Raw genomic sequence first — 72,089 nt, forward strand, 5'->3', positions numbered from 1 at the left:
TGGCCTACTTCAGCAGCCTAAGATACCGCAATGGAAATGGGAAGAAATTTCCATGGATTTCGTTACAGGCCTACCTAGATCCCAGCGTGGGAATGATACCATATGGGTGATCGTGGATCGACTCACCAAGTCTGCACACTTCCTATCTATAAAGGAAACGGATAAGTTCTCCACTCTCGCAGACGTTTATCTTAAAGAAGTTGTTTCGAGGCACGGAGTGCCCACATCCATCATTTCGGATCGCGATGCACGATTCACGTCAGAACTTTGGCAAGCAATGCACAAATCTTTCGGCTCACGGTTAGACATGAGCACAGCATATCATCCTCAGACGGATGGGCAGTCTGAGCGAACGATTCAAACACTTGAAGACATGCTTAGGGCATGCGTTATAGACTTCGGTAACGGCTGGGAAAAACACCTCCCTTTGGTGGAGTTCTCGTATAATAATAGTTATCACACCAGCATACAAGCCGCTCCATTCGAGGCATTGTACGGACGTAAATGCCGGTCACCTCTCTGTTGGGCAGAGGTGGGGGATAGTCAGATTACGGGTCCAGAGATTGTAGTGGACGCCACATAAAAGATAGCACAGATACGACAACGCATGGCGGCAGCACGCGACCGACAGAAAGCCTACGCGGACAAGCGTAGAAAGCCATTGGAATTTCAGGTCGGGGACCGGGTTTTACTTAAAGTCTCACCCTGGAAGGGTGTGGTACGTTTTGGCAAACGGGGTAAACTAAATCCGCGGTACGTCGGACCGTTCGAAATCATTGAGAAAATAGGCAAAGTAGCATACAAGCTAAACCTACCAGCTGAACTCGGGGCAGTTCACAATGTCTTTCATGTGCCGAACCTTAAGAAGTGCCTATCAGATGAAACCCTCATCATTCCTTTAAAGGAACTCACTATCGACGAGCGGTTGCAGTTCGTCGAGGAACCAGTTGAAATCACGGACCGGGATGTGAAGGTCCTCAAAAGCAAGAGAATCCCTCTTGTTCGAGTACGTTGGAACTCCAAACGTGGTCCAGAGTACACCTGGGAACGCGAAGACAGGATGACAGAAAAGTACCCCCAGTTATTCGAAACCAATGCAACCACTACTGAGGCTGAAGCTACTACTTCGGAATTTCGGGACGAAATTCCAGATCAACGAGGGAAGGATGTGACACCCCAGGAAAATCAGTTTACCTAGCTTCCTCAGTGAGTGCATACCAAATTTCTGGACGAAATTTCCAATTAGTTGGGGATAATGTGACAACTCGAACCTTAGACTTACTTTGTGTAACGATACGTGTTTACGAGAACGTTATTAATTGAATGAATACTTGATATGTTATGTTTATGTGCATTATGTATGTATGTATGTTATGTGTTGCACGAGCCCAAACCAAACACTAAACCCGATCGCACAAGGCTAACTGGTCACACAAGCCCATTTTGGGCCACTCCTTGTAATCGGACACCATAGGCAGCCGAGTTGGGCTCGGCCCATTCTCCACTCGCAAACACTAAACCAAGTTAGGAGGTTTTGTTCTCTCATTGTTACCAAAACACTCACACACACAACCCTACTTCCCTCTCGTCTCTCTCCCTCTCGGCTTGAGTTGAAACCCGGCGGTAGGAACACCCACAACTCGGATCACCCTCTCCCCTCTCTATTTCGGTTAGTATGTTTTGATTCATGATCATTCGGATAGTTGTTGATGATAATATTCTTGTAACCGGTTAGTATGTTGATTATGCTAGCATGATGATTATTGTTTAATGATGTTTTGATATGCGTATTATATAGCCTTGCATGTTTGATCTAGGGTTCGTGATTAGCATGATTGGTTATGTTCTTACTAATTGGTTATATGTTGTTGGTTGGGATTTGTCGGTAAAGATGTTTGCTAATCGGCCACACGTTTACATGAACCGGGTGTGTGTTGATATAAATCCGAATAGATGCAACGTAATCGGCTATAATAAGAATCGGTTTGATTAGGTTGCATGGTAGTTTATGATTTGGTAAATCACATGATCCGAGTTATACTTGATTAATTGCGAAATCTGCATTCTTGATGATGATGCTATGAACGTGTATGAATGTGTTTGATTTTGTTTGAAACTGTTGTTTGATCTGATTTCCGAAACTGCCTTAGATGTTTGCTAGAATCACGGATAAATCATTGCATGAATTATGGAAATCAGTTACACACTTGGTTGCGACCCAGATTGCGAGTCGGGAACCCACAGTCTCGACTCGAGACCACAAAAGCATGAACCGAAACCACGGTTGCGAGTCCCGTTGCGACTCGTAACCAGACCATGACAAGCCGAGACCGAGGTTGCGAGTCCCGTTGCGACTTGTAACCGGACCATGTCGAGCCGAAACCACCGTTGCGGGTCCTGTTGCGACTCGTAACCCCATGTTGCGACTCGAGACCAGTTATGCACATACACCGTTTTGGGCCTACACTGTCACGGGCCCAATCATTCTGGGGCCAAACCTTTTGGACTTATGCAATTGACTGCTAATTGGACTGGTATGCGTTTTATTTGAGCCATGTATGCCATTGGACTTTTATTGGGCCAGATTATTATTGGGCTGATGTTAGTACCCAGGTTAAATGGATTACTTGTCTGCTACGTGTTGTCATGAATTATACGTGCCAGTAACATGTTAACTTGTATGAAACCAACATATACTATCTAAGTCAAAACCTGACTTGTATTATAACCATGATAGGACGTGGTTGACCATTTACTAGCTTACCTGTACTCTTTGTGTATCTGCCGAGCAAACCAAGGTGAGTTCACACAGCCAAGGCATGGGATTCCCGGGTTGGGAATTGGGTTGGAAATGTTGATATGGAATGATTACTCGTACTTACGCATTCACTAGACTATAGACCATCGTCCTCAGGATAGTCAGGACACGTTACGTAAAGCCTACGTAACCCAGTATTTACCATTTGTCTCCCGGGTCGGGAGGACACGTTACGTAAAGCCTACGTAACCCAATACCATCTACTGTCTTCCGGGTCGGAAGGACACGCTGCGTAAAGCCTACGTAGCCCCCCCCCACGCGTACCACTGTCCTCGGGGAAGGGCACGTCACGTAAATCCTACGTGACCCAGTACGTATTCCTGTTCTCGGTTTAAGAAGAACACATGGTTGCACTAGTCTAGTAAGTACCATAATGGGAAGCCCCCATTATAAAGGATAAACGTGAGAATCCCTCACCTGTAGTATATACTTGTATGGGAAACCCCCATAGGATGAACATATGCATTAATATACGAACTTACTTTCTGTGAACTCGCTCAACTAGTTTGTTGATTATTTGCTGCATGCCTTGCAGGACCTTAGGTACTTTATGGGAGCTTGCACAAGGAGGAGCAGGTCGTTGTGGGATACGGATCATGAACAATATCTGAACTTATAACTATTTTGAGATTACATTACTATGCTTCCGCTACTTAAACAATGTTTGGTTTTGAAACATCAATCATGTCATGATGAACTACCTTAACTACTTTTATTATTATTAAATGCTATGTTTGATATGATTGATGGCTTGATCCTGGTCAGTCGCGCTCCCAAGCGGTGGTACTCCGCGTGTGGGATTTTGGGGGTGTGACAGTAGCACCAGTTGGAGCAGTAGTTCTCCTGATTTGCAGCTTTGATGGTTTTTTGAAACCTCAGCTTCAGGATAGTCAGGCTTTTGAGGAACTTTTGGATCTTTCTTTCTTAATTCCTCCAACCTTTTGTAGGTGATCCTGACCACATCTTCTTTCCATCTAGCAATTTGTCTTTTGTTTCCATATTCAGCAGCAACCAGTTCTTCTCTCATTCTTTTCAGTTCTACCTGTTTGTCAGGTACATTCTTTCTAAACTTTGCCCACTCAGGAGGAGTGTGAATGACTTTCCGTTTTATCATGTCTTAAATTCTTGCTGCTTCATTTTCAAGCTCAGGAACAGTCCACTCTTTGTACATGTATCTCTCTCCTTAGTACTTCTTGTGAGCCATGATGCTTTCAATGTAGTCTTTCTTCAAAGTTTCAGTTGTTCTTTCTGAAATTTGTTGACTGGCATTTTTTGCAAATTGTTCTAGGGAACTGACTTGTGTGAGCAGATATTGATAGGTTCTAGAAATTTCTTTGTCAGATTTCCCTTGTGTGTTTCTTTTTGAGATATCCTCTGCTTGCTTGGCTTTGATCTTCAAATATTCATCAACATTTTTAGGCCAGGGATATCCTCTTATTGATGGCAAACTCCTTTTGGCAGGTAAAAAGATTTTATTTCTTCTCTAACAGTTGCTAGTTCAAGAGGAAACTGAACACCTGCAGGAGGTAAGGGCTTGTGCATTCGAACTGAAGAGAGAGTAATTGGTTTTTGTATTGTGACAAGAGCTAAAGATTTTGAAGATGTTTGAGATGGTGAAGTGTCATCATCTTTGAGAATTAGCCTTCTCCTCTTTGTTTGAGGATGGGCTGATGATGTTTTGGATGGAACAGTGGTGGTGGATGTAGTGGCAGTGATTTGTGATTGACTAACAGTTATTGAAACAACTGGTGTTCCAACCACTGTTGTCTTTACAGCAGATGTTGTAACAACTGCTGTCTTCTGCCTTTTGGCAGGAGGTGATTTTGTTTTTGGTGGTGATCGTGATAAGGCAGTGGATGTAGTGTGTGTTGAAGTGGGAGCAGATGTTGAAACCACTGAAGTACCAACAGTAGTGGGTACAACAGGAGTTACAACAGCTGTTTTAGGTGGTGGTTTTGAAACAGACTTTGAACGTCTGGTTGGAATGGATTTGGGTAGCCTTACTATTTTTGTAGGTTTCTTCTTTTCATCAACAAGATTTTCATCATCTTTTGACCCTGAAGTACCCTGATCCGGATAATTCACCCTGGCTTTCCTTTTGGCCTCTCTATCCCTTTTTACACTTGCAACTGCTTCTGCCAGTGCATTTGTGGTCACATCAATTTTCTTGCTTCCATCTGGCAGAGGGATCTGTTTGGTCCTGTTTGCATTTTCTGGTGCAATGTAGAGACCATCCTCTATTCCCTTCTTTTTCCACTCCTGAATTTTCTCCCCCTTTTTGGCATTATCTGGGGGAAGTTGATCAATGAAGAGAACTGTTGGAGGAGCAGTGCCAGTGGTGTGCAGGATCTGAGTTTTGAGAGCCTTTAGATCAGCCTGAGTGTTCTTGAACCTTGACTCCATTGCATTTCTCAGCTGTTGAACATGTTTTTCATGTTGCTGATCTGCTAGCTGTGCTTGATGATGGAGAAAAGGTTGAAATAGATTCCAGAGCTCATTTGTAGCAGATGCCTGTTGTGGATCAGATGCTTGAGGTGGAACAGCAGGGGATTGCATCTTTTGAGTTTTCAACACCTGCTGTAACATGTTTTTAAGATCTGCAACAGATGTATCCAACTTTTCAATTCGTTCCGTCAAATCCTGATATTTTAAATCATCACCCAATTTAATGGGATCATCTGATTTCCCACGAACAGTGGTTGTATCAGTGGTAGAGGTAGGGAGTTTACTCCAAACATTAACCACTGATGCCCCTTTTTCTTGGTACTGGGGTCTTCTCCCTTCAACACTTGACAACCTTTTGATGTTGCCAGTAGGATAAATAAATCCACTGGTGGTTGGCAGAGGTGCTATAAAAGGAATTGCCTCCAAGGAAGTCTTATTGATGTAACCACTGTCCAACTGTAAACCAGTGGGTTCAACAGTTGTAGTGGCTGCTTCACTTGGATTACCACCAAGAGTTACTTGTAACTCAAGGGGTGTAACCTCCTCAGGTTGTGTTGGTGGGTTAGCAAGGAATGATACATCAGGCTCAGTCAGTTGTTGAGGTATATTCTCATTAACAGGTGATGAGAAGGACTGAGTAATGCCTGGTTCAAATCGATTGCATCCAACAAAAGTTGTGTTTTTGGTGGAATTGTGGATGTGAGGTGGGGTGTAGAAAGAGAAGTTTCCCTGGGCATTAGGCTGTGGATGATGGAAACGAGTGTTTCCAGAGCATCATAATGTGGTGGCCCTATGTGTACAACCTGTTCTTTTTGTGAAGAAGCAGTAGGAGTTTTGTTTATGGGTTGAGATATTTGTACCAACTGCTGTGAGGAAGTAGCAGCAGTGGTTTCTTGTGACATTTGTGTTGTCACAGGCAGTAGCTCTGGTATCTCATCCTCCAGAGTTGCCGTTTTGATTGGTTTGGGGGGTTTTTGATTTTTCTTTTTGTTTGGCTTTTTGGGATTTGTAGGTGTGGGTTTCAAAACAGTTGGTCTGCTGCTTTGATCACCTAGAGCAGTGGGCTCAGCAGCAGATACCTGAGGAGTAGTGGTAGCTGCTAAATTCCGCTCAGGCACCTCTGCTTGTGTTTTGCAAGGTGCTAACATTCTTGAAAAAGTTTTAGTTGTTAAGCTGTTTATTTGAGTAGACTCACCTTGATTTATTGCAGCTAAATCATTCTTACTGAATTTCTTTTCAAAATAGTAACTTAAGAACCTTGGAAACAGTAAGAATGAGTTTGTTTCAACATTATTAACCAAATCTTTAAAGATTTCCCGAGAGTAGTTAAAATTTTCTTCTTGAAGAATTGCATACCCCAGATTTTGAATCTTTAAAGGGATTTCATTGAAAGAAGTGGTCTTGTTTGAAACACATAGTAGGAGGGTATGAAATAAAAATCTGGTTGCAGAAGGAAAATAACCTTTTTGTAAGGTAAGTTTCTTCATCATTGTGGCTTCATACCCTCTTTCAATGAAGTCAGTTTGTAACTCGTTTTTAGTGAAAGAAGTTTTACCTTTCTGATCATCGAGTTGAAAGACCTCTGAAATGGATTGTGGCGTGATTTGGATAGCTTTACCCTTTATAGAAGAGTGTATGGTGGTTGTAGTGTCTCCTTGTTTTTCAAGGGTTGCATTCTTCCAGAACTCCCTTTGGGTCTCCAAATAGATTAATGCATTGGCGGTGAACAAAGTTTTGTACTTTGATTTTGCCATGATGTTAATGATGGAATCGAAGACATCGGTTGTTCCTGGTTTTGTGAGAAGACCCAGGAGATTGTGAGATGATTTATATGGGATTTCAGTGGAGATTGCCTTTTGAGAGACTGTTTTCGATGATGACTTGGATGTGGGTTTTGCGGATGGCTTCGATTTTGTCATTTTTTAATAGAATAATCGAAGAATTTTGTGGAAGATGAGATGACAAACTGCTTTGAGAAGAGAATTTTTAAGAATTCAATTCGACAGTAAAACCCTGTTTTGGTGATGAGTGGGGGATTTTATAGGGAAAAAAGTGAATGCTGACGTGGCAGCCGTTACAAAAGGTCTGATCACTATGTACTGCCCATGTGACAACCCCTGGTGAAAGTGAAGGACAGTACTTTGATGAAAGTGAGAGATGAAGGCAGTGGTAAGGAAGCACTGGATGATTTTCACTATCAGTGGATAGCATATCAGTGGATAAGACACTGCTTTTGATCAACAGAGGTTATCAAAGGAATGAGAGAACAGGGGTTGACTTTCAGCAGTGGACAGACTTTTGAAGTAGAGCAGACTTTTGAACAATCAGTGGTTATGGCAGACTTTCAAGGATTATAATGAAAATTTCATTTTTAGCTATTTTTAAGGATGAATTTTTGATTTTCTGAAAACATTTTGTTGCTTTTATTCAAGGAAAAACAAGATGTTGCTTGTTATTCCATGTTCAGCATCCCAATCCTAGAGACCAAGCTTTCAAAAGTGGCTGTATCAAGGGCTTTTGTGAGCACATCTGCCAGCAAGTCTTTAGTTGGGACATGATGCAGAGAAATCAAACCTTTTTCATAGCAATCCCTCACAAAGTGATGTCTGATGTCGATGTGTTTGGTGGTAGAGTGGGAAACTGGATTTTTGATGATATTTTCTGCTGCCTGGCTGTCCAACATGAGTGGTGTTTTTAAGGCAGTGATACCAAAATCCAGTAACTGATTTTGAAGCCACAAGAGTTGGGTTGTACAGCTTGCAGCAGCAATGTATTCAGCCTCAGTAGTGGATGTTGAAACTGCTGCTTGCTTTTTGCTTTGCCAAGAGACTAAGCAATCACCTAGAAACTAGCACCCTACTGAAGTGGACTTCCTTGTGGTATGACATCCAGCAAAGTCACTGTCTGAAAAACCTGAAAGCTTGATATTCCCATTAGCTGGATACCAGATACCAAGTGTGGGAGCACCTTTTATGTATCTGAAGATCCTTTTTACAGCAATGAGATTTGATTTTCTGGGAGCTGATTGATTTCTTGCACAGACACATGTTGCAAACATGATGTCTGGTCTAGATGCAGTTAGGTACAATAAAGACCCAATCATGCTTCTATAGAGTGTTTGGTCAATCAGCTCATCCTTTTCATCAGACATGACCAGCTTATTTGTTGCCATGGGTGTGTTGCATGGTCTACAATCATTCATATCAAATTTGGTCAAAAGTTCTTTAGCATATTTGCTTTGATGAATGAAAGTTCCATTTTGCATTTGCTGTACTTGGAGACCAAGAAAGCATTGCAGCTCACCCATTGCACTCATTTCAAACTCAGCTGTCATGAGTTCTCTAAACTCTTCACACATTTTGTTACATGTGCTTCCAAAAATAATGCCATCCACATAAATTTGGACAATCATTAAATCCTTCCCTCTCCATTTAACAAACAGTGTTTTATCAATGGTACCTCTTTTGAAACCGTTTGAGAGTAGGAAGTTGGAAAGAGTTTCATACTAGGCCCTTGGTGCTTGTTTCAGGCCATACAAGGCTTTGTTTAGCCTGTAGACATGATCAGGATAAAATGGATCCTCAAAACCTGGAGGTTGACATACATACACCTCTTCTTGAATTGTACCATAGAGGAAAGCACTTTTGATATCCATCTGAAACACCTTCATGTTGTGGTTGACAGCAAAGGCCAGGAATAGTCTAATGGCTTCCAATCTTGCAACAGAGGCGAATGTTTCATCATAATCAATCCCCTCTTCCTGTCTGTAACCTTGAACCACAAGCCTGGCTTTATTCTTGACAACAATGCCCCTTTCATCAGTTTTGTTCTTGAAGACCCACTTTGTGCCAATGGGACTAACCTCTTCTGGCAGTGGTACAAGCTCCCATACTTGTTGTCTTTTAAACTGTTGGAGCTCCTCTTGCATGGCTTCTACCCAGCTGTTGTCTTTCAGTGCCTCTTGGTACTTGACTGGCTGATGGAGAGATAGAAAACCAGCAAAAAGACAAATGTTTTAGGTTTGACTTCTTGTGAGCACCCCTTCATTGATGTTGCCAATGATTTGATCAGGTGGATGAGATCTCAAGAAGATTAAATCTCCTTGGTATGGTATGATGGCATTTGTTGGTGAAGGCTGCAAATGTGTATCATCTGAGCTAACCACTGCTGGTGACTTTGATGACCCAGCAGTGGCTTCAAAAGGTGGTGGAATAGGTGGTAATGAAGTGGACAACTGCTGACTTTTATCCACTGTTTGAGGACTTTTGTCAGCAGTGTTTGAAGATGTGGAAGCAGTGGTGGATGGGCTACTTTGGTCAACAACTGTTGAGGTAGCAGTGGTTGAGCTTTGACAACTATTTTGAACAGCTGGTGCTTTTCCCTTTGTGGCAGACCTTTGAGGGATGATGATTTCATACCCATAGTCTGGTGTTGTATCCTCTGATGGACCTGCACTGTTAGTCTTGACAGCAGTATTTTCAAAAGTAAATTTTTCAAGATCAAACAGATCTGCAGGATTTGCTGGGATTTTCATTGATGAAAGTTCATTGAACTTTACATTCAAAGTCTCCTCCACTGCCTTGGTCCGTGTATTGAACACTTTGTATGCCTTGGCAGTGGTTGAGTATCCCAGATGATAACCACAATCAATTTTGGCTGCAAATTTTGAAATGGAATCTTTTAAGTTCAAAATAAAGCATGGGCAGCCAAACACCTTGAAATATGAGATCAGTGGTTTGATTTTATACAGAATTTCATAAGCAGTCTTTTTGTGCCTGGGGTTTATTAAAACTCTGTTATGGACATAGCAAGCAGTGTTTACTGCCTCTGCCCAGAAAGTTAATGGCAAAGCTGAATCTGCAAGCATAGTTCTGGCAGCCTCAATCAAAGTTCTGTTCTTTCTTTCAACAACCCCATTTTGCTCTGGTGTTCTAGGGATGCTGTACTGCCATACAATCCATTTCTTCACACAGAAGGCATCCAACTCCTTATTTTTAAATTCTGTGCCATTGTCACCCCTGAAGCTTTTCACTGGAAGGTCAAATTGCTTTTCAACCTGTGTCACAAAGTCTTGCAAAATGCCTGCAGTCTCATCTTTTGAGTGTAAAAAGAAAGTCCATGTAAACCTAGAAAAGTCATCAACAATAACCAAACAATATCTTTTCTTCTTGAGGCTCGTGACTTGAACTAGGCCAAACAAATCCATGTGTAGCATTTGCAAACACTGGGTTGTTTTGGACTCTTCAATGGACTTGTAAGAACTTTTATGATGTTTTCCTTTTAAACAGGAAATGCAATGTTCAGGACATGAAAACAATTTTTGTGGTAGGCCTCTCACCAAACCATTTTTTGAAATTTCATTGATTGTCTTAAGATTTGTGTGCCCCAGCCTTCTGTGCCAAAGTTCTGTCTCTTTGTTAGAGGCAGCTGAGAACAGACAGGCATCAGCTCTGGGACACTCTTTTGACATATCAACAACATAAACATTGCCACTTCTTTGAGCAACAAGTTTAGTTTGACCAGTTTTAATTATTGCTTCAATCTTTTTGACCATTTCTGGTCCAACAATCCTACAACAATCTTTTGTGAAGAATGACCCAAACCCTTTGTCACTCATTTGTGATACACTCAGAAGGTTGAATTTTAGATTGTCTATCAGATTGACATTTTCAAATTTTACATTTCCATATTGCACTGTACCAGACCCTAGAACTTTCCCTTTACTATTATTCCCAAAGGATATATCACCCCCTCCATGGATTTTAAAGTCTTTGAGGATGGCTTTACATCCTGTCATGTGCCTGGAGCCTCCACTATCTACATACCAAAGACTATCAAAGCATGCAGAAGCTCCCTGCACATGAAGTAAAAGGATTAGTTCATTAAGAGCTCCAAAGCCAACAGGGCTTTGGATGGGGTTTCAACAGTGTCTGGTATGGATGCAGAGTGATGGACAGTGGTTAGGTCAGGGGTTTGGACAGTTTTAGTACTGCTTCTTGCTAACCACTGTTAGGGGTCTTAACCAATCACCTGCTGATAACCAAAAGGATGCCTATTTACTCTAGGTTTAGAGGGCCTTTTGTAGGCCTCATAAACATGTGGAATCCTTTAGTAGGACTGTTTTTCCTTGCCTTTTCTGAACTGATTGGCAGGGGGTGCATCAGTAACCTGAACATCTCTTTTGACAGATGTTTGGTTCAGCTGTTTTGTGACATCTGTTTGAACTGGTACAAACAGTGGTTGTTTCTTGGTGAATTTGACAGATGATGATGATGATGATGGACTCAAGGATGTTTTAGCAAGGTACTCATTCTTTTTCACATCAAAGTTTTTGAGATACACACATGCTTGAGTTTTGTGGTTTGTTTTACCACAAACAATGCAATTCAGCTGAAACAATGACACTTGTTCTGTTTATATCAAAAGCTTTTAAGTGGAAACAGGCTTTTGTTAGATGATTCCTTTTCTCACAAAATTCACAAAATAAGTTATCAATTTTTTCTTTCTTCTTTCTCTTTTCAGACTCCTTTGCAGCAGAGGTTTTAACCACTGCTGGGATGTCCTTGAGAGGTATTACTTTAGCTTTTGGAGCTTTAACACCATCAGTTGATGTAAACTCCATTGGCTTGAAATTTTCAAGAATATCACACTCATTAGACCTTTTTGGTTTAAACTGATGATCTTCAAGCTCCTCAAAAGTAGAGGATCCCACTGGTCTGTCAAGTGTGATTTTGTCAGTGATTTTCACTTCTTGGCCATTCTTGTTCGTGGGGATGAACTCAGTGGTTACATCAGTGGTTGGAACAGATTTTCCAAAAGCAGTGTTTTCATCATCATGTTTTCTATAACCAACCCCAAATTTCACATTGCTTTTTATCTGTTTTTCAAGCATAACCTCATACCCTTTGCATGATTCCACCCATCTCTCACATGTGTTCTGGGTGGACTCTAACTCCTTTTTGCAAACTTGGTATTTTTCTACCAAAGTTTGGAGTTGGGTTTTGGTTATACTCTGCTCTTCTTTCATGCTGCTAATCTCTTTGTCTTTTTCAGCCAATTTGTTTTTATGTTCTTTTAGAGATCTTTCAAATTTGACTTCATCAGTTAAGATTTTATCCCGAAGGTTTTCGTTCACCTCTTTGATGTTAGCAAAAGCAATAATGCAATTGTCAGAACACAGTTTTTCAAGAACTTGAGGTGATACCTTGGCAGCAGCCATCATTGCACAATCACATTGAGGATTTTCTTCATCTTCAGCTCTTTCTTCTTTCTCACCTGCTTTTTCTACTTTCTTTTCTTCCTTGTTCTCTTCGGACCATGGGTCTGTCAGTGGTTCAATCAGGGTACCTGAACTTTCTCCCAACAGTAGTTCACCAGCCACAGCAGTAACCACTGCTTCAGTCACCTCATCCACTGTTTCAATACTCAGTTGTTCCTCTTCAGTTTCAACCCCCTCCTGTATTGACTCTAATGCCATCAAACAAAATTCATTATGAGAAGAAACATTGGAAGCATAGAGTGCAAAATTTTCATCACTAAGGTCTTCAGGCATACTGCTCCAGTCAACAAACCCTTGAGTGAAAAAACTTTGTTTATCTGGTTGTGCTGCTGCTGGAGCAGTGGTTTGAGGTGCAGACTGCACTTGTGCCTGACGGACAGGGGTTTGAACATATTGGATCTGTGAGCAGTAGTTTGGACATAGTGCACTGGCACAGGGGCAGTAGCATAGTGAGAAGTGTTCACTTGAGCTGCTAGGGCATATTGGGTATAGTGCACAGTGCCTTGATTTTGAGGTCTAGGATTTGAGCTAGGATGAGTGATTATGCGACCAGTAGTTTGACACCTACACTCCCTAGCGAAGTGCCCCAACCTATTACACTTGTAGCACTTGATTTTCGATTTATCCAACCCAACCCTTAGATTCCCATGCAAACCTGGGAATTTTTGCCGTGTTCTTTTATAAAATTTTCTAGTTCTAACACTTAGCAAGGCCAGTTGGTGCAGAATATCCATTTCCTCTAAGTCAGTGAGATCAAAATGCTGTAGATCATTGAATTCAAAGCTTAGATTGTCTGACATCTGGTTTTCGTTTGCAGTGAATGCAAAACTTGCAGTGTGAGGATCAGGGTTGTTAAAATTTGCACCAGCAGTTATGTCAATGAAGTGATCATAACCCTGATCCTTAGCACTACTCCCAGATTCTTCTTGACCCAGTAGAGCAGTGTTACCGAATGTATAATCATCAACGGTTTTTCCTGACTCTTCTAACTTCCGTTTCTGGTTCAACTCCCTTTCATATGTCAGGAGTCGACCGTGGAGTTGGGTCAAGGTCAGATCCTTGAACTCAGGTGAGTTTCGGGTGACAAAAGCTATGGTGTCCCATTTTTCTGGCAGTGACCTAAGGAACCTGCTATTTTGAGTTGAGTTTGTAAAAGTGGTATTAACAAGCCTCAGTTCACTGATGAGACAACTGAAACGCTCAAATTGTTGCGTCAGTGATTCACCTTTAACATGACAAAATGTTTCATACTGTTGGTTCAGGATTTCCCTATTGTTTTCTATGACTTCTTCGGTTCCCCCAAACTGTTCCTTAAGTGCGTCCCATAACTCTTTGGCACTGTTACAGTGTAACAGTCCAGCATATATTTCATTGGGCAGCGCTGATGCTATGATGCTAAACGCTTTAGCATCTAGTTCGATCTTTTGAAAGTCGGTTTCGGTATAATTTTCAACTAGTTTTGGAACGAACTTTTTAGCATCTTCAGCACTTGGCACTGTGGGAACATGGGGACCAAAGACGACAGACCTCCAACAATCTGTGCTTTGTTGAGCAAGGATGTGACCCATCCTCCTCTGCCAGATGTTGTACTCATTTCTTTTTAGCATAGGTGGTTTAAAAAGAGAGCCGATGTTGTTTTTATCATCCTAAGATTGTGACGTCATTCTTGTTGTTCTACAGACACTGAGAAATCAACTTTAACGGTGATTAATCCTTACTCTGGTTTTCAACAAATAAACAAACGATCAGTATCAACTGTTATGAGCTGAACTATACCCTAATCCTTAGCACTACTCCCAGATTCTTCTTGACCCAGAAGAGCAGTGTTACCGAATGTATAATCATCAACGGTTTTTCCTGACTCTTGTAACTTCCTTTTCTGGTTCAACTCCCTTTCATAGGTCAGGAGTCGACCGTGGAGTTGGGTCAAGGTCAGATCCTTGAACTCAGGTGAATTTCGGGTGACAAAAGCTATGGTGTCCCATTTTCCTGGCAGTGACCTGAGGAACCTGCTATTTTGAGTTGTGTTTGTAAAAGTGGTATTAACAAGCCTCAGTTCACTGATGAGACAACTGAAACACTCAAATTGTTGCGTCAGTGACTCACCTTTAACATTACAAAATGTTTCATACTGTTGGTTCAGGATTTCCCTATTGTTTTCTATGACTTCTTCGGTTCCCCCAAACTGTTCCTTAAGTGCGTCCCATAACTCTTTGGCACTGTTATAGTGTAACAGTCCAACATATATTTCATTGGGCAGCGCTGATGCTATGATGCTAAACGCTTTAGCATCTAGTTCGATCTTTTGAAAGTCGGTTTCGGTATAATTTTCAACTGGTTTTGGAATAAACTTTTTAGCATCTTCAGCGCTTGGCACTGTGGGAACATGGGGACCAAAGACGACAGACCTCCAACAACCTGTGCTTTGTTGAGCGAGGATGTGACCCATCCTCCTCTGCCAGATGTTGTACTCATTTCTTTTTAGCATAGGTGGATTAAAAAGAGAGCCGATGTTGTTTTTATCATCCTGAGATTGTGACGTCATTCTTGTTGTTTTACAGACACTGAGAAATCAACTTTAACGGTGATTAATCCTTGCTCTGTTTTTCAACAAACGAACAAATGATCAGTATCAACTGTTATGAGCTGAACTATTTACGTCAAAATGATTGTTAAATCAAATTTGACTGTCCAAGCTCTGGTACCAATTGTTGGATCTGAGTTTGATTCTGATTGTATTTTGTGTTTGTAATTAAAATGAAAATGGAAGAGTGTGCAACGGAATTATGATGAAAACAAACTTTGCATATAATCAAACAAGAGTAATACTTTGATCAAACATCTTTACACAATGAATCGGAAGATCGAATTTATTTCAATAACGATTACAATGATTGATGAATGAATGCAAACTCCCCCTCAGCCAGAGCTCAGTTGTTTGTTCGTGCAAAGAAGACGATGAGGCAAAAGAGCTAATAGAACAGTACAAAGTACTTATCTATTTATAGGCACTTGCAAACTACTGAGCATCTTAGCTGATGTCACCATGAAAGTGACATCTAAACTCCTAACAAACTCTAACCTCTGATCTATACAAACACTGCTATGTTAACTACTGCTATTACATTATATTACAAAACAGACTATTGATCAGCTGCTGCAACCTTCCACTACTGTGAACCCAGCAGCACTTGTCCGGATCAGCAGAGCTTGACTCAAAGCAGTAGATTGAGTCAGCAGGGCTTTAGTCTTTCATCAGGTCTTTACTTGAGTAGTAGTTGCAGGTTAGTATTTTGCAAGATCAGCATATAGGAGGTCAGCAGTTGTTGAAATCACTTTCAAGGGGAGAGATTTGTACGTAATCATCTGCTTATTCTGGATCCACTGCTCTGATCCAGTTTTGGCTTTAATTATCTGTTCCTCTGATAGGGTTCAATCCCAACATATATTAACACCAAAACAAACCGTTTTATTGATAGTTTATATTGTTTTATAACGTACATCGTTTACAGAGCACAGTTGTCACATTTTCCCTATTTTTAAGAAGTTGAGAGTTCAAATCTTGCAAGATACAAATATAAAATTGGTTAAAATTACGTGAATTTAGCGTTAGAAAAACTAAAATTTCTTATAAGAAGAGAGAAGTTGTTTTAGGTAAATTATGGGTTTTTAGGTAATTGGTTGAGTTGTCACTAGGAGACATAATATGATGGTAAGGCCATGCGTAATGGACATTATAGGGGTATAAAAGAGTTTAATAACGCCTCCAGCATCATCCCCTTGACGTTATAGGGGCATGAAGAGAGAGGTGCATTTATAAAATAATGTCCAAAGATGAGGAAAAATGGTAAGTATTGAATGAAAAGTCAACTAAGGGCATCTGTTGGACCCAGTATGGCCTTAACAACTTCTTTTTACGTAATATGGCAAGTGATTTCAGTATATGTGAATAAGATGTGCGGAAATGGAAATCAGACTTTCAAGAAACAAGACCTACAGAATTATCAAGTTTATATCACTTTGAAATAAATTAGTTTAACAAGGTGATTGTAAGATTATTATCTAATACAAATGAATCTTGATTTTTGTGGGTGAGAAGAGCAGTGGAGTTTGAGTGTTTGTATGTGAATGCTAAGCTTCAAACTCAAATATCTTCTGCCTCTCGAGCCTTCTATTTATAGACGGTTGTGGACATGAATAAACAATTGTTTATTCATGCAATAAGTCCTGCATAAAGTAGCAATTTGACATATTCATTGAATCCATCGTTCAAGTTGCATTTGTAATCATGAAAACCAATAATGTCATGCTTCGGTCATGGGTGGCAGGATAGAGTTGTGATAGACAAGTGGGTATTTCATCAGAATTTCTGATAAGCCACTTCATCAGAAATTCTGGTGAACAAATCATCAGAAAGTTTGATGATCAGAATTTGTCAGAAACTGATGATATATCATCAGATCCATCAGAAACGACCTTCTCTGATAATCCAAATCAACTCTTTATCAACTTGAGATTCTTTGTAGTAGATACTTTGCTTTTCAGTTGTCCTAACTGTTTTTCTTCATCTTGCTGTGTTCTTCAGGACTGTTATCTTCTTCAGAGATCCAGTTGATTGAGATTTTCTTCAATACTTACAAATAAAGTTTCCTAACAATTCCCCCCTAAGTATTGTAAGAAAATGAACTATCTCTATGTCCAAATGTAAACAACTTTTAACTAAATCAAAAGAAGATCAAGTGACTATGTCCCACAGACAGAAAACATAAAACATACAAGTTAAACATAGACCATCCAACCATTGTAAAAGAAATAGAAAAACAAGTTCTAAATATTGTTAAAAAAATACTATCTCATCAATTCTTTTAATTGATCTTCACTCCACCTCTGTGTTTGTCTCCTGGTTTCAGCTTTTTCTTGTGATCAATTATTTTTTTGAGTTGCCTTGTACATTGATTTGTACCATTCTCTTGCTTCCATCCAATCTTTAATGCAATCTTCAATTTTCTTTCTTAGCTGTTCATTGTTCTTTCCTTTCATCTTGAGTTGCTCTTGTTTCTCATTTATGCAGTTTCTTATATACTTTAAAGTTTGGTTTGAATACCTGCAAATTTCACTGATTCTGAATAGAGCTTTCTCATCATGAGCATCTTTGAAGACTGCACAGATTTCTGGTGTGTCAAAGATTGCACCAGTTCTTGCTAATTTTGAAGGGATTTCAGCTGGAATCATTGTGTTGGGTGGAGGTATTAATACTTTAGTGTTATACTCGAAATTTATACACAGATTAAAGTCTGCTAATGCTGCTCTTTTGTATAATTTCGCTCCTGTACTTTTAACACTATCAAGAGCTCTCCTGATCACTACTGAACCACCTTTCCATTCATCAATGATGTTCTTCATCTTGACTATGTCCATTGGATGAATTTTATCAGCCAGGTCTGCATCAGTAACCTTTTGAATATCTTTGTCTTTTCTGACTAGGGTGTACTTGTTTTGACTTTCATTCCCTAGTAAGCCTCCTCCAGTAGTCAAAGTATCAACTCTTTCAATTGATACTATTGGATTGGTCAATTTGTTGTGCAATATCACCCAGCTGCCATTTTTTCTTTCTTCATAAATAGCTTTACTCATTGGTGAGAGTGGCCTTGTTGGGTTGTCTTCTGGACCTTTCCAATAGTAGTGCTTCAGATGTTCTTCTGGATACATCATTGTGTGTAGATCACCTTCCAGCACTTCTGATTCTTTGATGTTGCCTTCTGAGTCTTCTCTCATTATTTTTCTTGGCCTTTTTGAAGAGGTCACTTCATGTTCCATTCTTCGCTTTTCTTTTGTCTCCATCCTTATGCTAAATTCTGTTTCTCCAGTAATGGTTGTAGTTGATGGTTGAGCTGAAGTGTATTCTTTATGTTGGATACTTGAAGTGTCTGGCTTTGATATACTTGGTGGAGGACCCATGGGTAACTTTTGTTTATCTGGTGGTGGACCCATGGTCTGCTTTTCTTTTTGAACTGTTACAGCTTCTGTTTGCTTCATTTGTTCTTGTTGGATGGTTTCTGGTTGATGTTGGGGACTTTCTGACTCTTTTGCTTGTCTTTCTTGTGGAATTGGAGTCTTTAGTTTTGTCACACCCTGAAATTATCAGAGCTGGCGTGACTGGACCGGTATCTTCATTTCACAGCGGAAGCAAATAAGCTAAGACTTCTAGAAAATGAACGCCGCTAAGTACTCGAATTCCCATGGGTTCTCCTATTCCAACCGTTCCATGTTTTTGAAAATACAACCTGGGAAAGAACATGCGAAAAAGTCAACATAAAGTTGAGCGAGTTCATAGTTTGTTTTGAAAAAGATTTTAAACAAATCTTTTTGTTTACCGGTTTAAAAGCTGTGGAGAAAATTTAGTAAAATCAGTTTCTTGGCATGTTATATGAAAGCTGTGGGTCTAGCCCACAAGAGTATTCGTGCATTGCATGAAAGGGAATGGGCCGATCCCAAAAGAGTATTTGTAAGCAGGACCAACACGTCCTCTTACTTGTACATGAGTTGAAAACATTATCAAAGTTTGTAAATACATGTATTACAAGTTTGTGTCAAATGATATTAAAAACATTTGAAAGTTATAGTGTTGTAAGTTGGTATGTAAAGCGTCTATGAACATGTTGATCATTAATGTTTCTCGAGGACATTAACATATGCGACGACATAGGAGGTACTCAACCCGCGTAGGCAATTTTTAGTGTCGAATCACCTCGACTGGGACACAACAGCACTCTAAGTGGTCACCCATGGACCGTGAGCGGGGCTCGCCCGTACCCATTAGATCTAACCTTTGTTCCTTGGTCCTCAAAAGGATTAATGGCACCTCAGTTGCAGCCTATGCTCACATGATCTAACAGTTCATTCCATAACTTAATCATACCTAAGTTTGACATGTATTTCCCCCCTAAAGTTGTAAACCGAAACGTTGAAAGAAAAGGGGGACATGATCTCACTGAGTTGTCTCGTTTTTCGTACGCAGGCCAACCCAGTCCTGTTGTAGTAACTAGGACATTCTCGTCACTAGTCATGAAAATCATGCACGTTTGCGAAAATACGCGTTTGTTTTGTAAAACCGGTATGTTTAGTATAAACCTTTCGTAAACCTTTCGAGTTTGTTGAAATTCATTTGCAACATGGTCTATAAATATGTGTTTTCATTCATCGAAATAGTGTTTTCTTTTGCAAAAACTTGCATGTCTTTCCACCCCCGAAAACATTTACAAAAATGTAAAAACCGTAAAAAGTGGGGGTTATGAACTCACCTTGACATTCCTATGCAAAGCTAGCTTAGCGTGATTCCGTAGTGTCGTTCCAGGAACGTGAATTAGCTAGCGTGCAACGATGACATTCCTACGAAGGAATACTTATAAGTTTCTAATTTAACGACGTAGTTAAACTACGTGTCCGAGCTCTACCGAGTCGTTAACAAAACGACTCTACGAAGGAAGGTGTTAATATTTTGGTTTGAATTAACCAAACTATTGTTAGTTGATCCCGTTTATGACCGGGACAAAAACTAAGTCTCGAAAACGACTTGGCTTTCGAATGGTTTAAAATATATATATTTATATATTTAAATAAAAATATACTTACGACATCATGTTATTTTTCGCGAATAGAAATACGTAGGTGGATAGCGGTTCGTGTCGTCGTAAGATGAAAATAAAAGTGTATATATAAATATACATATATTTTAGTCGTGACGTTTGAAATATAACTTAGAATTCAGACAGTTGAACTAAATATAACAACTATATTTAGTTCGTAAGAACGTTTAAAATCGATGTTTAAAATAAATATATACCTTATATTTATTTTATAAACGTGTTCAAGTATTTCGAAAAGTCTATGTTTAAAATAAATAGAAACTTCATTTTTTTTATGAAAATGTTCTAGTATTTCAAATTATCGGTGTTTTGAAATAAATATAAATAAATAATCGTATTTATTTTGTATAAGTAATCGAGCTTTTAAACGCGTTTTGAAATACTATAATGAGGGTCGAGTGTTAGTGGTTTGAAATAAAGGTAAGTAGTATTCGTCGAATGTTATAACTTCGTTTGTAATTTGTAATCGTCGCCCAAAATAACCAAAATAAATATATATTTATATTTATTTTATAAGAAGAATTCGAAATCCAATAAGTGTCATTTTTAGATCATAAATGCGGGTCGTGTTTCGGGTTTTTAACGAAAATTGGGCAGAGTTTCCTCTGTTTTTGGAATAACCTCGACATCTAAAGTGTCGATATTTTAATCAAACTCAATCAATAATTCAACGGAACCAAAATATGCATAAAATTCTCGTTAAAATATCAAAACATAAACTAGTATTTAATCAATTCGGGTCGAGCTCGGGTCGCGTATAAGTCTAAAATCTAATGAAAAGTGGCGTAACAACGACTCGCTACGCCTAAACTTTACCGGGTCTTGCGTGTTGACTGCTGTTGACCGACTGACTTCGTTGACTGAGTTGACTCGGTTTGACCGAGTCAAACCGAGTTGAACCAAACCTTGACCCGAACACCGAACTGAGTCGCGAACTTGAACCATTATGTTGACCACTTTGACCTGTTGACCGAGTCGACTCGGGTTTGACTGAGTCGACTAGGTTGGACTGAGTTAACCCAACTTAGCTGAGTTGACCCGGACCGAGTTAACTCGAACATCAAACCGATCTTCAACCCTGAACCGTATCCCGAACTTGAACCGTTGACCCGTTGTTGACCCGAGTAGAACCCGAAAAATGAGCTGACCCGAACTACACCCGAACCCACAACATAGCCTGAATCTGAACCGTGACTGAACCAAACACCCTGCTGAACCGAACTCGTGCGAACCCGAGACTAAACTCGATTACCACTTCAGCCGTAGTGCTGCCGTCTCCACCACCGCCGGCCGCCGCGAGTGGCGATCGGCACCTCTTTCTTTCTGACCGACTCCCCGAACCCCACGACACCTTTGCCGCTGTCATAACAGCCTCCCCGCATCACCTGAACATCAAATGCTTGCCTGAGAATACATGGATCTAGAACGAAAATGAGAATTTTTATGAACCTACCTGCTTCATACTCGAGAAACACGGCTGCCATTAACCAATATCCTCACCGTCGACAGAAACTCCCGTAACCACCATCAATCTTCATCATCATCATCAGCAGAACATCATCATCATCAACGTCAGCAGCGGCGGCCGCCGCTTCCGGTTTAGTCGCCGGCGAAGTCGAGAGGAACAGGGGGTGTTGGGGGTTGACATGGTGCAGGTGGAGTGGTGGGAGCTCGCTGGAGCATGATTCCGGTCACCGGATATAATGTCAAGAGAGAGAGAGGAAGCAGATGTCGGCTGGGAGGTTGTTTGGTTAGGGTTTGTTTCTCAAAAATGCAGGAGGAGGGGTAGAAGACTTATATATTTAGGTTTTTAAATTTGGGTTGGGCCCAGGGCCCGTTAGTGCTTTGACTGGCCCAACGATATTTCTATGGCCCGTTTACGTTCTCGAATTTTGTATAACGCCACAAATATTTAACGAGAGCTGGTAACTCTAAAATTTATGTCGGTAATCGTTTATCAGACGCGTATGTTTGTCGGTGCGCTAAATTGCGTAAAATGTTTCGAGTGTCGTTTCTAATCCGTTTTTCGATCCGTTTTCAACTACGGGTAATAAAATTTTAAAAAGAAGCTAAATATATCATAATATATTAATATCGAGACGGAAATTTTAAGTCAGGTGCTTCGTTTCGTCGTTGAATGTCGGTGCGTTACTGTTTCCGCGTTTTTCGTTCACGTTTGCGCTTTGTGTCGTTCGAAAGGATAATATTTTATCAAAATCACATTGTATGTATAAGTTATATGTATAAGCTCCGTATTTGTCAGCGTGGTCAGTATTTTGCACGGCATCAGTTCGTTATCGTTTATCGCTCAGCATATTTCCAAGAAATCACCACACGCGCACTGTAACGTCAGATAAGCGTTCTTATGCATTCCAGAAGCCTAATTAAGTTAATTCGTGCCTTAAACACTATTTATTATCGCCTTAAACGTTTGTTAATCGCGTAATTAGGAGCCGTTAATTACCGGTTGTCACATTCTCCCCCTGTTGCAGAAATTTCGTCCTCGAAATTTAGTCTATGTTATCTCCTCAGGGTTGTGTCACTCCTAGGTAAGTCCGGATAATACGAAAGTGAATAACCACGTAATCGAATCAAGAATTTTTCAGATTATGTGAATGTAAAGACATTTTGCATCAGTAAGAACCGAACGGGTCAATTGAGTTTGTTCCAGAAATCAATGTCGAGTGAACGAAGTGTAGTGATACTATCACCAATGCGAATAAGTTACAGGGTTCAACAAAAGAGGAACTTTGACCAATAGAATTCCAGATGAACGTTCACAATATGCAACTCAATTTTTGAAACAATAGAATTCACTACCAACGGAAACTTGCGTTGGTTATTGTATGATTGAAACTCGAATTTCAAGCTCAAATAAATGGAATCATGATTTGTCAAATATTGAACCAATAAATGAATAAGATAAAATCAACGTGTTGACATTGTTGAGTTGCAAGGATTCACTGGAATGAAATACAACCGAACTTGGTGTATCACCGTCTTAATACATAGTTGCATTAAGACTACCTAAATGATGCGTCAAACGAGAAGCATATATAGTTTCGCATGAGACGGCTTATCGTGATTAGCACAAGCTACAAGTTTATATTGCTGCCACAAAGTGTCGTAGTGAATGAAATAACTTGATAACGGTGATCAAACAAGTATCACCGTGTTTTGCATAAAATGCTCGATCATGATTAGCCCAAGCTACAAGTTCATACCGACACCACAATGTGTCGTAGTGATTGAAACAATTCAATAATAGCGGTGATCAAACAAGTATCACCGTGTTTTGAAATCAAGCGAGAAGTTCAAAGAAGTAAATCTGAATATTTGTTTCAAACAATTCTCATCGGATCTACAACTGAAAATGGAACAAATAAACAATGTTTTCGAGCGAAGATGAAAAGCAACAAATATTACAAAATGTTCACTCGATGGTGAAAGAACCGTTAAGAGGTACACTGAAATATTTAACACGAACTTGTGTACCATCATCTTAACACACAATTGCATTAAGACTGATTTAATACAATAAATCAAACAAACGGATTTAATACCAATAATCAAATAAATAAGCAATTAAATCCGTACATGATGTGTGCAAACGAGATTAGCGCAAGCTTCAAATATGTGAGACGCCACCACAAGGTGATCGTGATCAAAGAAACGACTCAATGAAGTCGAAGACCAAACAAGCATGTTATGGTTCAAAGCAAATGAAGTGCTTGTTGGGATTATGTAGAATATGATGACTTCAATCCATCATATTAGACCTTGAATTGAATATATATCATGAGCAAGTTCAAACAATTGAACTTGGTTTAGTCACATTTCAACAATGAATGCACGTATCGATACGAAATTTCAACATGGTTACAACGAAAAACCATGTATGTAGCTTGAAAAGGAAAAGGGATCCAACAAGTTTCATTGACTCGATATCAAGGAGTCAATGCTTTACAACAATGCAATCGTCCAAATCACAATGCAATAATCAACATAGAGAAACAATATTGAACGTTGATAAAGCAACAATTTCGAGTGAAGTCACATGCGTAACAAACAACGCATGTATAAATATGAATTCATCAAGAATGAAGCAAATGAGCATTCACTATTACGAAAGAAAATTTTTATGATGCAATGATCATTAGGGGGAGTAGAAGTATGAAAGTCTACTCACTATATGCAAAAAGTCGAAATTTCAACAAAAGAAATTTAAGGACTTTACCTGGAAGTTCACGTGATGGTTGGTTGTTATATAACATTACCATAGAACGTCGTAGGTAGCATAATCGCCATGAATGAAGTAGGGGGATTGCGAAGACATGTGACTTCTTTTGTAGCGCCAACCATTGTAAGTCTCTTCAGACTAAGTATCGACTGTTGTGAAATCTTGTTCTAACATACCTTAGCGAAATTCGTGTCGTTTGCATGATCACGTGGCAAGGTGCTGCTTTGCAGTCGGTAGTTCTCCCGCTGCCATGATTAGCGTCATTGTTATCGTGCCCAATCATGTTTCCCAAGGCCTTGTCTCGAAAGTCGTGTGTGATATACTTCGACGTCCACTAACGTATAGTTTAAGTTTCATGTGCACTCGCGCACTAGCGTTCCGTTCCACGTAGATTACCTGCTAGTGTAATTAAGATAGTATAGACAATATAGATAATGGTGTTTGCTCGAGTTATTAGTCACCGTTTCTACGTAATGACCTTTAATGGATTTTGACATAAGTTCTCCAAAGGTCCTAGATGCATGTTATCAAAACTCTCAAATTTTGCTTACCGTATGTAATCATTTCGTGTATCGTGTATCAAACACAACTCTTGTGCATGTTTAAAAATCAAAACAGTTAACTCATTGTTCTTGGCAACGGTTGGAACCCATATTCGAGTCTTAGGCGTTCTGTATGTGTTCAATTACTAATATCTAAGTCCCCAGAGGATAGTGAGGTTAGAGCCTAGGTATCTCTACAGAAACCTAATTCGCTGAAACCTATAGCTCTGATACCAATCTGTCACACCCCGAAATTATCAGAGCTGGCGTGACTGGACCGGTATCTTCATTTCACAGCGGAAGCAAATAAGCTAAGACTTCTAGAAAATGAACGCCGCTAAGTACTCGAATTCCCATGGGTTCTCCTATTCCAACCGTTCCATGTTTTTGAAAATACAACCTGAGAAAGAACATGCGAAAAAGTCAACATAAAGTTGAGCGAGTTCATAGTTTGTTTTGAAAAAGATTTTAAACAAATCTTTTTGTTTACCGGTTTAAAAGCTGTGGAGAAAATTTAGTAAAATCAGTTTCTTGGCATGTTATATGAAAGCTGTGGGTCTAGCCCACAAGAGTATTCGTGCATTGCATGAAAGAGAATGGGCCGAGCCCAAAAGAGTATTTGTAAGCAGGACCAACACGTCCTCTTACTTGTACATAAGTTGAAAACATTATCAAAGTTTGTAAATACATGTATTACGAGTTTGCGTCAAATGAATATTAAAAACATTTGAAAGTTATAGTGTTGTAAGTTGGTATGTAAAGCGTCTATGAACATGTTGATCATTAATGTTTCGCGAGGACATTAACATATGCGACGACATAGGAGGTACTCAACCCGCGTAGGCAATTTTTAGTGTCGAATCACCTCGACTGGGACACAACAGCACTCTAAGTGGTCACCCATGGACCGTGAGCGGGGCTCGCCCGTACCCATTAGATCTAACCTTTGTTCCTTGGTCCTCAAAAGGATTAATGGCACCTCAGTTGCAGCCTATGCTCACATGATCTAAGAGTTCATTCCATAACTTAATCATACCTAAGTTTGACATGTATTTCCCCCCTAAAGTTGTAAACCGAAACGTTGAAAGAAAAGGGGGACATGATCTCACTGAGTTGTCTCGTTTTTCGTACGCAGGCCAACCCAGTCCTGTTGTAGTAACTAGGACATTCTCGTCACTAGTCATGAAAATCATGCACGTTTGCGAAAATAAGCGTTTGTTTTGTAAAACCGGTATGTTTAGTATAAACCTTTCGTAAACCTTTCGAGTTTGTTGAAATTCATTTGCAACATGGTCTATAAATATGTGTTTTCATTCATCGAAATAGTGTTTTCTTTTGCAAAAACTTGCATGTCTTTCCACCCCCGAAAACATTTACAAAAATGTAAAAACCGTAAAAAGTGGGGGTTATGAACTCACCTTGACATTCCTATGCAAAGCTAGCTTAGCGTGATTCCGTAGTGTCGTTCCAGGAACGTGAATTAGCTAGCGTGCAACGATGACATTCCTACGAAGGAATACTTATAAGTTTCTAATTTAACGACGTAGTTAAACTACGTGTCCGAGCTCTACCGAGTCGTTAACAAAACGACTCTACGAAGGAAGGTGTTAATATTTTGGTTTGAATTAACCAAACTATTGTTAGTTGATCCCGTTTATGACCGGGACAAAAACTAAGTCTCGAAAACGACTTGGCTTTCGAATGGTTTAAAATATATATATTTATATATTTAAATAAAAATATACTTACGACATCATGTTATTTTTCGCGAATAGAAATACGTAGGTGGATAGCGGTTCGTGTCGTCGTAAGATGAAAATAAAAGTGTATATATAAATATACATATATTTTAGTCGTGACGTTTGAAATATAACTTAGAATTCAGACAGTTGAACTAAATATAACAACTATATTTAGTTCGTAAGAACGTTTAAAATCGATGTTTAAAATAAATATATACCTTATATTTATTTTATAAACGTGTTCAAGTATTTCGAAAAGTCTATGTTTAAAATAAATAGAAACTTCATTTTTTTTTATGAAAATGTTCTAGTATTTCAAATTATCGGTGTTTTGAAATAAATATAAATAAATAATCGTATTTATTTTGTATAAGTAATCGAGCTTTTAAACGCGTTTTGAAATACTATAATGAGGGTCGAGTGTTAGTGGTTTGAAATAAAGGTAAGTAGTATTCGTCGAATGTTATAACTTCGTTTGTAATTTGTAATCGTCGCCCAAAACAACCAAAATAAATATATATTTATATTTATTTTATAAGAAGAATTCGAAATCCAATAAGTGTCGTTTTTAGATCATAAATGCGGGTCGTGTTTCGGGTTTTTAACGAAAATTGGGCAGAGTTTCCTCTGTTTTTGGAATAACCTCGACATCTAAAGTGTCGATATTTTAATCAAACTCAATCAATAATTCAACGGAACCAAAATATGCATAAAATTCTCGTTAAAATATCAAAACATAAACTAGTATTTAATCAATTCGGGTCGAGCTCGGGTCGCGTATAAGTCTAAAATCTAATGAAAAGTGGCGTAACAACGACTCGCTACGCCTAAACTTTACCGGGTCTTGCGTGTTGACTGCTGTTGACCGACTGACTTCGTTGACTCGGTTTGACCGAGTCAAACCGAGTTGAACCAAACCTTGACCCGAACACCGAACTGAGTCGCGAACTTGAACCACTATGTTGACCACTTTGACCTGTTGACCGAGTCGACTCGGGTTTGACTGAGTCGACTAGGTTGGACTGAGTTAACCCAACTTAGCTGAGTTGACCCAGACCGAGTTAACTCGAACATCAAACCGATCTTCAACCCTGAACCGTATCCCGAACTTGAACCGTTGACCCGTTGTTGACCCGAGTAGAACCCGAAAAATGAGCTGACCCGAACTACACCCGAACCCACAACATAGCCTGAATCTGAACCGTGACTGAACCAAACACCCTGCTGAACCGAACTCGTGCGAACCCGAGACTAAACTCGATTACCACATCAGCCGTAGTGCTGCCGTCTCCACCACCGCCGGCCGCCGCGAGTGGCGATCGGCACCTCTTTCTTTCTGACCGACTCCCCGAACCCCACGACACCTTTGCCGCTGTCATAACAGCCTCCCCGCATCACCTGAACATCAAATGCTTGCCTGAGAATACATGGATCTAGAACGAAAATGAGAATTTTTATGAACCTACCTGCTTCATACTCGAGAAACACGGCTGCCATCAACCAATATCCTCACCGTCGACAGAAACTCCCGTAACCACCATCAATCTTCATCATCATCATCAGCAGAACATCATCATCATCAACGTCAGCAGCGGCGGCCGCCGCTTCCGGTTTAGTCGCCGGCGAAGTCGAGAGGAACAGGGGGTGTTGGGGGTTGACATGGTGCAGGTGGAGTGGTGGGAGCTCGCTGGAGCATGATTCCGGTCACCGGATATAATGTCAAGAGAGAGAGAGGAAGCAGATGTCGGCTGGGAGGTTGTTTGGTTAGGGTTTGTTTCTCAAAAATGCAGGAGGAGGGGTAGAAGACTTATATATTTAGGTTTTTAAATTTGGGTTGGGCCCAGGGCCCGTTAGTGCTTTGACTGGCCCAACGATATTTCTATGGCCCGTTTACGTTCTCGAATTTCGTATAACGCCACAAATATTTAACGAGAGCTGGTAACTCTAAAATTTATGTCGGTAATCGTTTATCAGACGCGTATGTTTGTCGGTGCGCTAAATTGCGTAAAATGTTTCGAGTGTCGTTTCTAATCCGTTTTTCGATCCGTTTTCAACTACGGGTAATAAAATTTTAAAAAGAAGCTAAATATATCATAATATATTAATATCGAGACGGAAAATTTAAGTCAGGTGCTTCGTTTCGTCGTTGAATGTCGGTGCGTTACTGTTTCCGCGTTTTTCGTTCACGTTTGCGCTTTGTGTCGTTCGAAAGGATAATATTTTATCAAAATCACATTGTATGTATAAGTTATATGTATAAGCTCCGTATTTGTCAGCGTAGTCAGTATTTTGCACGGCATCAGTTCGTTATCGTTTATCGCTCAGCATATTTCCAAGAAATCACCACACGCGCACTGTAACGTCAGATAAGCGTTCTTATGCATTCCAGAAGCCTAATTAAGTTAATTCGTGCCTTAAACACTATTTATTATCGCCTTAAACGTTTGTTAATCGCGTAATTAGGAGCCGTTAATTACCGGTTGTCACATTCTCCCCCTGTTGCAGAAATTTCGTCCTCGAAATTTAGTCTATGTTATCTCCTCAGGGTTGTGTCACTCCTAGGTAAGTCCGGATAATACGAAAGTGAATAACCACGTAATCGAATCAAGAATTTTTCAGATTATGTGAATGTAAAGACATTTTGCATCAGTAAGAACCGAACGGGTCAATTGAGTTTGTTCCAGAAATCAATGTCGAGTGAACGAAGTGTAGTGATACTATCACCAATGCGAATAAGTTACAGGGTTCAACAAAAGAGGAACTTCGACCAATAGAATTCCAGATGAACGTTCACAATATGCAACTCAATTTTTGAAACAATAGAATTCACTACCAACGGAAACTTGCGTTGGTTATTGTATGATTGAAACTCGAATTTCAAGCTCAAATAAATGGAATCATGATTTGTCAAATATTGAACCAATAAATGAATAAGATAAAATCAACGTGTTGACATTGTTGAGTTGCAAGGATTCACTGGAATGAAATACAACCGAACTTGGTGTATCACCGTCTTAATACATAGTTGCATTAAGACTACCTAAATGATGCGTCAAACGAGAAGCATATATAGTTTCGCATGAGACGGCTTATCGTGATTAGCACAAGCTACAAGTTTATATTGCTGCCACAAAGTGTCGTAGTGAATGAAATAACTTGATAACGGTGATCAAACAAGTATCACCGTGTTTTGCATAAAATGCTCGATCATGATTAGCCCAAGCTACAAGTTCATACCGACACCACAATGTGTCGTAGTGATTGAAACAATTCAATAATAGCGGTGATCAAACAAGTATCACCGTGTTTTGAAATCAAGCGAGAAGTTCAAAGAAGTAAATCTGAATATTTGTTTCAAACAATTCTCATCGGATCTACAACTGAAAATGGAACAAATAAACAATGTTTTCGAGCGAAGATGAAAAGCAACAAATATTACAAAATGTTCACTCGATGGTGAAAGAACCGTTAAGAGGTACACTGAAATATTTAACACGAACTTGTGTACCATCATCTTAACACACAATTGCATTAAGACTGATTTAATACAATAAATCAAACAAACGGATTTAATACCAATAATCAAATAAATAAGCAATTAAATCCGTACATGATGTGTGCAAACGAGATTAGCGCAAGCTTCAAATATGTGAGACGCCACCACAAGGTGATCGTGATCAAAGAAACGACTCAATGAAGTCGAAGACCAAACAAGCATGTTATGGTTCAAAGCAAATGAAGTGCTTGTTGGGATTATGTAGAATATGATGACTTCAATCCATCATATTAGACCTTGAATTGAATATATATCATGAGCAAGTTCAAACAATTGAACTTGGTTTAGTCACATTTCAACAATGAATGCACGTATCGATACGAAATTTCAACATGGTTACAACGAAAAACCATGTATGTAGCTTGAAAAGGAAAAGGGATCCAACAAGTTTCATTGACTCGATATCAAGGAGTCAATGCTTTACAACAATGCAATCGTCCAAATCACAATGCAATAATCAACATAGAGAAACAATATTGAACGTTGATAAAGCAACAATTTCGAGTGAAGTCACATGCGTAACAAACAACGCATGTATAAATATGAATTCATCAAGAATGAAGCAAATGAGCATTCACTATTACGAAAGAAAATTTTTATGATGCAATGATCATTAGGGGGAGTAGAAGTATGAAAGTCTACTCACTATATGCAAAAAGTCGAAATTTCAACAAAAGAAATTTAAGGACTTTACCTGGAAGTTCACGTGATGGTTGGTTGTTATATAACATTACCATAGAACGTCGTAGGTAGCATAATCGCCATGAATGAAGTAGGGGGATTGCGAAGACATGTGACTTCTTTTGTAGCGCCAACCATTGTAAGTCTCTTCAGACTAAGTATCGACTGTTGTGAAATCTTGTTCTAACATACCTTAGCGAAATTCGTGTCGTTTGCATGATCACGTGGCAAGGTGCTGCTTTGCAGTCGGTAGTTCTCCCGCTGCCATGATTAGCGTCATTGTTATCGTGCCCAATCATGTTTCCCAAGGCCTTGTCTCGAAAGTCGTGTGTGATATACTTCGACGTCCACTAACGTATAGTTTAAGTTTCATGTGCACTCGCGCACTAGCGTTCCGTTCCACGTAGATTACCTGCTAGTGTAATTAAGATAGTATAGACAATATAGATAATGGTGTTTGCTCGAGTTATTAGTCACCGTTTCTACGTAATGACCTTTAATGGATTTTGACATAAGTTCTCCAAAGGTCCTAGATGCATGTTATCAAAACTCTCAAATTTTGCTTACCGTATGTAATCATTTCGTGTATCGTGTATCAAACACAACTCTTGTGCATGTTTAAAAATCAAAACAGTTAACTCATTGTTCTTGGCAACGGTTGGAACCCATATTCGAGTCTTAGGCGTTCTGTATGTGTTCAATTACTAATATCTAAGTCCCCAGAGGATAGTGAGGTTAGAGCCTAGGTATCTCTACAGAAACCTAATTCGCTGAAACCTATAGCTCTGATACCAATCTGTCACACCCCGAAATTATCAGAGCTGGCGTGACTGGACCGGTATCTTCATTTCACAGCGGAAGCAAATAAGCTAAGACTTCTAGAAAATGAACGCCGCTAAGTACTCGAATTCCCATGGGTTCTCCTATTCCAACCGTTCCATGTTTTTGAAAATACAACCTGAGAAAGAACATGCGAAAAAGTCAACATAAAGTTGAGCGAGTTCATAGTTTGTTTTGAAAAAGATTTTAAACAAATCTTTTTGTTTACCGGTTTAAAAGCTGTGGAGAAAATTTAGTAAAATCAGTTTCTTGGCATGTTATATGAAAGCTGTGGGTCTAGCCCACAAGAGTATTCGTGCATTGCATGAAAGAGAATGGGCCGAGCCCAAAAGAGTATTTGTAAGCAGGACCAACACGTCCTCTTACTTGTACATAAGTTGAAAACATTATCAAAGTTTGTAAATACATGTATTACGAGTTTGCGTCAAATGAATATTAAAAACATTTGAAAGTTATAGTGTTGTAAGTTGGTATGTAAAGCGTCTATGAACATGTTGATCATTAATGTTTCGCGAGGACATTAACATATGCGACGACATAGGAGGTACTCAACCCGCGTAGGCAATTTTTAGTGTCGAATCACCTCGACTGGGACACAACAGCACTCTAAGTGGTCACCCATGGACCGTGAGCGGGGCTCGCCCGTACCCATTAGATCTAACCTTTGTTCCTTGGTCCTCAAAAGGATTAATGGCACCTCAGTTGCAGCCTATGCTCACATGATCTAAGAGTTCATTCCATAACTTAATCATACCTAAGTTTGACATGTATTTCCCCCCTAAAGTTGTAAACCGAAACGTTGAAAGAAAAGGGGGACATGATCTCACTGAGTTGTCTCGTTTTTCGTACGCAGGCCAACCCAGTCCTGTTGTAGTAACTAGGACATTCTCGTCACTAGTCATGAAAATCATGCACGTTTGCGAAAATACGCGTTTGTTTTGTAAAACCGGTATGTTTAGTATAAACCTTTCGTAAACCTTTCGAGTTTGTTGAAATTCATTTGCAACATGGTCTATAAATATGTGTTTTCATTCATCGAAATAGTGTTTTCTTTTGCAAAAACTTGCATGTCTTTCCACCCCCGAAAACATTTACAAAAATGTAAAAACCGTAAAAAGTGGGGGTTATGAACTCACCTTGACATTCCTATGCAAAGCTAGCTTAGCGTGATTCCGTAGTGTCGTTCCAGGAACGTGAATTAGCTAGCGTGCAACGATGACATTCCTACGAAGGAATACTTATAAGTTTCTAATTTAACGACGTAGTTAAACTACGTGTCCGAGCTCTACCGAGTCGTTAACAAAACGACTCTACGAAGGAAGGTGTTAATATTTTGGTTTGAATTAACCAAACTATTGTTAGTTGATCCCGTTTATGACCGGGACAAAAACTAAGTCTCGAAAACGACTTGGCTTTCGAATGGTTTAAAATATATATATTTATATATTTAAATAAAAATATACTTACGACATCATGTTATTTTTCGCGAATAGAAATACGTAGGTGGATAGCGGTTCGTGTCGTCGTAAGATGAAAATAAAAGTGTATATATAAATATACATATATTTTAGTCGTGACGTTTGAAATATAACTTAGAATTCAGACAGTTGAACTAAATATAACAACTATATTTAGCTCGTAAGAACGTTTAAAATCGATGTTTAAAATAAATATATACCTTATATTTATTTTATAAACGTGTTCAAGTATTTCGAAAAGTCTATGTTTAAAATAAATAGAAACTTCATTTTTTTTTATGAAAATGTTCTAGTATTTCAAATTATCGGTGTTTTGAAATAAATATAAATAAATAATCGTATTTATTTTGTATAAGTAATCGAGCTTTTAAACGCGTTTTGAAATACTATAATGAGGGTCGAGTGTTAGTGGTTTGAAATAAAGGTAAGTAGTATTCGTCGAATGTTATAACTTCGTTTGTAATTTGTAATCGTCGCCCAAAATAACCAAAATAAATATATATTTATATTTATTTTATAAGAAGAATTCGAAATCCAATAAGTGTCGTTTTTAGATCATAAATGCGGGTCGTGTTTCGGGTTTTTAACGAAAATTGGGCAGAGTTTCCTCTGTTTTTGGAATAACCTCGACATCTAAAGTGTCGATATTTTAATCAAACTCAATCAATAATTCAACGAAACCAAAATATGCATAAAATTCTCGTTAAAATATCAAAACATAAACTAGTATTTAATCAATTCGGGTCGAGCTCGGGTCGCGTATAAGTCTAAAATCTAATGAAAAGTGGCGTAACAACGACTCGCTACGCCTAAACTTTACCGGGTCTTGCGTGTTGACTGCTGTTGACCGACTGACTTCGTTGACTGAGTTGACTCGGTTTGACCGAGTCAAACCGAGTTGAACCAAACCTTGACCCGAACACCGAACTGAGTCGCGAACTTGAACCATTATGTTGACCACTTTGACCTGTTGACCGAGTCGACTCGGGTTTGACTGAGTCGACTAGGTTGGACTGAGTTAACCCAACTTAGCTGAGTTGACCCGGACCGAGTTAACTCGAACATCAAACCGATCTTCAACCCTGAACCGTATCCCGAACTTGAACCGTTGACCCGTTGTTGACCCGAGTAGAACCCGAAAAATGAGCTGACCCGAACTACACCCGAACCCACAACATAGCCTGAATCTGAACCGTGACTGAACCAAACACCCTGCTGAACCGAACTCGTGCGAACCCGAGACTAAACTCGATTACCACTTCAGCCGTAGTGCTGCCGTCTCCACCACCGCCGGCCGCCGAGAGTGGCGATCGGCACCTCTTTCTTTCTGACCGACTCCCCGAACCCCACGACACCTTTGCCGCTGTCATAACAGCCTCCCCGCATCACCTGAACATCAAATGCTTGCCTGAGAATACATGGATCTAGAACGAAAATGAGAATTTTTATGAACCTACCTGCTTCATACTCGAGAAACACGGCTGCCATCAACCAATATCCTCACCGTCGACAGAAACTCCCGTAACCACCATCAATCTTCATCATCATCATCAGCAGAACATCATCATCATCAACGTCAGCAGCGGCGGCCGCCGCTGCCGGTTTAGTCGCCGGCGAAGTCGAGAGGAACAGGGGGTGTTGGGGGTTGACATGGTGCAGGTGGAGTGGTGGGAGCTCGCTGGAGCATGATTCCGGTCACCGGATATAATGTCAAGAGAGAGAGAGGAAGCAGATGTCGGCTGGGAGGTTGTTTGGTTAGGGTTTGTTTCTCAAAAATGCAGGAGGAGGGGTAGAAGACTTATATATTTAGGTTTTTAAATTTGGGTTGGGCCCAGGGCCCGTTATTGCTTTGACTGGCCCATCGATATTTCTATGGCCCGTTTACGTTCTCGAATTTCGTATAACGCCACAAATATTTAACGAGAGCTGGTAACTCTAAAATTTATGTCGGTAATCGTTTATCAGACGCGTATGTTTGTCGGTGCGCTAAATTGCGTAAAATGTTTCGAGTGTCGTTTCTAATCCGTTTTTCGATCCGTTTTCAACTACGGGTAATAAAATTTTAAAAAGAAGCTAAATATATCATAATATATTAATATCGAGACGGAAAATTTAAGTCAGGTGCTTCGTTTCGTCGTTGAATGTCGGTGCGTTACTGTTTCCGCGTTTTTCGTTCACGTTTGCGCTTTGTGTCGTTCGAAAGGATAATATTTTATCGAAATCACATTGTATGTATAAGTTACATGTATAAGCTCCGTATTTGTCAGCGTGGTCAGTATTTTGCACGGCATCAGTTCGTTATCGTTTATCGCTCAGCATATTTCCAAGAAATCACCACACGCGCACTGTAACGTCAGATAAGCGTTCTTATGCATTCCAGAAGCCTAATTAAGTTAATTCGTGCCTTAAACACTATTTATTATCGCCTTAAACGTTTGTTAATCGCGTAATTAGGAGCCGTTAATTACCGGTTGTCACAAGTTTATGATGATCAACTTTTGCCAGTGTGGCAACATTGTATTGCAGTCTTTTTACTAGCAAGTGAATGTTAGTAAGAGCTTGACTGTTTGTTTCTTGTTGCTTCTTTATCTTTTGAAACTCCTGATTTTCTTTATTTCTTTGTTCACTTAATTCCAGTACCAGCTTTCAAAAACCTCAGTTAGGCTGCTACTGTTGGCTCTAAGAAGTTGTATTTTTTCAAGAAGTCTTCCTGAACTTGAACTTTCTCCTGCAGTTGCAATCTCTGTCATCTTTTTCTTGATATCAGGTAGTTCTTTAAGAGCCTTCTCTATTTCTGAAGAACTTCCTTTGTTTTCTGATGACTTATGTATTTCTTTGAGAGCTACACTATTTTCTTCAGTTTGTTTCTGCACAGCTTTGACAGTCTCTGATAGAGCTTTGACTTCTGATTTTTGATTTCTGATTTCTTCCAGTATCAGATCAAGTTTTTCATCCATGACTGTTTTCTCAGTAGCAGCTTCATCTTCAAGTTCTTTATGAAGTTGTTTTGGAGACAGATGGTTGTTCTTGGAAAATAGGAGAAACAACAGATGTTTCTCTTCTAACACCACCAGAAAACACATTTACTGATGTTCTGAGGTTAAGAGGATTGGAAGTATCCAAATTCTATGTTTCCTCACCAGAAATTTGAAAAAAATTCAAGTCCTGGTTTTCATCACATCCTTGAACCTTTTCAAGTTCTCCATGAGTTGTTGAGAAACTTTTATTTTTCTCATCCGGGTTTCCTTGATCAGTGAACTGATCTCCACCTATTGTTACCACATTTTCCTCCTCAGAGTCTGACTCAGAAAATGGGTCTTTTGTTTCACTCACATTTTGTTTTGTAAAAGCAGTGCTTCTTTGTAATATTTCATATCTTGGTTGAATTGATTCATCAGAATCACTTTCAGAAGTATAAAATATATTGAGTTTAGATTTTGTTGCACCTGTTTCTCCCATATATGAGCCTTCAGCATGATGTTCTTCTGTTGCATGAGTCATCTGCACATCTTTATCAGCTGGATGTGGATCAGATTCATCCTGCTGCTCTATTCTTGGTGTGCTTGATTCTTATGCATCATGCTCCATGGGTGACACCTTTTCAAATCCTTCTTTTTTTTCTGCTTGCCTACTTAACATTCTCATATATTCTGCTCTGTATGATGAATTTTCTGGTACAAGATCCATCATATTTTCTGGCAGGATAGGTACATCAAAGTCTGACTTCCATGACCCTGTAGCACTCCAAGGTCTCATAATTTCTGATTTCCACATATATTTTGATTTTGGAGGTTGTAGATTTCTTTCAGAAAAAGCATCATAAATTATGATAAATTATGATGGATAGAAATCTGGGGAATGGTAGACGTGAATCTATCTTTCCAGTTTTGGTCAGAATTGATCTTTTGATCAGATTAAATATTTCAGTTCCAAAATCAATATTCAACCCAGTTATAAGGCTGAACATGATTGTTAGAATATTCATATTTATCTGATCCGTACCTCCGATCTTGGATGACAAACACTTATTCAATATTTTCATCAACACTTTCCAGAAGGCAGGCAACTTGTACCTTTTGAACTTTTTGATTTTTGAAATCTTTGCTTTGCATCCCATTACAGCATCAAGTTGTTCAAACATGTTTTCTTTTGGTGGTGCTTCTTCATACTCTTGATTTAAGGGTAGTTCCAAACATTCCCTTATTTTCTCTGGTGTGATTATGATGAAGATATCTTCCCATACATGTGCTGTTAGCTCCATATTTGTACTATGAGCTTCGAGAGTTTTTACAACTTGTTGTAGCAGTCTTTCTGGTACCTCTCAGGTCTTTGTAAGAGCATGAGCTATTGGGCTTCTGATCAGAAACTCAATGAGAATTTGACACTTCACATCATATTGTTCGATATTTGTGTTCATTGCTTCATTGTTGTTCTTCAAAGGAAGATATTCAGCTTCTGTGATTAAGGGAACAGAGTGTTCAGCTGGAGGTGGACTGTTGTTGGTGGCAGCCATTTAGGATTTGGGTTTTTGCTTTTGAAAAGGGTTTTGAGAATGGAGATTGAAGATGGACGTCTCTATGTTGGAGGGGATATTTATAGTGAGCTGAGATAGAGATTTTTGAGTGTTTTTCGTGGGTTATTTATATTCAAGGTGTTTTATGACACCTTAATGATGTTTTTATCTTTTAAAGAAGCAACCGTTTTTGAAAACCCTTTGGTTTATCTCTAATTTAATGTATATCTCATTCAAGACAATTTAAAGATTCCAACGTTTTTTAAAAGATAAACACTAGTATCCAACTTGCACCTTTTTATGTGGGACCCCATATTTGATTTCAGATTTGGTCCAATCAAAATCCTTTTCTTCAGTTGAGTGTTTTCCATGTTGTCCTTTTAATGATATATATATTGATAGATCTCTAAATGTTTCTTAAAGAGTTGAATTTTCTCATATATATATCATCAGAAGACATTTGATTCATTTATAGGAATCTGAATTTTTTTTTTTTAAGATGAGAGGGAATGAGTGGAGTTTGATAAATTTCTTACCTTTACCTTGTGAACTTCACACCTTAGTTCTGATGTATCAAGAAGTCTCTTTCATATCTAAAAATAATCTAAATTACTTTTGATGTTTGGTATCAAATTTCTCAATTTTATCTGGTGAATTTGAATCAAATTCTGATGTTTTAATGAAGTTTCTGATAAATTTTATCAGATTCTGATGATTTATCACATCCTATCATATTTCATTTGATTCTTACCAGATTTTCCTTGTTATCATCAGACAAGATTTCTTAGTTCCCCCTGGACCTATTGACATATATAACTAACATTCAATTAAGAAAAAACTGAATATATTACTGAACAAAAGTGGGTTAGAACACACACAAAACAAAAAAAACTTAAACAGGCAAAAACAAACACCGATAGACCTAACTACTCATCCTCTTCATCCAACACGTTATACATGCACTTCACATATAACCAGAGACTGGTTATTCTTCACGTATGAAAGGTTGATGGAACTAGGGAAGCAACTCTTAAGTTTTCTTGAAGTGCCATTTCAGCTCTTGTATAACAACTTCTCACACCACCAAAGTCAAGCTGACTTGTGATTACTTTGGTTACGAAATGAGGGTAGATCAGAAAAGGATTACAGTCATGGACGTTTCCTTCTAAGTCTCTCATGAGAAACTTAGCATAATTGTAAGGTTTTTCCTGTACAATAGCATGTGCCACTTCCATCATCCTGTAAGACAGCTCATTAAAGTGTCCAGTCTTTTTCGAAAAGCAGACACTCAGCTGTGTTACCAAATATTGAAAAGGTGGTATGAACCCAGATTTGCAAATTTGCCTTGACGCATTGTTTGAGTTATATCCCATTTCAGTCAAGGTTCGTTGCACCTCTACCTTTTCCAATATGCTGATATTTCGATAATCACCCAATTTGAGGACATCTCTGAGTGTTTCCTCTTTTAGGGTGATCTCTACCCCCATAACCTCACTTCTTATCCACATAGAAGTGCCACTCATAACAACTTGAGCATTCCACCAGAACTCCTGAAGAATTCTGGATATATGGTGACAAGTGTAGATATAGCAAAGCCCAAGGGACTTCTCATGACCATATTGTATACAAACCTGCAGTCCTCCCATGCAGGTCCTTCTAAGTTGGATCTTAGTCTGAGATTATGATGTTCATAAAGTTTGAGATGGAATTGGTTGGATTCCATTGCTTTTGGGTGGTTCATTTTGAAATAAGAAGTTTTTCTGATGGTAGGCTTTTGAAGAGAAGATTTTGTTGTGAAGAATGTCTTTTTCAGACTGTTAATATTTATAGATGAAAGTGATAGTTTGATATTAACAAAAAAAAAAATTCTTCTCTTCATTTAAGACGATATCTATTGCAGTGAATATGACAGTCTACTAAGCCTTTTATGTGAGTAAGCATTCAATAGGTGGGCGGCTACTTTCATAGCTCCTAATGATATTGGTGCTTACGTGTTTCTGTTAAACTCCTTATAACCGAATGACGTTGCATGTTAAAAAAAATCTTTTTGTGAAAAATCATTTGTGACGATTGAATTCTTTGGATTTAATTTTGTCTTCGTGCATGTCATCAATGTTTCCCCCCTTTTTTTTAAATTTTTTTTTTTAAAAATAAAATAAAAAAAATTAAATTTATACAAATGGAATATGTATGATGATATGGACTTTTGATGATTACTGATTATTATGTACAACTAAACAAAAGTTCCTGATATAAATCATAATTTCTGGTAAATCATCACATTTTATTGATGATTTATTAAATCTTCTGATTTCTCATCAGACAGATGAATTTCTGTATCAGAATTTTGTTTAATTCTCAGTATCTTGGTGATTATCAATTTGGTTTTCATTTTGTTTTGCTTTTATTTCTGAAACATTTTCATCTCTTATGTTGACCATGCCATGTTTGTTGATCAAAAAATTATGTCTCTTTTCATCAAGAGGTTTTGTAAATATATCAGCAATTTGGTTTTCAGTTGGAACAAAATACATTTCAATGTTACCTTTCTCCACATGATCTTTTATGAAGTGATATCTGACATCTATGTGTTTGGTTCTTGAGTGATGAACTGGATTTTCTGTTATTGCAATTGCACTCTTTGATTCACACAAAATTGGTATTTTTGTCACATTTACTCCATAGTCCTTCAGTTGAGTTTGCATCCACAGCACTTGTGAAAAACAGCTTGCTGCTGCAACATATTCTGACTCTGCTGTTGATGTGGCAACACAGTTTTGCTTCTTGCTTGCCCAACATACCAATTTTTCCCCCAAGATTTGACAAGCACCAGATGTGCTTTTTCTATCAATCTTACACCCTGCATAATCTGCATCTGTGTATGCAATTAATTCAAGGTTTGTATTGGATACCAGAGACCAAGTTCTGAAGTGCCTTTTAGATATTTGAAAACCCTTTTCACAGCTTTTAAATGAGATTCTTTAGGGTCACATTGATATCTGGCCAGAAAGCATGTAGCAAACATGATGTCTGGTCTACTTGCAGTTAAGTATAACAAGGACCCTATCATCCCCCTATAGGTTTTAATATCTACACTTATTCCATGTTTATCAGAATCTAATTTGTTCCCTGTTGCCATGGGAGTTTTTGAAATAGAGTAGTTTTCAAGTGAATATTTTTGTAGAATTGTTTTGACATATTTTGATTGACTCAAAAATATTCCATCAATTCTTTGTTTGACTTGTAACCCTAAGAAAAAGGTTAATTCACCCATCATGCTCATTTCAAAATGGCTGGTCATTAATTTTTGAAACTTTTTGCAAAATTTTTCATTTGTTGATCCAAATATAATGTCATCAACATATATCTGAACCAACAAGGTATGGCTTTTGTGTGTTTTGAGAAAAAGTGTGGTGTCAATAGTACCTTTGATAAATCCAGAATTGAGTAAGAAGTTTGATAGAATTTCATACCAGGCTCTAGGAGCTTGCTTCAATCCATACAAGGCTTTGTTTAATCTATAAACATGATTTTGAAATTTTGGATCAACAAAACCTTCAGGTTATTGTACATAAACTTCTTCTTCAATTTTACCATTTAGGAAAGCTGATTTTACATCCATTTGATAAACTTTGAAATCCTTGGATGCAGCATAAGCAAGAAAAATTCTTACAGCTTCTAATCTAGCTACTGGTGCAAAGGTTTCATCATAATCAATACCTTCTTGTTGACAGTAACCTTTGACTACTAACCTTGCTTTGTTCCTTGTGATTATGCCATTTTCATCAGATTTATTCCTGTATACCCATTTTGAGCCTATGACAGATTTGTCTTTGGGCTTGGGTACCAGATCCCATACCTTGCTCTTTTCGAATTGATCCAGCTCTTCTTGCATAGCTTGTATCCAATCTGGATCATTCAGAGCTTCTTTGGCAGATTTGGGTTCTATTGTGCTTAAGAACCCAGCATATGCACATTCATGTGCTGTTGTAGATCTTGTTCTCACACCATCAGCTGGATTGCCAATGATATCAGAATGAACATGCCCTTTGATCCATCTTAACCTGTTTTGAACAATTGTTGGTTCTGATGGATTTGAAGTTTCCCCCTGTTCAGTTACCTCTGTTTCATGTAAAGCACCAGAATTTTGATTTTCTGTTGTGCTATTTACTTGCTCTTCAGGGTTAGTACATGATATTTCTAATGATTTAAATGTACAAGTTTTATCATGTTCTAAAAAATCTTCTGATATCATTTCAAAGAGATGCTCATAATTTTCTTGTTTGTCAAAAAAGTTTATTTCTTTCATGTATTCATCAGAAACTTCAGTCTCTGATGAGTCATTAAATGAGACATATAAACTTTCTCTGATTGTCCTTGTATTTAGAATAAAAAATCTATAAGCTTTTGAGGACAAAGAATATCCAAGAAAAATACCTTTTTCTGCTTTTCTGTCAAATTTTTCAAGGCTTTCAAAATCATTGAAAACAAAACATCTACAACCAAATGTGTGTAAAAATTTTACACTTGGAATTCTATTATTTATAATGTTGTAGTGTGTTTTGTTTAGCCTTTTGTTGATGAGAGTCCTGTTTTGAGTAAAACATGCATTTGCAATTGCTTCTGCCCAAAAGTGAGAGGGCATTTTGGCATATGCAAGCATTGTTCTGGCAGCTTCTACTAAGGTTTTATTTTTTCTTTCAACAACCCCATTTTGTTGAGGGGTTCTGGGAGCAGAAAAATCATGAGAGATTCCTTTGTTTACAAGAAAGCTTTCAATTTTTGAATTTTTGAATTCTGTCCCATTGTCTGATCTGATCCTTCTTACTGTTAGTTTTAACAGATTTTCAATTTTCTTTATAAAATTAATGATCAAATCAGGTGTTTCACTCTTCTTTCTAAAAAATTCAACCCATGTATATCTGGAAAAATCATCAACTATTACTAGTATATATTTCTTTCCAGAAAAACTTTCTGTGCCTATGGGTCCACACAAATCCATGTGTAAAAGTTCCAAATTTTGTGTAATGGAAGATTCAGAAATTGACTTGTGAGAGCTTCTTTTTGACTTTCCCATTTCACAAGCATCACAAATTTTATCCTTTTTAGAGGATATGAAAGGTAACCCTTTTACCAGACCTTTACTTGCTAATTTGTTTAAGTTTTTGAAATTTAAGTGAGCCAATCTTTTATGCCACAACCAACTACTTCCTTTGTTAATTTTGGAAAATAAACATAGTTTAGGATGTTCATTTTCTTCTTTGAAGTCAAAGTAATAGATTGATTGTCTTATCCTTTTCCCACTCAAATATATTTTATTATCATCCATTCCTATTAGCAAGCATTTTTCTGGTAAAAATGTTACCTGAAAACATTTGTCACAGAATTGACCACAGCTAAGCAAATTATACTTTAAGCCTTCAACATAAGCTACTCTTTCAATGGTCAAACATCCACACCTGATACATCTGTATCCCATTATCCTTCCTTTCACTCCGTTTCCAAAGTTCACCATTTTACCCAGCTTTGAGACAAAGTTGCTGAGTAAGCTCCTATCTCCAGTCATGTGCTTGGAGCTTCCTGAGTCACAATACCAGATCTGCTGCACATGATGGTCCTGAAATGAAATGATTAGAGGGTTTTAGGTACCCAGGCATGCTTGGGTACACTTTCTGATGAAATTATGGTTCTATTATTTCTTCTAGATGACCTTTCATCAGAACTGTTGAATGCTGAGCCATTAATAAAATTTTTGTTTTTCTTTAGGAGATGGTGTTAAACAAGCTTCAGTATTTCAACACACATACAGGAGTCATCAGAAATTTCTGATTTTCCTTCTTGTGATGGAATGAAGGGATAGTTTTGTAAAGATGAGTGAACTGCTTCTGGAGTTTTTACAAACTCTTGATTGTATTCACTTCTTTTTGGTTCAAAATTTGGCTTGTCAAAGGAGTATTCAGAACATGTTGATTTGCAAGTTTCAGAATCAGATTCTGATAAGTATTTATCAGAAGTCTGTTGAGTAGCTTTTACAAAGATAGTAGGTTCGTTATTGTTTGTTCTTACATAACCCAACCCTTCTCCTTTGTTCTTTGGAGTGGACTCTATGAAATTTATGAATTCTTTTGCTTCTTGAAAACCTCTTACATTAATTTCTTTATCATTGATTTTCTTGTAAAGATCTCTTCTTTCATTTTCATAGAACTCAATTTTAGCTCTTTGATCTAAACTTTGTTCTACCAGCAATTGGTTTTCAAGAATGATTTTATTCAAGGTCCTCTGCAACTCATCAGATTTTTTACCATCTGATTGGTGTTTAACTTGCAAGTTTAAAAAATCTGACATGAGCTCATTTAGCTTGTGTTCAAGATCAAGATTGTCTAAACTTACCTGTTGTCCTGAAGTCTCTGGTATGTCATCAGAAAGTGCCATGAGACAGAAGTTGGCCATTTCTTCTTCTTCTTCATCAGAAGAATCATCAGATAGCCATGTATCTGTTCCAGCAATTAAGCTGGCTTGCTGTTGTTGCTGCTTAGCTTCCTCAAGCTTCTTTTCATAGTAAGCAACATCTTTCAGCTTCTTGGTCTTACACTCAGATGCATAATGACCTTTTTGCTTGCACTTGTAACACACCACCTCAGCCTTTCCTTTATCCTTAGATCTAACATCTTCTTTAGATCTATCATCCATCCTCCTTCTATCACTCCTCTGGTACCTCTGGCCTCCTCCCCTCAACCTTTGCTCAAATGTTTTGGTGAGCAATGCTATTGCATCAGCAAAGGCTAAAAAATCTGATGATGAATCAGAAGTTTCAAAGGCCTGGCTGTTTGATGGTTGTGGATCATTGGAAGTTGTTTGTCTTTGTGAATTTGAGATTAGAGCTAAAGATCCCCCTCTTTGAATGGTTTCTTCAAATATTTCTTCCTCTCTGCGGATCAAGATGCTATATAAGTCATGAAGACTCATGTTTCCTAGTTGTAAAGTTGAGGACAAAGTCGTTGTAAGACTTCTCCATTCTCTAGGCAAAGCATCAAGAAATTTTATGTTTCTTTCATCATTTGATTTAGTTATTGCAAATTTCTTTAGCTCGTTTAAAAGTTTTGTGAACCTTTGATATGTGTCATTTAACTTTTCATTAGGTAAACTTTTAAACCTTTCACAGGATGAGACGTTGTTTATTCTCTTGTTTCTTTTCATCCTTTCTCCTCCTTCACAAAGATTTTCCAACTGATCCCATATTTCCTTGGCTGGTGCACAGGAATCAACTTGTGAAAATATGTCATTGGGGATGGCCATTATTAAGAGTGATTTTGCTCTTTCATCCCCTGCTACCAGTTCCTTGTCTTCCTCACTCCAAAGTATTTCACTTTTGGGAGCTCGGGAGGCTGGGATAGCAGGTAGTTGGTCAGTTGCTGGAATTGTAGGTATTTCAATCATTGGTATATGTGGACCCCTTTCAATGGATCTAAACAGAGCTCGGTCATGACCATTAAGGAAATTGACCATCCTGTTTTCCATTGGGGGTATTCCTCCCTGACCAGAGTCGGAGGTTTTGATATAGAACCAATATTGAAAGCATTATTCCATGTTTGAAAGTTGGCCATATTTAGAAAAAAGAAGAGCGATTGATCGTTTTGAAAATAATTTATTCAATCTGCTCTGATACCAATTGTTGGAACCAGTATGGCCTTAACAACTTCTTTTTACGTAATATGGCAAGTGATTTCAGTATATGTGAAAAAGATGTGCGGAAATGGAAATCAGACTTTCAAGAAACAAGACCTACAGAATTATCAAGTTTATATCACTTTGAAACAAATTAGTTTACAAGGTGATTGTAAGATTATTATTTAATACAAATGAATCTTGATTTCTGTGGGTGAGAAGAGCAGTGGAGTTTGAGTGTTTGTATGTGAATGCTAAGCTTCAAACTCAAATATCTTCTGCCTCTCGAGCCTTCTATTTATAGACGGTTGTGGACATCAATAAACAATTGTTTATTCATGCAATAAGTCCTGCATAAAGTAGCAATTTGACATATTCATTGAATCCATCGTTCAAGTTGCATTTTAATCAGGAAAACCAATAATGTCATGCTTCGGTCATGGGTGACAGGATAGAGTTGTGATTTTAGACAAGTGGGTCTTTCATCAGAATTTCTGATAAGCCACTTCATCAGAAATTCTGGTGAACAAATCATCAGAAAGTTTGATGATCAGAATTTGTCAGAAAATGATGATATTTCATCAGAAATATCATCAGATCCATCAGAAACGACCTTCTCTGATAATCCAAATCAACTCTTTATCAACTTGAGATTCTTTGTAGTAGATACTTTGCTTTTCAGTTGTCCCAACTGTTTTTCTTCATCTTGCTGTGTTCTTCAGGACTGTTATCTTCGTCAGAGATCCAGTTGATTGAGATTTTCTTCAATACTTACAAATAAAGTTTCCTAACAGCATTAACTGTTACACAATTTTTATAAGGGTATTATAATGCTGATGTGTCTAAAAATGCCCCTTTAAGGCATTAACCATTAGCCATGGTCTAAAATATTTCTCTCTATCTAAGATGTAAATGGTTCAAATCCTGCAATGTATAGGTTGTTCATCATTAGGCTATAGGGTGTGGTTATGACCCTCGTGAGTCGTGACCACCATGACCCTCCATGTTAGTGCCATGTAACCCATCTCTAATCCACCATCTAAAACCACTACCCTAAGGGTGTGGTCATAACCCAAACCACTAGCCCGTAGTTATTTTAATTTATCTTTGTGTAAAGAAAAAGGAAGTGATTTCTTGAAAAATTGAAAGGAGGACCATGGTTGCCATGATTTAATCCATGCAAACCATGGTGAATCAAGCAAGGGGGTGGTGTTGCCTTCCATTCACGTTTCTAGGTGGCGAATCATGTCCCAACCATGAATCCCACATCCTTTAGCCTTAGGGTCCAAAAGTTTAATATTATTTCCTAACCTTTAAAAAATCAACTCCATAAATAACTAGTAAACCGACAACCAGATATAAAGTTATGATTATTCTATACCCTCCCTATTCGCATCTTATAAGTGTGTGGAGAAACAAAAATAATAAATACACCCAACATATGGATTAATATACCAAATTAGTTAAAGTTGGTAATGATTAACTATTTTAATACATTATTTTATTCTAAAGTCAAAGTAATATTTATGTTTTTATGTTATTTTGTTTTATAATACTTTTGTTACTTTTTTATATTTTGTTATACTATTATTAGTATTAATATCAATATTAATAAATAAATAATCAAGACACTTTATTATAAACACGAAAGTGAAAAAGTTCATCTTAAATAAATAAATAAATAACGAGTCTCTAATAAAAAAGTAAACATACAAAGATAAATCATTTAAATACAATCACACAAATAGAACTAATATGAAATTTCATTACTATTTCATACTTCTTTTTCTTCTTTGTTTCACATTTATCTATTATTTCAAGTACCTTTCTAAATAAACAAACAAAAAGTAATCATAAAATTTCAAGTACTTTCTTAAATAAAAACAAAAATTAATCGAACAAAACTAAAATTTAGTGGTATTTACAGTGGGAAAATTTTGTAACTTTTATTAATAAAATTTGAGAAAACCGGTTATTTTCATATGATATATTTCCAGTTTAAATAGAAAATAAGAAGGTCAGTTTTATTTTAGTGGATCATATTAAAATTTGACTTTATTTTATGTGATTTAATGGTTATTTAAGATATTTGCTGCAATTGAAATTAAATTATATCCCTATGAAAAACTGAAGAAAAGGTGAACCATGTGGAATATGTGCATGCACACTTTTCTGAGAAGGTTTTTAATCAAGAAATTAAAAACAGATAAGTTTTATATTATTATATATAGTGTATTTTTCAAGTATTAACTGCTTGCATATTAATTATCACTCTACTAACTAACTCTATTTTTTTATAGAGTTGTTTAAAAAATTAAAAGATATATGAAAACAAAAAGTGTGTGGAGAAATAGAGAATAATATAGGTTTTGGAGAATGAGAATTAAAGAAACAAGAATCCATCAGAGAAAGAGCTCACCAATGAGATCCGTTAATTTCCTTGTAACTCTCCAATCAAAAGTAACCTGACGTCCTTCTTCATTCGTCGACCACAAATGTGAAAAGTGAAATTTTGATAGGTATATGCTTCACTATCATTTATTCACCTGTTATCGGATTGCATTTATTAATTTTATCTCATCAAGAACTACTTCAAACAAGTCTAGCTAAAATTTCTTTCCTCGGATATATGGTGTGGCGGAACTAGGAAGGTCTCTTCCTTATTTTTAAGAGGTTGAGCGTTCAAATCTTGTAAGATACAAATATAAAATTGTTTAAAAGTACGTGAATTTAGCGTTAGAAAAACTAAAATTTCTTACAAGAAGAGAGAAGTTGTTTTTGGTAAATTATGGGTTTTTAGGTATTTGGTTGAGTTGTCCCTAGGAGACATAATATGATGGTAAGGCCATGCATAATGGACATTATAGGGTATGAAAGAGTTTAATAACGCCTCCAGCATCATCTCCTTGACGTTATAGGGCATGAAGAGAGAGGTGCATTTCTAAAATAATGTCCAAAGAGGAGGAAAAATGCTAAGTATTGAATGAAAAGGCAACTAAAGGGCATTAACCGTTACCCATTTTTATAAGGGCGTTATAATGCTGATGTGTCTAAAAATGCCCTTTTAAGGCATTAACCATTAGCCATGGTCTAAAATATTTTTCTCTATCTAAGATGTAAATGGTTCAAATCCTGCAATGTATAGGTTGTGTCCTATTTAGACTACAAGAAAAAGGGGTAATAGCGGCGACATACAAAATGTCGCCGCTATTGACCTTATCTGCACCGGGTGTCCCAAGTGAAACTATAGCCACACGTTTCTTATCCTCATCCAACGAATGGGGTTTAACCACCTTAATAGCGGTGACAGATTATATCAATAGCGGCGACTGGTTATTGCCCCTATTGGTCCTTCGAATTGTAATGCTTCACTTTTCGCATCTTTCCATTTTTAGTAAGATTGTATCGTAATTCTATTTTCGGAAACTCTTTCCTTTGTAATCGTATTCCGTTTCAAGCCACTGTAAATCCGAGACTTTGATCATAATGAAATGAAGCTTTTATACATCGTTTATACGTTGATACATCCATTCGTTTGATACGCGATTTGTAACTTTCATAAACTTGAATTTAACTTGTAAACAACTAACGTGTATTCGTAAGTCTTAAACGTTCCATACATGCAAGACACTAGGTTATTCGATTTCGAGGTTTAACTCTAATTTCTTATACTTCTTTGATACTTAATGAAATACTTTACAATACATCACATACGTTTTTTGTTTCTTTTTTTCAACACAAAAGAACCTAGGTTTATATGTTAGAAAGCAATTGATTTTCATGTCTTATATGCATCATAGGGCTTATTACACGTTCCATACACATTAACACATAATTACTACTTAATATAATCAGCAATTATACACATTATAATGTTAAAAAAAATAAAAAATAAAAAGATTATGGCTTGCAGAATTAGCGACCAACTTTGGGCTGATGTTGGTGGACTTGTTTAAATGATTAACCCTTCTAAACACTTCCATAGCCCAACCCAATGAAACCTAATCCATCCCCTATATAACCCAAGCCTCCTCCAAGCATTTTTCACTTTCTAAACACTCTCCATCCACTCTCAAACACTTAAAATCGTGGCTAAAAGCAAGAGTTCGAGCATATTCATCACATCTTACAAAAGTGAGCATAACTCACTCATTTCTTAACCATTTTACTTGATTCTTTTTCCTACTTACTTGGATTGACCTTAGGAACATTTCTACAGGTTTTCCATGGAAAACAAGGTCTGGAATGTCACCAAAAAGACTCCAAAGTCAACTGATTTTTCTGTTTTGATTCAATCTTTGTTAAACTTGATTAAACTTGAGTTATCTCATCCAAAACCTATGTCCTTATGCTTATAACCACATCTATGGTTAGTTAGGCTTAAAAACAAGGTTGAGACATGTAAAATCAAAGGTGTAAACCTCACAAACTTTCGGTTTTGTTTAAGACTTTTTTACCCACAAGTAGTGTTCAAGCTTGAAGCTTGATGTTTGTGTGATTATAGGACAAGCTTTAGCTATCCTGCTTTAGCTATTCTACTAAAAATCCACGCATTACTTGATGATTTAGATTAGTTATAATTATTTCGTTTCTTATTGTATGTTCATGACCCTCCTTGAATGTTCATAACATCAAGTGTAGTGGTGAACAGCTAGAGGTACCTAAATGGAAGACTTGTTCTTCCTACCTCCTACATGACTTCTTTGACACAAAAGAGGTTCATAAATGGAAGATTCATCCTCCTACCTCATGCTTGAACTATTGGACTTATTGATATACATAATCTATATAATACTTATATATACAATCCAAATATTCGAACCTTTGATGATGAATTTGTGTTCATTCGTCAAAGTACTAGATTACATCATCTAAGACCTAATAACTTGTTATGATTCTAATGGGTATTCTACCCATGAAAACATTCTAACCCTTAAGGTTGCATAGTGTCAAACAAGTATTATATGACTAGATGATTACTTTATGTTATATGCAATTTTTATGTAATTTGAACTCCAAATCATTAATCTCCCGTTATCATCCAATACTCATACGCCTATGTTTCTTCGTGTAGAAGGACTCGGTGTTCCATCCTAATCATTCAACAATCCTCGCGGATTTACCAAGTGGAAGCTTGCAAAACCGTGAGTACACTTAACCCATTTACCTTTCAAAACACTTTGAGTTGTAACATGTTATTATACAAAATTCACACTCACACACTTAAAACATACTTTATGATCTCAATCCGTTATACATGCTACTTGTTTACTTAGGTTCATGTTAGATTTTACATGCTTTATGTCATTAACTTTGCTATGCCCTCAACTTAACATATATAGCGCTATAGGAGTAGCACACCACCCGTTGTGTTCTTGTTAAGTCTTTATTCTAAAACGGTCTCGTTACGTTTGTGGCAAGGGATGCTAAATACTAGTGGACACTTGGGTTTGACATATTGTGATGCATGATAGTTACCTTGTTTACAAATTGCCATGTGGATTCGAGAAAATGCTTTTATACTTATGCTATATTTATTCAAACCTTGTGTACTCACCTTTGATTTTGCATTTAACTTTATTTTAAACATGTTACAGGTTAAGGATGATGATGCAATGAAACGAAGTAGCGATGCCTAGATACACATTTAAACGTTTTAGGTTTAAAATGTTGTATCAATTTTGTTTTGTAATGTTATAAACATGTTGTTATTTGAAATTTCTATGTAATGTTGACAATTTAATTTTATGAAACGAAAATGGGTTGAATTAAATATTGTCACCAGTAGTGTTATGAAGTCTCTTCCAATCAATTTCGTCCCACTCCGATGATTCCGCCATTGGTTGGGGTGTGACAGATTGGTATTAGAGCCATAACTATAGGGAATTAGGTAGAATTGCCACGTTCGACCTAGTCTATAGTAGGTACCTACTTTTTTGACCATTCGTGATTCATGCTTAAAATGTTTCTTCTTCCTACTTTGCTTCTTTCTCTTCTTTTTGGTCTTAATGCTTACATAATGTCTTTCCTAAGACATTTTACACAATACACTTGATGACTTGAAGAGACTCTTTATACAAAAGAGACGAGTTTACCAAAATAGGCGTGGAACCCACAATTTGGTGAATGACTCTCATTCCACTTATTCTTTATTTTGCATGAAATTACACCATTAAGTTAGGAGTGAAATCCACATCTTAATGGCAAATTTCCAATTCAAACTCTAGTCGACCCTCGTCAAAGTGTCGAAATTCAATTTTGACCCAATGAGTACCAACCACATTAGGGATCGAAATCGTCAAGTTAGGGGTGAAACCCACATCTTGTTGATTAAGTCCATTCCTCGATTTTCAATCTCGCCAAAGTTTCGATTGCTTCAATCGATTAGAGACGTGTAGTAACTGGAAGGGTAAGATACTGTAATCGCTTCTCGACGAGAGTATCTTATCAATAGGCCAAAGCACGTTTCTCTAATCTGAAAGGACTTTCGATTCACTTTGGAATAGTCGACGTTTCTCTACCCAAAACAATCCAATGTTTTATGAGCCTCTTTGTTATGTGATTCAATTTATAATGTGATTTTATACTTGTTACCTTGTTCATTTCAAAACCATACTCTTTTTACGCATTCATATGTGTTTATACTTGTTGAATACTTGTTAAATTCATGCTAAATATGCGAACCATACGTGATACGTCATGCTTACATGCTTATACATGCAAAACTTATTTTGAATTTATGATCAAGTCTCACCCGTTCCTTGTCATTCGATTCTTAGATGTCGTCCAACTCCGTGTCGAAGAAATTGACAAAGAAGAGCAAGAAGGAATCCACCTCTGACTCCAAGTCTGTGACACCCCGTTGAAACGCTTTTACTTACACTAGCTTGACAGTGGCTGCCTTAACTTTCGGGACGAAAGTTCTTAAAACTTGGGGATAATGTGACACTTCGGATTTTCCCGGACAACCTTTCGATGTAACATGTGTGTACGTAAACTATTAAGTGAAAAATTATGAATAGCTTGTTATTACGTGTTGTGTGCATATATGTACGTATAGATATATATATATATATATGTGTGTTATATATATAGGAGTCGAAACCCGACTCGAGACCCGGGATGGTCTCGAGTGAACAGTAAATTGGGCCGGTTAGGGCCAAAGCCCATCCTCAACCCACTCGATATATATACCGGCCAACCCTCACCATTCTACCATTTTTGCAACATTTTCTCTCATACTCTCCTCTCATCTCTCTCACCAAAACCCTAAAACCCTCACAAAGAATCACCTCCCTCCCCTCTCCTTTTCCCTCTCGGATCAACCAACAACAAGAACACCTCGGCTCTAGCTCGGAATCACCAACCGGAAAGAATCTTTGCTTCTTCAAACTCACAACTTCAACCGGTTAGTACAAAAATGTGTTACTATGATTCTTGTGTATGGATGATGATTGTTGCCATGTTTTGTGTGAATAATATGTGTGTGAAATGCATAACCGATTAACATGTTTGTTTCGGAATGTTTAGATAGAATGAATATTCATGACTTTGGTTGAATGGTTAGTATCCGATTATGCTTAGGAACCGAGAATGATAATATCTATTATGTCCGTTCATGTTATGATGTTTAGTGATGAAATGTGTTCTAATATTTTTATAAGGGATTTGATGATTTTGCTATCCGAATGATATTAAAGTGATGTTAGGGATTGTATATTCATGAATGATGTTTGAACGTTATTTGAATGTTATGAACAGCATGAATGTCACTCAAATATTTTGAATATGCTTTGTTTGATCCAAATTAGACACATTATAGACAAACAGACATGTTAGTGGATATAGTACACCATTTACATGAAAATGCAATCCTATTGGTCAGTACATTGCAGGTTCTAGAAGAGTTTGTTGTGCACGTAATCACGGTTGCGAGTCGTAACCTTTGGTTGCGACTCGAGACCACATCAAGTCTTGTCGAGATCTCCCGGTTGCGAGTCGCAATCAACGCGTATCGAATCCGGTTGCGAGTCGTAACCACTGCTGCTAAGTCGGAACTGCTAGTTGCGATTCGGAACCTCTGGTTGCGAGTCGTAACCAAAACGTGATGAACCGAGACCTCGGTTGCGAGTCGTAACCTCGGTTGCGAGTCGCAACCACCCTTGTCTCGACTGGACTATTTTGGTGTTATTGGGCTTTGACTGTTGGGCTTTCTGTTGACTGGGCTACGTGATGTTGCTGCTGATTGTATGTATAGGGCTGACCCAATGACCCAACTGTTTGTGTATTTGCATGTTATACGTGTTTGCTATATGTATTGCCATACGTGTTCGCTATGTGTTTACTTGTACCCGACTTGACCCATATTTGGTAACCATGTTAGGACGTGGTGACCAACATACTTGACCGGGTAAAAATATCTACCGAGCAACCCAAGGTGAGTTCACAACTTAAAAGCATGCGTCCCGGTGGTTTGGGACACGAGACTAAAACAACCCTATCCCCTTGCAAAGGGGATACCATTTACATTCCTTCCCTAGTTATTGGGAACAAACTTACTTTTCCTTCCCTTGTCATTGGGAAACCTTTTTAGTTAATTATTGTTTATACGGAATGCAACCAAACGGCACTAAACGCAACTCTATCACTCAAGTCCCTACTACATAATACCGATTAGTCGCCGGAGCCAGGCGAACGGGTTATTAGTTGATAGCGCTATTTAGGTTTTACCAACCTCACACCGTGCCATGGTATGTGATCGGTCGTGAACTAATGTACTCAGGCATCCGTCAATGATGATAGGACATTGACATCGGGGCATCCTGCGGAAACGCAAACGGTTACCTAGTGTTCGGTATTGGAAAGACAGTTTAGTCGCTAACTTTTGGGGTAGCTCCCCATGGCATGTATAAACGGATAAATTAACTGGTGAAACAAGTTTTTGGTAATTAAAACTGGGCAACTAGTGAACTCACTCAGCATTATTGTTGACTCCTTACTGCATGCTTTGCAGGTAACCAGTGACGAAGGAGCTTGCTGCTTGGGAACGAGTAGTGTCTGTCCACCCTTGTGTTGGGTGTTACCTTATTTTGAACTATGAACTTTGTTTAAACTACTTTACTTATGCTTCCGCTACTTATTGCTGTTTGAACTTGAAACCTTAAACTCTGAACTTGATATTTGCTAATCTTATGGTTAGTAAGTATTACTTTTGCTATCAATTTAATTATTCAGTATAATTGGTGGCTGGATCCTGGTCAGTCACGCTCTCGAAGCGGGTGTTATCCGCAGGTGGATTTTGAGGGTGTGACAGATTGGTATCAGAGCCATTGGTTATAGTGAATTTGGTTTTAAAAAGGGAAAAATCTTTTTGAGAAAAACCAGACTATAACCCGTGACTCGTGACGACACTACACTCCAAGTGCAAGGCTCGACTTATCTGACCTCATAGCTCGGACCCATATTTGCTTGCTTGATTGTCTTATGCTTCTGCTTTACTATACGTACTAGTTTGCCTGATTAGATAGATACGCCCTCTCTCTTCTATCTCTTTCTCGCTATGTTACGACACCACACTCATACTATGTTTTCTGGTTATGAAGACAATGAGTGGACGCGGACGAGGAAACGTCAACATGACTCAGGCTCAGTTCACTAACCTGCTCAACACAGTGGCTGCAGCTTTCGCAGCTCACCCTATAGGTAAGCTCGTTGTTTTAGGATGTTTAGATCCTACCGCCGCATCGTCTTTTCGCCTCTAAACCTATTTCGCTTCACTCCTCACAACAGGTCAGCCTGCGCCTGTGCAACCACGTGTCTGTACCTTCAAGACCTTCATGGATTGCAAGCCTCTTCCATTCAGTGGCACTGAGGGTGCCATAGGTCTCCTGCACTGGATCGAGAAGGTCGAAGCTGTCTTCGCTGTCTGCGAGTGTCCCCCTGCTAATTGGGTGAAGTTTGCTACTGGTACTCTAGAGGGAAGCGCACTTTCATGGTGGAAGGCGCAAATTCAAATGCTTGGTTTGGAGACTGCTAACGCTACTGCATGGGAAGATTTCAAGGATATGATTAAGGAAGAGTACTGTCACAGGGATGACATCCACAAACTCGAGGACGAGTACTATGAACTCAAGATGGTTGGGTCAGAGATTGAGACCTACACCAAGCTGTCCAACGACTATGCTGCTCTTTGTCCAAACATGTCCCGACCTATGTACCGAAGGATCGAATTGTACATCAAGGGCATAGTCCCGGAAATCAGGAGCCATGTAACCTCGGCCAACCTCACTGCCATACAGCCCGTGGTTCGTCTTGCCCACAAACTCACCAACCAGGCTGTGGAGGAGGGCAGGTTGCCCAAAAGGATCAGTGCTGCGGAAGGAACTTCTAGTGATGGTAAACGAAAGTGGGATGGAAATCATGGCAAGGATGCCAACTCTACTCAGGCCCCAGCTCAGCAAAGGAAAACCGACAACAACAAAGGCACTCAGCAACAGGGTGGCTACCGGGGAAGCTACCCTAAGTGCAACAAGTGTAACAGGCACCACAATGGGGCATGTAACAAGGGCCAGTGTCAGCGATGCCACAAGATGGGGCACGAAGCCAAGGATTGTAGAAGTCAGTTCCCAGCAAGGCAGAATCAGCAACAACCCCAACAGCAACAGCAGCAGGGAAACAACCGGGCATGTTTTAAATGCGGGGCAACAGGACACATGCGAAAGGATTGCCCTGAGCTGAATCAGAATCGCAACAATCAGGGAGCTGGGAACAATGAGCAAAACAACAATGCTGGGAATGGTGCAAGGTGTGACATCTGTGCCTCCAAGACCATCGAACAAATACCAAAATAATGAAATATTGTATTTCATACTTGGAAATTTTATAAATATGTGTATCGTTTGCACATATCAATTCTCGTTCGATTTCAAGCTCTAAATCGCTTTCTGGAAAGTTATACGCAAACTGGTGTGTAAACGCAATCAGTTTAATGCGACAAACACTCCGGAATAGTGAAATAGGCTTAACATACCTTAAATAACCTTTACATAACTTAGAAATAAGTTGTGGATGGTTTGGTATGCCGAAATCAAGTTTATTCGATCGCAGGGACTATTTGCGTCAAACTGCGAAACTATACCGATTCGTATGGTGTCGAACAGTCCGGAACTTGATCATAAGTTAAACATACCATATATAACCTAAAAATGGCTTAGAAATAAGCTTTGATAGGTTCGGTGTGCGAAAACATGCTTATATGATCTTACAGGTACTAAAAGTGTCAAAAACGGCGTAAGTTTGCATTTTCGCGCATATCTTACGTTCTGGACACATCTGGACATCCAAAATTTTTGTACACACTAAAATATTTTTATTTTAGTGATCGCCATGCAAAAATTCCATTCGTCGCTTAATTTGGATCGATTTTGCGTTCGTTACGACTTCCGTCGTAATTAACCGAACAACGCGATTGTACGATCAAACGAACCGACATCCGAGATATTTTTGAACATGTTTTGAGTCCCCTATGCTTTAACTTCATTTTAGAGCCTTGAAATGAGGTTAACGGGGTTTAAACGCATCGAAAAAGGCTTTAAACACGTGCAGGGACCATTTCTGTCAATTTTAAAACTTGGCTGAACCTGATACATGCTAGCGTAGCACGAGCCCTATGGCCTATGCCGTCGCGCTACGCGAGTGCCTCATCTGGACAGAATGTTCATTTTCAGCAACAGTTTGCAAATTCAGGGGCTGTTTGTGCAATTTCTTTGTGTGGTGGGCAAGTTTGTGTGTTCACCAAGGCTTCTAATCAGCTTGTAACACATGTATGGCTAGGATTAATGCTTAATGACCAAGCAAAACACTTGTGATGATCCTATTAACTCACCACAAGTATAAATAGCCATCCAAACTTCTCATTTCATTGCTCATTCTCATTTCTCTTCTCTTCAATCTGCTTTGGAAGCTCTCTCAACTGATTTGGGACTTGTCTTCTTTGTAGAAAAGATAGCAAGGACTATTGTGAGTCTTCTTTTATTCTTTTTCTTGCTTTTTCCTTATGTAGTGCAGAAAGTCAAACAGTGTTTGACTTTTGGTTTTGACCATCAATTGGTCAAGTCAAAGTTCAATTGAACTTTGACACGTGATTGTAATCACGATAGTTATAATCCTTCGCGATTATAACCGCTGATTACCACGTTATCTAGTTGTAGTGTCGAGTCAAAGTTTCGGTCAAAATGCGTTTTAACACGCATTTTGCAACGGAACTACTTTAGGGTATCAAAACACTTTGTTTTGATACCAAATCAGTAGGTTAGACATGTTTTGACATGTCTAACTCGACACTATTAGTTTGTGCTTGTTTAGGGTCGTAAGATAAGCGGTCTAAACAACCGCTTATACTTCCGAACCCGACCCGTCTGGTCGATCTTTGGATCCGACCAAGCTTAGTTAGTGATCATAATTCCATAGGGAATAACCACTGAGGTTATACCTTATGACCACGTAGGATCGGTTAGTCATTTGCTGGTTAGCTTGTATGCCCATAGGAAATGACCAAAATGCCCTTTTGAAGCTAAAATCCGTAATTTGACTATGTGAACATATTTTTGACTTGTAATCTGATTTAGTAACATGTTTAGGGATAATTGGGCATGTAAGACTTGGCATAGCACATAGATTACCGTCCGAACATAGTTTTACGCTAACGACGCATTATAGTGGCTTATGTTACCATAATGGGTCGAAACGGGTCAAAAGCACTTAGGTAGGCTTTCCAATCAGAATGTTGGGACTATTAAATCATACCATATGAGTTTAATTACTCATTTGATTTATAGAACCTCATTCCATCCTATCTCCCGATTTAGGTGTCGATTTTATTTATCTAGCGATCCGATACTAGGTACCACTTGATTCCTTGATTGCCCGTGCATCGATAGTTCACAAAATCAAGGATACCCTACAATCTCAAGTGAGTACATAGTTCCCCTATTTTATTGTTTTCAATTGTTTTGGGGTGAAACATATGTGCAAAACGATTTTCAAGGTTTAAACGATGATTTCAAAAACGATTAAGATGGTTTATACAAAACTAATAACGATTTCAATAAGGTGAACAAGACTTGTTGGTTGTTATTACATAACAAATGACATTCATTAGCTCTGATCAAGCCGACCAGTATTAGGTTATGGTACCATAGGATCTGACAAATCCCGTTATCAGACGACACCCATGGTTATGTGTGGGGGTTATGTAGGTAACGACCGAACCTGATGATTGTTAACTTACCCTTTGGTGGTTTGTTAATGCGAAACGAGGAACGAGTTAAACGAGTCACAAAGGTTTGAATGTTGTTAACGAGACGACCAAAAGTATCTTTTTCACTATTAAAACGAATACGATTTTGGGACGAGTTAAACGATTTGAAACGAGATACACGATTTGAAACGAGATAAACGGATTAAACGATTGGTTTTGGGTAGTGATTAAATAATGGGACGGGTGTAGTATGATAGAATCATGGTAGATACGCCGCTGGTACTTCTTATATATAAGTGATTCTATCATATTACATTTCGTGTCATTATTTAGTGCACTTGGGAAAACGATTTGAAACGATATCACACAACGAGATTTTCGAAACGATATAAACCATACGAGTTTTATTAACGAGCTTTTACGAGGTGTTTCCAAATTATTTTACTAAAACAAATGTTTTTGGGTTAAGACTCATGGCTACGAGATTTTATAAACTATAACCAATTTGATTTGAGTTGGTTAATTATGTTGCAATACACTTTTCAAAACAAGGTTTGTATTTTTGACTCTTGTAGTCTAACGAGGTACTGCAACATATAAACGAGCCATGAATCCAATACTCCCACAAAACCTATGTACTCGCCAGCAATTTCTTTGCTGACTTTACTTTTTACATATGTTTCAGGTGATATTGCTTGATGATGCTTGCTAGGAAGTTTGTGTCACATAGGACCTGGACGAGGCCTTAGTGACTTAAAAACAGTCATAACAATATGTAGTTTGTTTGTTTTAATTTAAAGACAATGTACATTACATAATAATTCAATAAAACAAAACATTTGGTTACCATGGTTGTGAAACAATAATTCTGTTGCAACACTCCCCGACGTTTCCGCCACGGTTTGTTGTTTTAACGTGGTCGGGGTGTGACAGAAGAGTTGGTATCAGAGCCAATGGTTATAGGGAATTAGGTTATTAGCATTGCTTTGACCTAGACTATAACTTTAGGACCCTAACACAAGTTTACTTGTGTTTAGAAATTTTAAAACAATACCGTCACCTATCCTTAGGTGATAACCACAACAAGAACACAATAACGAATCCGCTTCGAAAATTAATCATCTATCCTTAGATGATTGATTACTAGGTTTTGAACCTTCTATTATAAGGTTTTGAACCCTTCCAGTCTGATTCATCTTTGGCTTTGTGCCTTTCGAGTTTTCAAAATCTCGTCAAAGTTTGGGTTTAAATAATGTGAACACGTGCAAACTGGAAGAGTGAATGCCTGTACCCTGAGTTTTCTGTCTAAGGCTAGAGTGTTCGTACAAATCCGCATTATCGGACCAGTCACTCTTACCTGGGAACTCTTGGGGTGAGTGTTCACTTATAGGCGAGCATGTCTTCGCGATACATTATTTTGACCTATTTACTTTGATTTGTCACTGCGTGTCGTTTGTTTGTTCAAGGTAACGAACAAATGATCGCCTTCCTTGTGTGGTGTTGATATTTTCAATACCTCTTTTGTTCCTCCAATTGTCAACCTCACACGTTTCCCATGTTTCCTTTTTAGACAATGCCTCCACGACGCAATACTCAACCCGATGCTCGAACTTATACTGCTGAGGAACTCGCAACCCTTGTCTCTCAACAAATGGCTGCTGTGCTTCCAGGCATTGTGACCCAAATCCACGAGCTATACAATAACAATAATAACAACAACAATGCGCCGTGTAATTTCAAGAATTTCAATTCTGCGAAGCCGCTTAAGTTTTCTGGGTCACAAGGAGCAACTGCACTCCTGCAATGGTTTGAGAGTATCGAGAGCACATTCAGACATGTGCAGTGTCCGAATGAGCGCAAAGTTGAGTTTGCTTCAAGCGTATTTGAGAAGCAAGCTCTTACATGGTGGAACGGAGTGATGCGTGATAGGGGTGCCGAAGTGGCACTAGCACAAACTTGGGATGAGCTCCGAGCTCTCATGATGAGAGAGTTCTGTCCCCGACACGAGATTCGAGTGTTGGAACGAGAATTTGACGATTTTAAACAAGTCGGGGGAGAACACCGTGCATATACGGATCGATTTGAGGAGCTTAGTTTGTTGTGTCCCACGATGGTTACCCCGTTGGATAAGGCAATCGAGAGGTATATCGATGGTTTACCCGACTCCATTCAGGACATCCTGACTGGCGTTAATCCTACTACCGTTCGTTAAGCGATCGAGTTGTCTGCTACCCTGACTGAATCTCAAGTCAGGAAGGGTAAACTCACCCGCAAGGGTGATAAAAAGAAGTCAACCGATTCTGAAAAGGGTAAGGGTGAGAAGCAGGATGAGGCATCGAAGAAGTCAAGGAAGCGCAAGGCTTCCCAAAACTTCGCTGTCACCAATCAAACTGCTCAGAACGCTCAGAACCCACCGACTCAACCTCCTGCAAAGAAAGCATATGCTGGTACCGCACCTCACTGCACTCGATGTAATGGTCACCATGTTGCCCAACAGGCCTGTAAACAGTGTGCTACGTGTGGTAGGCTTGGGCATTTGGCCAATACTTGTCATTTTGGTCAAAATCAGGCTGCCCAGGTTCCAGCACAAGCTCAAGGGAATGCTGCAAGATTCCCACCTGGTTCGTGTTTCAATTGCGGAGAAATGGGTCCTTTCCGCAACAATTGCCCAAGATTGGTAAACGTGAATGCGAATGCGAATGTCAATCCAAATGTCAACGCAAACGCGAATGTGAATCCCGCTCGTGGGCGAGTGTTTAACATCAATGAGGCGATCGATGATGCGGCAATGAACAATTAGTATCTTAGAATCCCTCTGGTTGTTATCTTTTAACATTTAAAGACAATGCGGTTGTTATATAAATAAAATTTGTGGTTTTATTTTAAACTACTGCAATTGTGTGAAAGTTTGATGCAACTTTGTGATGTCAACACAAAGACAAACTGCTCGTGTGGTTCTGTCGATCCCATGATCACTTGTGATCTCCCCTAGAACCTTAAACGCTCATTTCTTTTAAAAACCCATTGTTATTTGAGAAAAGGATTCATCTGTCCGAGCTTTTTCACCTTGGGGAGCTCCTGCCCTCTTTGTGAAAAGGAAAGATGGATCTTTATGTATGTGTATCTATTATCGTAAGCTTGATAAGCTTACCATCAAGAACCGAATTCCTATTAAGATCTTCCTATCTTCATGGTTAGACTCTTGGAAATATTTAAAGTGCCAAATGAAATCCACGGATTGGATTCCTGGCGTACTTTAAATACCCTGGTCCAAAGATAACAAATTAAAGGTCGAATTAATCAATTTTGCGATTTTGTGATTATGTGTTTATGTGTTCTCCTTTGTGTTTTGTGCGATCCGATTTGTTTTTGAAATCCTCATAGAATCTCCCATATCTTTATATGAGGGATTCATAGTAGGATATTCAGAGGTACTACCTTAAATCCTTAACGGGCTTCTACGTGGTAGTTAAGACCCTTGGATTATATAAGTGCCATTTCATATTTCGAAAAAGACCCCTTGAGTGGTCTATTTAAAGATTGATTCAACATATGGTCAGGAATGAAATGTGATATAGCTGGAAATACTTCTAGGTAGTCTGTTTTAAAAGATCATTTATTGATCTACAGGACTCAATGATGGTCTAGTCACGCTCATCACAGGTTCATTCATTTGGTTCTTCCCTACACATTATTAAATACACTACGGGGACTATGCAAGGAATTACGTAATTATGGACGCGTACATAATTATGGAATTCAGTGCACAGAAACCACAGTAAGATTTATCATGTGTAAGAACTGATAGTGGCAAAAATGACGGAATGTGAACAATGTAATGGAGGTACGGTGGACGCACCAATGACACTTCATATACTTGTATATAAGTGTCCCTCTTACATTGCAAGCATAATGTTGTTAAAGTTACTAGAAGTTCAAGAACCCAACCAGTATTGTCTTATCTTTCCGACCTCATGTTTCGAGCTCTCACAAGTTTCCTCTGATTAAATTTCGGGACGAAATTTCCTGAAGTAGGGGAGACTGTGACATCTGTGCCTCCAAGACCATCGAACAAATACCAAAACAATGAAATATTGTATTTCATACTTGGAAATTTTATAAATATGTGTATCGTTTGCACATATCAATTCTCGTTCGATTTCAAGCTCTAAATCGCTTTCTGGAAAGTTATACGCAAACTGGTGTGTAAACGCAATCAGTTTAATGCGACAAACACTCCGGAATAGTGAAATAGGCTTAACATACCTTAAATAACCTTTACATAACTTAGAAATAAGTTGTGGATGGTTTGGTATGCCGAAATCAAGTTTATTCGATCGCAGGGACTATTTGCGTCAAACTCTCGAAACTATACCGATTCGTATGGTGTCGAACAGTCCGGAACTTGATCATAAGTTAAACATACCATATATAACCTAAAAATGGCTTAGAAATAAGCTTTGATAGGTTCGGTGTGCGAAAACATGCTTATATGATCTTACAGGGACTAAAAGTGTCAAAAACGGCGTAAGTTTGCATTTTCGCGCATATCTTACGTTCTGGACACATCTGGACATCCAAAATTTTTGTACACACTAAAATATTTTTATTTTAGTGATCGCCATGCAAAAATTCCATTCGTCGCTTAATTTGGATCGATTTTGCGTTCGTTACGACTTCCGTCGTAATTAACCGAACAACGCGATTGTACGATCAAACGAACCGACATCCGAGATATTTTTGAACATGTTTTGAGTCCCCTATGCTTTAACTTCATTTTAGAGCCTTGAAATGAGGTTAACGGGGTTTAAACGCATCGAAAAAGGCTTTAAACACGTGCAGGGACCATTTCTGTCAATTTTAAAACTTGGCTGAACCTGATACATGCTAGCGTAGCGCGAGCCCTATGGCCTATGCCGTCGCCCTACGCGAGTGCCTCATCTGGACAGAATGTTCATTTTCAGCAACAGTTTGCAAATTCAGGGGCTGTTTGTGCAATTTCTTTGTGTGGTGGGCAAGTTTGTGTGTTCACCAAGGCTTCTAATCAGCTTGTAACACATGTATGGCTAGGATTAATGCTTAATGACCAAGCAAAACACTTGTGATGATCCTATTAACTCACCACAAGTATAAATAGCCATCCAAACTTCTCATTTCATTGCTCATTCTCATTTCTCTTCTCTTCAATCTGCTTTGGAAGCTCTCTCAACTGATTTGGGACTTGTCTTCTTTGTAGAAAAGATAGCAAGGACTATTGTGAGTCTTCTTTTATTCTTTTTCTTGCTTTTTCCTTATGTAGTGCAGAAAGTCAAACAGTGTTTGACTTTCGGTTTTGACCATCAATTGGTCAAGTCAAAGTTCAATTGAACTTTGACACGTGATTGTAATCACGATAGTTATAATCCTTCGCGATTATAACCGCTGATTACCACGTTATCTAGTTGTAGTGTCGAGTCAAAGTTTCGGTCAAAATGCGTTTTAACACGCATTTTGCAACGGAACTACTTTAGGGTATCAAAACACTTTGTTTTGATACCAAATCAGTAGGTTAGACATGTTTTGACATGTCTAACTCGACACTATTAGTTTGTGCTTGTTTAGGGTCGTAAGATAAGCGGTCTAAACAACCGCTTATACTTCCGAACCCGACCCGTCTGGTCGATCTTTGGATCCGACCAAGCTTAGTTAGTGATCATAATTCCATAGGGAATAACCACTGAGGTTATACCTTATGACCACGTAGGATCGGTTAGTCATTTGCTGGTTAGCTTGTATGCCCATAGGAAATGACCAAAATGCCCTTTTGAAGCTAAAATCCGTAATTTGACTATGTGAACATATTTTTGACTTGTAATCTGATTTAGTAACATGTTTAGGGATAATTGGGCATGTAAGACTTGGCATAGCACATAGATTACCGTCCGAACATAGTTTTACGCTAACGACGCATTATAGTGGCTTATGTTACCATAATGGGTCGAAACGGGTCAAAAGCACTTAGGTAGGCTTTCCAATCAGAATGTTGGGACTATTAAATCATACCATATGAGTTTAATTACTCATTTGATTTATAGAACCTCATTCCATCCTATCTCCCGATTTAGGTGTCGATTTTATTTATCTAGCGATCCGATACTAGGTACCACTTGATTCCTTGATTGCCCGTGCATCGATAGTTCACAAAATCAAGGATACCCTACAATCTCAAGTGAGTACATAGTTCCCCTATTTTATTGTTTTCAATTGTTTTGGGGTGAAACATATGTGCAAAACGATTTTCAAGGTTTAAACGATGATTTCAAAAACGATTAAGATGGTTTATACAAAACTAATAACGATTTCAATAAGGTGAACAAGACTTGTTGGTTGTTATTACATAACAAATGACATTCATTAGCTCTGATCAAGCCGACCAGTATTAGGTTATGGTACCATAGGATCTGACAAATCCCGTTATCAGACGACACCCATGGTTATGTGTGAGGGTTATGTAGGTAACGACCGAACCTGATGATTGTTAACTTACCCTTTGGTGGTTTGTTAATGCGAAACGAGGAACGAGTTAAACGAGTCACAAAGGTTTGAATGTTGTTAACGAGACGACCAAAAGTATCTTTTTCACTATTAAAACGAATACGATTTTGGGACGAGTTAAACGATTTGAAACGAGATACACGATTTGAAACGAGATAAACGGATTAAACGATTGGTTTTGGGTAGTGATTAAATAATGGGACGGGTGTAGTATGATAGAATCATGGTAGATACGCCGCTGGTACTTCTTATATATAAGTGATTCTATCATATTACATTTCGTGTCATTATTTAGTGCACTTGGGAAAACGATTTGAAACGATATCACACAACGAGGTTTTCGAAACGATATAAACCATACGAGTTTTATTAACGAGCTTTTACGAGGTGTTTCCAAATTATTTTACTAAAACAAATGTTTTTGGGTTAAGACTCATGGCTACGAGATTTTATAAACTATAACCAATTTGATTTGAGTTGGTTAATTATGTTGCAATACACTTTTCAAAACAAGGTTTGTATTTTTGACTCTTGTAGTCTAACGAGGTACTGCAACATATAAACGAGCCATGAATCCAATACTCCCACAAAACCTATGTACTCGCCAGCAATTTCTTTGCTGACTTTACTTTTTACATATGTTTCAGGTGATATTGCTTGATGATGCTTGCTAGGAAGTTTGTGTCACATAGGACCTGGACGAGGCCTTAGTGACTTAAAAACAGTCATAACAATATGTAGTTTGTTTGTTTTAATTTAAAGACAATGTACATTACATAATAATTCAATAAAACAAAACATTTGGTTACCATGGTTGTGAAACAATAATTCTGTTGCAACACTCCCCGACGTTTCCGCCACGGTTTGTTGTTTTAACGTGGTCGGGGTGTGACACAAGGGGAAGAGCTTTCGTGATTGGAGCTGGTGAAGCAAGGAACGATCCCAACATCGTGGCGGGTAAGTTCCTACTTGATGATCATTACGTTTCTGTGTTATTTGATTCCGGTGCCGATGCCAGTTATGTATCCCTTCGCATTAGTAAGAAACTTAAGCACTCGCCTGCATTATTAAGTTCTAAGCACATCGTCAAGATAGCTAATGGTAAGAACATCGAGGCCACGCACATAATCCACGACTGCACCCTAGAATTGTCTGGCCACACGTTTAGTATCGATCTTTTCCCTGTCAAACTTGGAAGCTTTGACGTCGTCATTGGTATGGATTGGTTATCCAAACATCGCGCTGAGATCCTCTGTCAAGAGAAAGCAGTTCGTATACCTCGTCGTTCTGGACAACCCCTCATCGTTCAAGGCAACAAAGGTGGAGAAGTCACAGGCATTATCTCGCTTCTAAAAGCCCAGAAGTGTTTGCAAAAAGGGCACACCGCTATCCTAGCACTTGTCACCGATACTCACGAAAAGGAAAAGAGGATTGAAGATTTTCCTGTAGTACGTGACTATCCCGAGGTATTCCCTGAGGAACTACCTGGACTCCCTCCCCACCGTCAGGTCGAATTTCAAATCGAGCTAGCTCCCGGAGCAACACCCATAGCTCGTGCACCGTACCGTCTAGCCCCTGCAGAACTGAAGGAACTCTCTACGCAACTACAGGAGCTATTGGATAAAGGATTTATCCGTCCTAGTTCATCACCCTGGGGAGCCCCGGTACTCTTTGTCAAGAAGAAGGATGGCACATTCCGAATGTGCATCGACTATCGTGAGTTGAACAAGGTTACCATCAAGAATCGTTACCCTCTCCCGCGCATCGACGACCTATTCGATCAGTTGCAAGGATCGAGCTACTATTCAAAGATCGACCTACGGTCAGGCTATCATCAGCTGAGAGTTCGTAATGAAGACATCTCTAAGACTGCGTTTAGGACCCGTTATGGTCACTATGAATTCCTCGTTATGCCTTTCGGAATGACCAACGCACCGGCAGTGTTCATGGATCTTATGAACCGAGTGTGCAAGCCTTACCTCGACAAATTCGTGATTGTGTTTATCGACGACATTCTGATTTATTCGAAAAGTCAAGAAGAGCATGAACGACACCTACGCCTTATCCTCGAACTCTTACGCAAGGAGCAATTGTACGCCAAATTCTCTAAATGTGACTTCTGGCTTCAAGAAGTCCATTTCCTCGGCCATGTAGTTAATAAGAACGGAATTCATGTTGACCCAGCTAAGATCGAATCGATAAAGAACTGGCCTACGCCTAAGACTCCCACTGAAGTTCGCCAATTCTTGGGTTTGGCAGGCTACTACCGCAGATTCATTCAGGGATTCTCAAAGGTTGTGCAACCCCTCACTATACTCACTCAGAAAGGCATCGCCTACAATTGGAATGAAGCGCAGGAATCTGCTTTTCAGAGGCTTAAGGATAACCTCTGTAGCGCTCCTATTCTCTCGTTGCCTGAAGGCACTGACGACTTTGTGGTTTACTGCGATGCGTCTATTCATGGGCTCGGTTGCGTGTTGATGCAACGCGAGAAAGTTATTGCCTACGCCTCTCGACAACTCAAGACACACGAAAGGAACTACACAACGCATGACTTGGAACTGGGGGCAGTGATCTTTGCCCTGAAGATATGGAGACATTACCTGTACGGTACCAAGTGCACTATCTACACCGATCACAGGAGTCTCGAGCATATCTTTAGGCAAAAGGAATTGAACATGAGACAACGTCGATGGGTCGAACTCTTGAATGACTACGAATGCGCCATCAAATACCATCCGGGCAAGGCCAATGTCGTGGCAGACGCCCTCAGCCGAAAGGACACTATACCAAAGCGCGTGCGAGCATTGCAACTTACCATCCAGTCTAACCTCCCTACACAGATCCGAAATGCTCAAGTAGAAGCATTGAAGCCGGAAAACATCAGGGCTGAGTCTCTGCGAGGATCGAGACAGCGACTAGAACAGAAAGAAGATGGCGCTTACTATGTAACAGGGCGCATTTGGGTTCCTCTCTATGGAGATTTACGTGAACTCGTGATGGACGAAGCCCACAAGTCCCGCTACTCAGTACATCCTGGTTCGGACAAGATGTACCACGACTTGAAGACTACATATTGGTGGCCTGGTATGAAGGCCCACGTAGCAACATACGTCAGCAAATGTTTGACTTGCGCAAGAGTCAAGACAGAATACCAGAAGCCAGCAGGTCTACTCCAACAACCAGAAATCCCGAAATGGAAATGGGAGCAAATTTCCATGGATTTTGTTACAGGGCTACCTAGGTCTCAACGCGGAAATGACACTATTTGGGTAATAGTAGATCGATTGACCAAGTCCGCACACTTTCTGGCCATTAAGGAAACAGACAAGTTTTCTACCTTGGCGGAAATTTACTTAAAGGAAGTAGTTTCGAGGCACGGAGTGCCAACCTCAATTATTTCCGACCGAGACGCTCGATTTACTTTGGAATTGTGGCAAGCTATGCACAAATCCTTTGGCTCACGTTTGGACATGAGCACTGCTTATCACCCGCAAACGGATGGACAATCTGAACGCACCATCCAGACTCTAGAAGACATGCTTAGAGCATGTGTGATCGATTTTGGCAAGAATTGGGAGAAGCATCTACCGCTGGTAGAGTTCTCTTACAACAACAGCTACCACACTAGTATTCAGGCAGCACCTTTTGAGGCATTGTACGGTCGTAAATGCCGGTCACCTCTCTGCTGGGCGGAAATCGGTGATAGTCAAATCACGGGCCCAGAGATGGTGGTAGATACAACGGAAAAGATTGCCCAGATCAGACAACGCATGGCGGCAGCTCGTGACCGTCAGAAGAGTTACGCTGATAAGTGTAGGAAACCATTGGAATTCCAGGTCGGCGACCGGGTTCTACTTAAAGTCTCACCCTGGAAGGGTGTGGTTCGCTTTGGTAAACGGGGCAAGCTTAATCCGCGATACATCGGACCATTCGAAATTACCGAGAAAATCGGTAAGGTTGCTTATAAACTGAACCTGCCTGAGGAACTGAGTGCGGTACACAACGTTTTTCATGTATCTAATCTGAAGAAGTGTCCGTCAGATGAAACGCTCGTAATTCCTTTCAAGGAACTAACTATTGACGAACAGCTACACTTCACTGAGGAACCGATTGAAATCACTGATCGAGAGATCAAAATCCTCAAACGTAGCCAAATACCTCTTGTACGGGTCCGTTGGAACACGCGACGTGGCCCAGAGTACACCTGGGAGCGGGAAGACCAGATGAAGCACAAGTATCCCCAGTTGTTCCCAAACGAAAACCCCAGCACTGAAGCTACAACCGAATTTCGGGACGAAATTCCAAACTAACGGGGGGATGATGTGACACCCCGTTGAAACGCTTTTACTTACACTAGCTTGACAGTGGCTGCCTTAACTTTCGGGACGAAAGTTCTTAAAACTTGGGGATAATGTGACACTTCGGATTTTCCCGGGCAACCTTTCGATGTAACATGTGTGTACGTAAACTATTAAGTGAAAAATTATGAATAGCTTGTTATTACGTGTTGTGTGCATATATGTACGTATAGATATATATATATGTGTGTTATATATATAGGAGCCGAAACCCGACTCGAGACCCGGGATGGTCTCGAGTGAACAGTAAATTGGGCCGGTTAGGGCCAAAGCCCATCCTCAACCCACTCGATATATATACCGGCCAACCCTCACCATTCTACCATTTTTGCAACATTTTCTCTCATACTCTCCTCTCATCTCTCTCACCAAAACCCTAAAACCCTCACAAAGAATCACCTCCCTCCCCTCTCCTTTTCCCTCTCGGATCAACCAACAACAAGAACACCTCGGCTCTAGCTCGGAATCACCAACCGGAAAGAATCTTTGCTTCTTCAAACTCACAACTTCAACCGGTTAGTACAAAAATGTGTTACTATGATTCTTGTGTATGGATGATGATTGTTGCCATGTTTTGTGTGAATAATATGTGTGTGAAATGCATAACCGATTAACATGTTTGTTTCGGAATGTTTAGATAGAATGAATATTCATGACTTTGGTTGAATGGTTAGTATCCGATTATGCTTAGGAACCGAGAATGATAATATCTATTATGTCCGTTCATGTTATGATGTTTAGTGATGAAATGTGTTCCAATATTTTTATAAGGGATTTGATGATTTTGCTATCCGAATGATATAAAAGTGATGTTAGGGATTGTATATTCATGAATGATGTTTGAACGTTATTTGAATGTTATGAACAGCATGAATGTCACTCAAATATTTTGAATATGCTTTGTTTGATCCAAATTAGACACATTATAGACAAACAGACATGTTAGTGGATATAGTACACCATTTACATGAAAATGCAATCCTATTGGTTAGTACATTGCAGGTTCTAGAAGAGTTTGTTGTGCACGTAATCACGGTTGCGAGTCGTAACCTTTGGTTGCGACTCGAGACCACATCAAGTCTTGTCGAGATCTCCCGGTTGCGAGTCGCAATCAACGCGTATCGAATCCGGTTGCGAGTCGTAACCACTGCTGCTAAGTCGTAACTGCTAGTTGCGAGTCGGAACCTCTGGTTGCGAGTCGTAACCAAAACGTGATGAACCGAGACCACGGTTGCGAGTCGTAACCTCGGTTGCGAGTCGCAACCACCCTTGTCTCGACTGGACTATTTTGGTGTTATTGGGCTTTGACTGTTGGGTTTTCTGTTGACTGGGCTACGTGATGTTGCTGCTGATTGTATGTATAGGGCTGACCCAATGAGTGCGGTACACAACGTTTTTCATGTATCTAATCTGAAGAAGTGTCCGTCAGATGAAACGCTCGTAATTCCTTTCAAGGAACTAACTATTGACGAACAGCTACACTTCACTGAGGAACCGATTGAAATCACTGATCGAGAGATCAAAATCCTCAAACGTAGCCAAATACCTCTTGTACGAGTCCGTTGGAACTCGCGACGTGGCCCAGAGTATACCTGGGAGCGGGAAGACCAGATGAAGCACAAGTATCCCCAGTTGTTCCCAAACGAAAACCCCAGCACTGAAGCTACAACCGAATTTCGGGACGAAATTCCAAACTAACGGGGGGATGATGTGACACCCCGTTGAAACGCTTTTACTTACACTAGCTTGACAGTGGCTGCCTTAACTTTCGGGACGAAAGTTCTTAAAAGTTGGGGATAATGTGACACTTCGGATTTTCCCGGACAACCTTTCGATGTAACATGTGTGTACGTAAACTATTAAGTGAAAAATTATGAATAGCTTGTTATTACGTGTTGTGTGCATATATGTACGTATAGATATATATATATATATATATGTGTGTGTTATATATATAGGAGCCGAAACCCGACTCGAGACCCGGGATGGTCTCGAGTGAACAGTAAATTGGGCCGGTTAGGGCCAAAGCCCATCCTCAACCCACTCGATATATATACCGGCCAACCCTCACCATTCTACCATTTTTGCAACATTTTCTCTCATACTCTCCTCTCATCTCTCTCACCAAAACCCTAAAACCCTCACAAAGAATCACCTCCCTCCCCTCTCCTTTTCCCTCTCGGATCAACCAACAACAAGAACACCTCGGCTCTAGCTCGGAATCACCAACCAGAAAGAATCTTTGCTTCTTCAAACTCACAACTTCAACCGGTTAGTACAAAAATGTGTTACTATGATTCTTGTGTATGGATGATGATTGTTGCCATGTTTTGTGTGAATAATATGTGTGTGAAATGCATAACCGATTAACATGTTTGTTTCGGAATGTTTAGATAGAATGAATATTCATGACTTTGGTTGAATGGTTAGTATCCGATTATGCTTAGGAACCGAGAATGATAATATCTATTATGTCCGTTCATGTTATGAT

At 38.9% G+C, this 72,089-nt stretch overlaps 3 long non-coding RNA genes across 3 annotated transcripts; all 3 read right to left on the bottom strand.

The window, feature by feature from the left end:
• Positions 1 to 20,854: 20,854 nt before the first annotated feature.
• On the bottom strand, positions 20,855 to 21,968 carry LOC110865674. The gene is made up of 2 exons (XR_002550876.2): positions 21,642 to 21,968; positions 20,855 to 21,573 (listed from the first exon to the last, which is right to left on the bottom strand). It is a non-coding gene; the product is annotated as an uncharacterized LOC110865674 (long non-coding RNA).
• Positions 21,969 to 27,400: 5,432 nt separating this feature from the next.
• LOC118479649 lies at positions 27,401 to 28,505 on the bottom strand. The gene is made up of 2 exons (XR_004859782.1): positions 28,179 to 28,505; positions 27,401 to 28,110 (listed from the first exon to the last, which is right to left on the bottom strand). It is a non-coding gene; the product is annotated as an uncharacterized LOC118479649 (long non-coding RNA).
• Positions 28,506 to 33,955: 5,450 nt separating this feature from the next.
• Positions 33,956 to 35,037, bottom strand: LOC110865675. Its single transcript, XR_002550877.1, has 2 exons — positions 34,725 to 35,037; positions 33,956 to 34,656 (listed from the first exon to the last, which is right to left on the bottom strand). It is a non-coding gene; the product is annotated as an uncharacterized LOC110865675 (long non-coding RNA).
• Positions 35,038 to 72,089: the final 37,052 nt, after the last annotated feature.

Source organism: Helianthus annuus, chromosome 6 (genome assembly GCF_002127325.2).
Source record: "Helianthus annuus cultivar XRQ/B chromosome 6, HanXRQr2.0-SUNRISE, whole genome shotgun sequence".
Lineage (NCBI taxonomy): Eukaryota > Viridiplantae > Streptophyta > Magnoliopsida > Asterales > Asteraceae > Helianthus > Helianthus annuus.